This window comes from Rhinoderma darwinii, chromosome 1, assembly GCF_050947455.1.
Source record: "Rhinoderma darwinii isolate aRhiDar2 chromosome 1, aRhiDar2.hap1, whole genome shotgun sequence".
NCBI classification, from domain to species: Eukaryota; Metazoa; Chordata; class Amphibia; order Anura; family Rhinodermatidae; genus Rhinoderma; species Rhinoderma darwinii.
The window spans coordinates 417,028,555-417,100,643 of record NC_134687.1 but is presented as its reverse complement, the minus strand read 5'-3'; the positions used below and the strand labels follow the sequence as shown (position 1 = coordinate 417,100,643).

The 72,089-nt window shown below is 44.7% G+C and overlaps 2 protein-coding genes across 4 annotated transcripts; one reads left to right on the top strand and one right to left on the bottom strand.

Moving 5' to 3' along the window:
* Positions 1 to 13,570: 13,570 nt before the first annotated feature.
* On the bottom strand, positions 13,571 to 22,479 carry APEX1 (apurinic/apyrimidinic endodeoxyribonuclease 1). 2 transcript variants are annotated; one of them, XM_075829098.1, is made up of 5 exons: positions 22,242 to 22,479; positions 15,808 to 15,933; positions 15,554 to 15,723; positions 15,195 to 15,387; positions 13,571 to 14,346 (listed from the first exon to the last, which is right to left on the bottom strand). In XM_075829098.1, exons 1-5 carry the CDS (start codon positions 22,462 to 22,464, stop codon positions 13,832 to 13,834), a joined length of 1,227 nt encoding a protein of 408 aa, XP_075685213.1. In that variant the 5' UTR covers positions 22,465 to 22,479; the 3' UTR covers positions 13,571 to 13,831. The 2 variants fall into 2 exon arrangements, with proteins under 2 accessions (XP_075685213.1, XP_075685221.1); XM_075829106.1 differs by having other exon boundaries at positions 22,272 to 22,479.
* OSGEP (O-sialoglycoprotein endopeptidase) lies at positions 22,257 to 58,660 on the top strand. 2 transcript variants are annotated; one of them, XM_075829126.1, is made up of 12 exons: positions 22,257 to 22,444; positions 24,168 to 24,291; positions 25,767 to 25,886; positions 30,993 to 31,168; positions 32,176 to 32,271; positions 32,419 to 32,468; positions 33,848 to 33,926; positions 51,650 to 51,715; positions 54,100 to 54,190; positions 55,107 to 55,182; positions 55,608 to 55,706; positions 58,378 to 58,660. In XM_075829126.1, the coding sequence occupies exons 2-12, from the start codon at positions 24,177 to 24,179 to the stop codon at positions 58,415 to 58,417; spliced, it is 1,008 nt and encodes a 335-aa protein (XP_075685241.1). In that variant the 5' UTR covers positions 22,257 to 22,444; positions 24,168 to 24,176; the 3' UTR covers positions 58,418 to 58,660. The 2 variants fall into 2 exon arrangements, with proteins under 2 accessions (XP_075685241.1, XP_075685233.1); XM_075829118.1 differs by lacking the exon at positions 22,257 to 22,444 and adding an exon at positions 22,569 to 22,723.
* Positions 58,661 to 72,089: the final 13,429 nt, after the last annotated feature.

The window sequence follows — 72,089 nt, the reverse complement described above, 5'->3', positions numbered from 1 at the left end:
TGAGGAGGTAACACTTCGGAGGCCTAATTAGAGAAAACATCAGCGAAGTCCTGAACAAACTCAGGTAGCATGTTCACTTCCTCAGGGGGAGAAATAGAATTAACAGAAAAACATGACGTCAAGCATTCATTACCCCATTTGGTAAGATCCCCAGTATTCCAGTTAAACGTGGGATTATGCAACTGCAACCAGGGAAGGCCTAAAACCAAATCGGACGATAATCCCTGCATCAACAGTACAGAGCACTGCTCCAAATGCATGGAGCCAACAAGGAGTTCAAAAACAGGGGTATGCTGTGTAAAATAACCATTAGCAAGAGGAGTGGAGTTGATACCCACTACCAGGACAGGTTTAGGCAAATCAATCAAAGGCATAGCTAGAGACAAATCAAATTCCACAGACATGATATTAGCAGAAGACCCTGAATCCACGAAGGCACTGCCGGTAGCAGACCTACCACCAAAAGAGACCTGAAAGGGAAGCAAGATTTTATTACGTTTCATATTTACGGGAAATACCTGTGCGCCCAAGTGACCTCCCCGATGATCACTTAGTCGCGGAAGTTTTCCGGCTGCTTATTCTTACGCCTAGGACAGGTGTTCACTTGATGCTTGTCATCCCCACAATAGAAGTAGACCATTCTTCCTGCGGAACTCTCTACGTTGTTGGGGGGACACGGAGGCCCCGAGTTGCATAGGAACCTCCGAGTCTTCCGTGGAAGAACGAAGCAACGGAACCTCGGGAGGCATCATGGGGGAGTCAGAGGAGAAAACACAAAAACGTTCAAGTTGTCGTTCCCTGAGACGTCGCTTAAGTCGTACCGCTAAAGCCATAACCTGGTCTAGGGAGTCAGAAGAGGGATAGCTAACTAGCAGGTCTTTCAGGGCGTTCGACAGACCCAACCTAAACTGGCACCTTAAGGCAGGGTCATTCCACCGAGAAGTTACGCACCACTTCCTAAAGTCAGAGCAATACTCCTCAACAGGTCTCTTACCCTGACGTAAGGTCACCAGCTGACTCTCGGAAAAGGCAGTCCTGTCAGTCTCATCATAAATGAGTCCGAGAGCAGAAAAGAAAAGATCAACGGAGGAAAGTTCAGGGGCGTCAGGAGCCAAGGAGACGGCCCATTCTTGGGGCCCTTCCTGGAGCCGGGACATAATTATACCCACCCGCTGGCTCTCAGAACCTGAGGAGTGGGGCTTTAAGCGAAAATAGAGCCTACAACTCTCCCGAAAGGAGAGAAAAGTCTTCCGTTCCCCTGAGAACCAATCAGGCAACTTGAGGTGGGGTTCAAGAGGTGAGGTGAGGTGAGGGGCACTACCATGGTAGCATCAGGCTGGTTGACCCTCTGAGCCAGGGCCTGGACCTGTAGGGAGAGACCCTGCATTTGCTGAGCCAGGGTCTCAAGGGGGTCCATAGTAGTGTGAGGGACCAGGGTAGACTAGGTATATAGGCTTGTGATTATGTAATGATGGGGGTAGGAAAACAGACAAGTGAGCCCTAATCTACTCGCCACTCAGTCCCTGTCTACTTGCAACGACCCGCCCTAGGCGACGGGGTACAACTGGGCGACGGTCCCTACGCTCAATAAGTGCACGACAAACAGACAAGGGTACACAGAAGCAAGGGAAAAGGGGCAGTTGCCCACAGCAACACAGTGAGCAACAAGAGTGGTGAACGAGCCGTGTCAAACCAGGAGTGTATGAGGTACCAAACGCAGAGCAGGAGAGTAGTGAACAAGTCGAGTCAAACCAGGAGTGTACGAGGTACCAAACGCAGAGCAGAAGAGTAGTCAGTAAGCCAGGGTCAATATGAGGCAGGGACAAATAGTTCAGGAAGCTGCAGCAGGGCCAGGAAACCACACGAGAAGAATCACAAGCAAGGAGGAACAGGAAAGGCAGGTATAAATAGATAGAGGGCGGGAGCTAGCTCCGTCTGGCCAGGCTGTGATAGGCTCTCCCACTCCTAAGCCTGCCATCCTGAGTGGTGGAAGATGGAGTCAGTCTCACAGACATAGAAGCAGGTGCAGAATGATTACCTATGGGCGTAGACACAGAAGCTGAGCCTGGCAGATCCTTAACAATGACTTTATAGAGCTTATGGTGTCCCAGACAAATTTATATGGCCAACAGTATATCACCAAGAACCCCACATCATTTTATGCCCAATCCCACAGGTGGACTCCTGTAGACACAGCAGAGTTGGGCAAGTTCTGGGGACTGCTCTTGAACACGGGACTTCAGAAAAAGCCATCCATTAGGACCTACTGGAGCACAGACATCTTATACCACACCCCAGTAGATAGATGCAGATCAGCAGCACAAGACAATTTTTAAACCACACCCCGATGTACCGCATGGCCCTGTCCAGGATGGGTTATAAGGCAATACTTTGCTTCTTACATTATACGGATAATGAGCAGTGACCATCCCGAGATGACCCCAGTTTTGACCATTTGTATAAACTGAGACCCCTATTACAACATTTCAGTGCCCGGTTTGCCCAAGCATACACCCCCGAGAAGTGTATTTCTGTCGATGAGTCCGTTCTACATTTTAAAGGGAGGCTTCAATTCCACCAGTACCTGGCGAGTAAGAGGGCAAGGTATGGCATGAAGATGTATAAGCTGTGCGAGAGTGCATCAGGGTATACTTACAGATTTAGGATATATGAAGGGAAGGACAACAGTATTTAGCCCCCAGTTACTGGGAGTTAACGCCAAATTTGTGTGGGATTTGGTGCACCCACTGCAGAACCAGGGTTACCACCTCTACCTGGATAATTTTTATACCAGCGTCCCACTCTTCAAGTGCCTCGCTTCCAGAAGTACTGTGGCACGCGGCACTGCTAGAAAAAAATCTGAGAGGCCTCCCTAAGACACTGCTTGGGCAAACACTCATAAGGGGTGAGAGCAGGGTACAATCTAGCAGCAACATATTGTGTGTCAAGTACAAAGATAAGAGAGATGTCCTTGTATTGACAATACATGACCACACCAGTACCCATGTACCTGTACGAGGATCCAGTACAAAGACCCCCAAACCAGACTTCATCCTGGACTACAATAGGTACATGGGAGGGGTGGACTTGTCAGATCAAGTCCTGAAGCCCTACAGCGCCATGGTATAAGAAGCTGGCCGTGCACATCATGACTTAAGGTATGTTTGATGACTTTCGCTATCTACGGCCTTACACCCCAAACCCCAATAAGAGACCACACATGAATTTTGGTGTAAAGGCCACAGCAGCCATTTATTAAACACACACCTTTTTATGTGATAAAAGAGCATAACCATAAAACACATCATAACACTCCATAATAACATCCTGCTCTATTTCCCACATTCTCCAGATAAAGGATCCTTGAAGGCACTTCAATCATTAAATAACAACTCCATCGTTTCCTTATTAGGTCTGGACTTCTTACCCTACAGCCGTTCTGCACCTGACCCGAGGGCACCAATCATGTCCAAGACCTCTCTCTCCCTTCCTGGGGACCCTGCCCAACAGGAATATATGCCATATCAGCTGGGTAACCACTCCCCAGCCCCTCCAATACTATCCAGGGTTAAACGCCCCGAGTTCTCTTCCAACAATCTCCATTGTTGCTTCTCCTTCTTGCCATTACGTGCCTCCAAAGACCCCTCCTCCTACCGCCACGACAATCATGTGTGACCCCTTACACATGATTGTCCCTCCACAACTGCAGGGCTTTCTCCATGCCCTCCTTGATGTCCAGGGTCCACATATCAAGACCCACCTCGTTCAAATGAACGCCATCCGCCCTGAGGAAACCTACCTCTCTGCCCTCCAACTCCTTATGCCGCACCACAACACCGCCATTGCGTGCCACAAACCTGCCAACCACCTTGTTCACCTTTGCTCGTGCTTTATTCAGACTATGGACGGAACGGGCCTGCCGCCACACCTTGCGAGCCACAATATCCGACCATACGATCACCACTCCTGGAAAAGACGACCATAACCGCAACAGATCGATCTTAACATCCCTCACCAAATCCCTGGACGACCGAATGCCCAAATCATTGCCACCAAGGTGCACCACCAAAATATCCGGCGCCCTGTCCAAACCTGCATAGAAATGTACCTCTGGTAACAACCTACACCACAGCATGCCCCGCAGACCCAACCATCTGACCTGAACCTCTGAGTGATCCAGGCCCAACTGCCGTCCGGCCGGACGAACATCTGCACGCACACCTCCCCAGTGCACGTTGGAGTGCCCAATAATCCAAATCAAGCAGGGACCTGCACCTAAAACAACACAAAACAGCAATGTAACAAAACCATATCCACCTCCAGCACAACTTATCACCACCGCCTCAAAGCAAGTGAGGCCGCACATACAACCTATATCGGTCTGACTCCCACCTACCGATCTTCTTAACCATCGCCGGGGATAAACCCCACCTGGCTGCTTCCGTAGCTGCGCCAATTCTAAAAGAGTGAGAGCTAAAACCTGCTCCACCTCTGCCAGACAACAGGATACATTTCTTGAACACCTGTGAAAACTGGAATTTAGACAAAGACAGCCCGTCTGCATGAACCAACATAGACTCCGGCCCCTCAGGCCTCACTGCAACAAACTCCCGAAAACAGTGAACCAGGCACACTCGCGACCCTGGTAACTCATACAAACGCACCACAAAACCTCTCCCCTCCTGATCTGTCTTAGATCTACGAAGCAAACAAGAAAGGCAGGAGCCATCCAAATCCACATCCACGTACACGTACAATAAACCCCCTGCCACACTCTTACTGGCCGACACCAACTCCGATATCCGGAACGCCCCAAAGAACGCCAAAGAAAAGGCCAGTGTAAATAGCCGCGCTTCAAACGCCGAAACACAAACATCCTTCAACAAATCACAAATCGCTACCAACAGCTCAAATGACACCGGCTTCCTGTGGTCCCTAACTGCAGAACCCCTCCTGAAACCTTTCATTGGCTGTCGAACCAGAAAGGACTTAGTCACGTCCTCCTCACCTTTCTTCTTAAACCAAAAAGCCAAAGCCGACAAACTACGAGCGACCGTTGCTGCAGACGCCCCTTCACTGTACGCATTTCCTATATAATATAACAAACACGCCGGCGGATCTGCAATACCTGCCTGCGCATTTTCCAACAAAGCCTCCCATACCTGCCATACCGCACTGTACCTCTGCAACGTAACCGCACTAACAGACCTTTCCACGAGCGACATCGCCATTGTCACACCACCTTCCACAGATGCTCTGGACAAGGCAGGCCATGAGACTCCGCCCCCGGCGCCAGCAGACGAAACCTGTCCCACTGTTGACGAGAAAGGGAATCAGCCACAGAATTCAGCACCCTAGAAATATGTACTGCCACAAAATGCGCATTCAACATCAAACCTCTCAAAACTAAATGCCGCAATAGTCGCATGACTTGCGGAGAATTAGCTGTCTGCGCATTAACGGCCTGAACCACACCCAGATTGTCACATACAAAACGCACTCTCCGGTCCCGCAGACAATCCCCCCACAACTCCGCAGCCACCACAATCGGGAACAGTTCCAGCAGAGCCAAATTGCGGACAAAACCACATTCATGCCAACCATCTGGCCAAACTCCTGCACACCACTGCCCCTGGAAATAAGCCCCAAATCCGCATGCACCTGATGCATCAGTATACAGCTCCAAGTCCACACTAGACACCGGCTGATACATGAGCACCGACCGCCCATTGTAGCTCTGCAAAAACTCCCCCCACACCAACAAATCAGCTTTCAATTCCGCCGACAACCTAATAAAATGATATGGGGAATGCACCCCTGCGGTAGCACTTGCCAATCGCCTGCAAAACACCCGCCCCATGGGCATAATCCTACAAGCAAAATTCAAATGCCCCAACAAGGATTGCAAGTCCCGCAACTGGATCTTCTTCCTGCGCAGCGCACTCGCCACCAACCCTCTCATCTCCAACAACTTATCATCAGGCAAGCGACACTCCATGGTATCTGAATCAATCATGATTCCCAAAAACTTAATGACCGTCGTGGGTCCCTCAGTTTTTTCAGGCGCCAGAGGTACCCCAAAATCCTTTGCCACTCTCTCCATAGTGTGTAGCAATCCTGCACACACATAGGTACCCGGCGGGCCAATAAACAGGAAATCGTCCAGATAATGCAATGCAGATTGCACCTGCGCCTCCCGACGGACCACTCACTCCAAAAACGTGCTAAACATCTCAAAATAAGCGCATGAAATGGAGCAGCCCATCGGGAGGCAACAATCCACATAATATTCCTCCTGCCAATAACATCCCAGCAAACAAAAACTATCCGGATGCACCGGCAATAAACGAAAAGCGGCCTCAATGTCAGTTTTCGCTAACAGAGAGCCCTTCCCGTACTTGCGAACCAAAACAACCGCCACATCAAAGGAAGTGTAACTGACCGCGCACAATGCCGGATCAATGCCGTCATTCACCGACTCGCCTTCCGGACAAGACAAGTGATGAATAAGGCGGAATTTATTCACCTCCTTTTTTGGAACCAAACCTAACGGGGAAACCCGCAAACTCTGAACAGGCGGGAAGGAAAACGGACCCGCCATGCGGCCCAACGCCACCTCCTTCAACAGCTTATCCGTAACCAGATCAGGCCGCGCCAAAGCAGACGACAAATTACGGACTACCCCATCACGTCCAGCTGACGTACAAGGAATCCGAAAACCTTCTGAAAAACCTAACAATAACAACTCCGCCACTTTCTTATTTGGATACCCCCTTAAAAACGGGAGCATCCTTTCCACCCTCACCGGCGTCGCCCCTCTTCTGCTCAGCATCTCCCTGCCTGCCCTTATGCTTCTTGATGCATCTGGACAAACCATGGGCGCCTCCGCAACCGGAGTACTCGTGCTTGTACCTACAGTCTGGGCCGAACTTGCAATGCCCCTCATTGTACTGCCAGCAACACCCCTTTCCTGAGGATCCTGACCGACCCGCTGCTGACCCCTGACCGCCGGCCGCATCCCGAAAGGGCTGCTGCCCCTGTTTTGGCGCAGACATCAGACGTATCCACAAACTGATATCTTTGTGGTCCCATCGCAACGACGGGCGCACCGACTTCCGCTGACTAAACTGTTCGTCATACCGCAACCATGCATTACCACCGTATACACGATACGCCTCCCCTACTGAATCCATATAACAAAATAGCGCCGAACAATTCTCCGGCGCCTTCTCTCCCACCACACTAGCCAAGATAGCGAAGGCCTGCAGCCAATTCGCAAAAGTCCGAGGAATCAAGCGATACCGCCGCCGCTCCTCCTCCTCCTTCTTACTTTCATCCGGTTTCCACCGGTCCAAATTAAACTTCTCTAAAGGCAGCAAAGAAAAAATCTCCACATATTCATCTTTCCAGATCTTTTCCCTAATCTCCACTTTCAAATGTGCCCCCAGCGGGCCCTCAAAGCACACATAAACCTCGCCTTTAGCCGCATCAGCCAACCGCACATCCTCTACCACTTTCTTAGCTGTACCAGCCGCCGCATCAACCGCTTTTTCCACCGCTACTACGGCACCCACCACCGGCACGACTTCACTAACAAACACAATCCCTGCCGCAGCTGCACTAGAAATCGCCTCGCTAGCAACCGCACTCCCTGCCGCACTAGCAAACGCCTCACTAGCAGCGCCCCATACCCTCGCTGGCGACTGCTCTACACCTGGCAAAAATCTCATAAAATATTCCTGCCTCCCTCTAAACATCAAATGCATTTGAGACATTGACAACATCCCCCCCACCACATCCGTGGTAGACTCACCCGGCCGTCCCTGAGGTGACCTCCCAGCGGACGCGTCCACCACTCCGGATGAGCCCGGTCTCGGTCCTGACGATCCTGGGGAGTGGTGCTCCTGCACCCCACGCTCCCCGTAGCTCCACGCATTTTTGGTCGCTGAAGTTCTAGGCCCAGCGGAACGCGGCCCGTCCACGGTCCTGCCACCCGCTGGTGGCGCGGCATATTCAGACAATAAATCTTCTTGTCGCTGCCTGTATAGTAGACCGCTGCCCCCCTTCGTCCGGATGGGGCCCGGCGTCATTACCCGAAGCTGCCCGGGTGCTTCCGGTCGCTGCCGCCGCCGCCGCACGCCTCCCTGCTCCTGCAGGAGGCGATCTCGCTCCCCATCTGGAGGCCGCCCGCCTCTTCCTCCGGGTCGGGCCTGATGTCCGAACGTCCTTCTGAAGAGCTCCTGGAACATCGGCGCCGGAGAAAGCCGTCACATCCGGTCCTGCGCGCGCATCCGGTTCAGCACGCACATCCGGTCTTGCGCGCGCATCCGGACTTGCGCGCGCATCCGGTCCCGCCTCCACTTCCGGCGTTGTTGTTGAAGACAGGAGGGAGGAAGATGGCCGCCGCGGCCCCCCCCCCTCCTGTCACCTCCGGTCTTGCCCGCCTGATGGGATTCCTCCCAGACCTTCGCGGACCGTCGCCAGGGTGCAGCTCCGGACCAGCAGGAGGAGGAGGGTCCCTGGAGGGGCTCCCTCGGCGCAGAACAGACCGAGGTGTTTCCGCAGATGAAGGCCTCTCCTGAGGCCTGGAACGCCCACTGCTGCGTCCCTCGCTCTCCTCTCCAGCCGCTGGAACCGGAGGAAGAGCCCCGGCAAACAGCGAATACAGCCATCCTACGCCGTGCTGCATCACTGCATCCCGGATCCTGGCCATCGTCATCTCCTTCGCCGCGTCCATCAGGTAAGTGTAAAATATTATTATATTTTATATATTTTTTTAAATATAATGACAGGACAAATATTTCTCCTGTTGTCCAGCGGGAAAGAGGGCTGCCTCTTCCCCGCATGGACTTATATACTTTACTCTCCACCCACCACATATAGATACATTTTGCCCCATGCCCCTTTCCCTTAGCCCTCCAATCCCTATAACATAGCCTAAAACATAGTAGCCTAAAACTCCCAAACACCTAGTAATGCGCTTCCTTCATTACGGCTGCGCCTACATTACGCTGGGCTTACTTACCGATGGCATTGTACAATGCGTACGTGCTACGACGATGTGCAGGCCAGAGGGGAACTTTCCTGGAATTTCAAGAGGTGGTTCTCAAGAACCTAATTTTTAGAGACCAGGAAGAGGGGGCACCCAGTACTTCTGGAAGCAAGGCCACACGCATAGTACCAGGGCAACACTTTCCAGGAGAAGTTCCCCAAACTGGTGGGAAGGGAAAGACTCAAAAGAGGTGCAGTCTGCTATATGAGGGGGATAAGGAAGGTCACAATATATCAATGTGACATGTCCCGAAAAAACAGGGCTCTGTATGAAAGATTGCTTTAAAATTTACCATACATCCCTTTATTTTTAATTTATCCTGGTGCACTCCGCACAGCTTATCCCCCTCATCTTTCCCTTCTGAGCCCTGCCGTGTGCCCAGGCAGCAGATAACAGCCACAAATAGGGTATTGCCGTTCCCGGGAGAACCCACATTACAATTTATGGGGTGTATGTCTCTGGTGGCACATGCTAGGCACAATCTGTCGGATGCTGAAATAGCATATACGTATAGAAAATTGCAAATCTCACTCTGCACCATCTGCTGCGCATTACCTTTTACACATTAACTGTGGGGGTCAAAATGCTCACTACACCTCTAGATGAATGCCTTAAGGGGTGTAGTTTTTTAAATGGGGTCATTTCTCGGGGGTTTTAACTGTACTGGTACCTCAGGTGGTTCAGCATACATGACTTCGCACTAGAAAAGCTCCAGTAGGCCAAATGGTGGTCCTTCCCTTCTGAGCCCTCCCATTGACCCAAAGGGCATTCTGAGCCCTCCCATTGACCCAAAGGGCATTCTGAGCGCTCCCATGGGCCCAAAGGGCAGTTTACCACCACAAATGGGGTATTGCCGCACTCAAGAGAAGTTGGGCAACAACATGGGGTATTTTTTTCCTTGTGAAAATAAGAAATTTTGATCAAAAATTACATCTTTTTGGAAAAAACATATATATTTTTTTATTTCACAGCCCAATTCAAAGATGTGCGGTGAAAAAACTGTGGGGTCAAAATTGTCCCAACAACCATAAATGAATTCCTTGAGGGTGTAGTTTCCAAAATGGGGTAACTTTTGGGGGATTTCTACTGTTTTGGTGCCACAAAACCTCTTCAAAGCTGGCTTGGTAGCTAAAATATATTCTAATAAAAAAAGAGGGTCCAAAATGCACTACATGCTTCTTTGCTTCCGGGGCTTGTGTTTTAGTCCACGAGCGCACTAGAGCCACATGTGGGACATTTCTAAAGACTGCAGAATCTGGACAATACATATTTAGTAGTGTTTCTCTGGTAAAACTTTACAGAACAAAATGGAATATAATTGAATTTTGCAAATCTCACCTCCAATTTGCTTGAATTCCTGTGAAACGCCTAAAGGGTTAAGAAACTTTCTAAATGCTGTTTTGAATACTTTGAGGCCTCATGCACACGACCGTATCTGCAAATACTGACCGTAAATTCGGTTCCGTATTGTTTTATAGTCATCAGCAGAATACCCATTTCTGCTGAATGGTATCCACAAATACGGTCTATAGTGCATCTGTATATACGGATCCGCGGGGAAAAAAAAGGAGGCCTGGTTAATGGGAAATCCCCTTTGTGTCGCTTAGCAACACTTCTGTATTTGCGGATGGCTATCCGTATTTGCGGATGCACCTCCATAGGCATCCGCAATTTTGGCTTCCCCAATAGACTTCTATGGAGGAGTCCATGCTGCAAATACGGACATGCTCCATAATTCCCGGCACAGTTCTGTGGCACGCACACTCATCCGCAGCGATACGGAAAGGTGCCCACGTTCAATGGAAGTGAATGGGTCCGTTCTTGCGGACCGCAATCGCCGTCCGCAAAAACTGAAATTTTTTACGGTGTGCATGGGGCCTGAGGGGGTTTAGTTATTAAAATGGGGTGTTTTATGGGGGTTTCTAATACATAGGTCCCTCAATGCCACTTCAGAACTGAACTGCTACCTTAAAAAAAAGCTTTTGAAATTTTTTTGAAAATATGAGAAATTGCTGTTTATGTTCTAAGTCTTGTAACGTCCCAGAAAAATAAAAGAATGTTCAAAAAACGATGCCAACATGAAGTAGACTTATGGGAAATGTTAATTATTATTTTTTTTTGTGTGGTATAACCATGTGCCTTACAAGCAGATACATTTAAATTCAGGAAAATGCATATTTTTCAACATTTTCTGTACATTTTGCTATTTTTCACAAATAAACACTGAATGCACTTCTTACTACAACCTGTTTTGCTATTAGCATGGCGTATGAGACGCTAGTCTAAGTAAGTCTTCCCTATATCCTTGCTTATATGCTGAATAGAAGTGTCATATACACCTCTGTTCAATTTTGTGACAAAGCCATACAGTCACATATTTAACATCACTGCAAAAGAAAAACTTATTATGTTTTATCAGTATTATATCAAAGTGATAACTGGATGCTGTAACTTTGCACAGAAGTACACTTCTCTTCACAACTCCCACTTGGTCAAAAAGTAAAACACGCCCAGTTGGTCATTAAGAAACTCATTAGCATAAAGCGAATATAGGTCATAACTCCGTCAAAAATGATCGTTTTTAGAAATAAAAAAAACACTGCTGTAATCTACATTACAGCGTCGATCACATGATGTACAAGCTAGGGCACTTATAATGTGGTGACAAGAGCCTCTTTAAGTAATTCTTGTGGGAAACGATGACCTCATGAACGGCTGCCCTGTAAGCTCAGTTCTATTTCAAAACAAAAGTTATGTCAACCTCAGTTCAATGTGAATGTTCATTTCTATGGAGGAGTGTGGGGTAATCTGTAGCTAGAGAACACAGGTGCTGCTTACCTCAGGGCCGGAAAAAACTGAATGGGCTTTGAAATTCAAAACACGGACAACCTAATCTAGAAATCTTGGGACAGACTGGAGAAATCCCTGAAGTCACGTAACCAATCCAGCCAGAAATGTATTACTGATGTCTAACTTTTTGGACGGTTTTCATCAATGTCTGCTGACCACTAAAAAAAAAAAATGGCACACTGGCTCCTGGTGTAGTCCACCTGGCACCTACAGTCTAGATTATGGATTGAAAAAATATTATATAGTGTATGTGCCACTTAAGAGTAGGAGTGAGATATAGCACATGAGTTTCAAGAAACACAATTGCATAAGAAAGACTATTTCATATTAACATTATTTTCAGCTATTTTACTTGCGAAGTATAGTAAGAAAACTATTTCAATACTCCAAGAGAAAAACAGTAACCCCAATTTAGCATGCACATCTGTAAACGCTGTTCTGAAATGTAACAGTTTCTAAGACCGCACATTAGTAGTAAGCATTGACATACAGAAGAGAATCACCACTATTGTTGGCTCTCCTGACCGGTCTGTTTTAGTAAATACTTGTATTCCCCAAGAAATAACAATTGTGGTGCTTCTTTTCTTACAACTCTGCAATCGTGCTGTTCCTTTGTTATCCCTCCTGGAAATGTATGAATAATTTCACAACTGGATGTTACAATTTTCCGTGTCAATGGGGATTGTCCCTTCACACAAGCTATTAGACTTTGTTGGGACACACCCTATTAAGAAGGGTAAAGGTAATGCCCAGTTATACATTTATGCATGCTTTCCCAGGGGAATAACAGAGGAACCTAACAATGTAGAGCTGTAAGAAATCGTGCTCAGCATTGTTATTTCATGGGTAATACAAGTATTCACAGACATACATGTCAGGAGAGCTGACAGTACCTCTTTAAAAGCAACCTCCAGGAATTCTGATACTCTGTTATACCTAGTGCAGGCCTGAGGGGGGCGACAGATGACTCAAAGAACACCAAAGGTAAAGTCATGCATGACTCCCTCAGGCTCTGCACTAGGTATAAAGGCCCTTTTACACTGGACGATTATCGGGCAGACAAGCATTCATAGAACGCTTGTTGCCGATAATTGCCCAAACAGGGCAGCGATCAGCAGATGAACGAGCAAACACTCGATCATATGCTGATCGTATTGTTTTAAAAAAGTGACATGATAACGTATGAAGACGAGTGATCGGAGTGACGACCGCTCGTCCCCATACATAGCTCCGTGTGACAGGAGCAAACGAGCGCCGATCAACGATGTTTTGTTGATCGGTGCTCCCTGCCCCGGCTGAATATCGGCAGGTGTAAAAGGCCCTTAAGACAAGGTCAGTTTTTCCTGGAGCGTTTCTTTAATCACTACAAATAGAAATTGAAATTTGTGTTATTAATGCCATTTATAAACAATGTCAGTTATAAATGGCATTTACGATAAAAACAATTCATGCTATTGGTAATAAAACAAAAAATATATATATTTTTCTTTACGTGGTGACCAATTGCATTGTAGAAAAATACTCAAGAAGTCAGGAATACCACACATCTCTGTAAAGGAATGAATGCTAGCAGCACAAGTACCTTGTTAACTCTGTAGAGAACAGTAACCACATTTCATAGAATTCATATGACCTAGCTCTTAAAAAAAAAAAAAACGAAAAAAAAACTTGGGAAATAGAAAACAATTTTATTTTTTCAAAGTCTAACACTACATGGCAAAAAGCCAATTCGGAGGAAAGCACCACGAAGCTTGCCTGATCTTCTGGCAAAGCATACATCATGAACTTCTTAACATGACTATGACTTACAGTCTAAATGGTTATATGGACTAGAATAAAAGGTGAACTCTGAAATTACACATCAAAGCACTGAAACTATATTCTCATGGCCAAGTAGAGAGTTGTCAAGTAGACACCCACTAGTTGCCTTTACATAGCTATATAAAGGGTTATTGGGCAGTGGTCACTTCCCAAGGCTTTGCTTCTGATCTTGCTGTCACACAAGCCTGGAAGCAAAGCTTTTGACAGGACAAAGTAGTCCAGCCGCCATCCAACATTCTTGGCCCGTGCGTTCATCATGTAAGTCCAAAAGGTATAAGCATACTGCTTGTCAGGGTACAGCTGGCGGAAGCTATCTACAAAGCCGTCAGCCAGTAGTGCTCCAAATCCCTCTCTCTCCTGAGGAGTGAAGCCAGGGGTTTTCTTGTTGGTTTTGGGGTTCTTCAAGTCAATCTCCTGGCATGCAACATTTAAGTCACCACACAAAATGAGTGGCTTTTTGCTTTCCAATCCCTTTAAATAACCACGGAAATCTACATCCCAGCGCTGGCGATAATCAAGGCGTACTAGGCCGCGGCCGGAATTTGGAACATAAGCAGCAACCAAATAAAAGGAGTCAAACTCAGCAGTGATCACGCGACCCTCCTTATCGTGCTCTTCAATTCCTGGTAGAAAAAGAAATAAGACTTGAGACCTAAAAATAAAAATCGCATAAATGACAGTCTACCAATGTTAACTTTCAACTGGTAAGATTTTAAATATGGGTAAATAAGCAGATGCTTCAGTACAGAATATTATCCAAACAGTACAGAATATTATCCAAAACAGAATATTTGGTATATTATACCAAAAAATTCAATTGTTAGACAATGAATGTCTCAAAATTCACAAATTTCCCAGTCTTTTGCAGAGTCATTTATAGCAGGGAACTAGAATTCAAAATAAAGTACTTTCCCGCATTGACTTGGCTTCTTGCATTTGATATTGAACAGGGTCTGAAGCTTCAAACCTCCAGAATTTATCCAAACTTCCAAAAGTGTAAACCATCATCCAAGATGTCACCCATTTGCATATACTCTAAGGGACCTCTTAGATATTCTATTATACAAGTGCTGATTGACAATACAGCATGTTGATCAGTGTTCGTTTGCTCCATTTAAATGGAGCAATGATTGCAAGTAAGGGGATGAATGATTATTGATACGATTGCTCGACCCCATCGATTTTGCATCTTGTCGGCAGCACATCCCGTTTACACAGGTAGATGTCCTGCCGACTAGTGACCATATTTCTTGCCGCAATAAAGGTCTGACCAGCCAACAAACAAGCGTTTGCTCGTTCATTGGCTGATCGCTGACCTGTTTACACATCACTGGCCGGTGTAAAAGAGCCTTAAGGGACTATGATCTGTATACACTTCCAATCCTGGCAGCACACAGGGTGTAAGGACAAGCAGTTAGACAGCAATTTATCTATGGCTGCCCTTAATGAAGATACAAAAACAGATACTTACCAATGCCATATGTGACATCAAGAGGCTTCTCTTTACAAATCATTGCCACTCCACTATAACCCTCTTTCTCATCAGAACAGGCCCAATATTTATGAGGGTACTCGGGCATGTCCTTAATCTCAGCAGGGAGAGCTTTCTCTGCACACTTTGTCTCCTGAAGGCAGAGGATGTCAGGATCCTCCTCCCGTACCCACTACACAGGAAAGAAAACAACACGCTATACATGACACCATTTCCAGTTGATAATTATCGGGAATCTATTGTAAATATAAAAAGTCTAGCTGTGTCAGAACGGGCAGTTTTACACATAGCAGTCAAACCTCACATGTAAAAGATTAGCAGAAACGTAGGGCACGTACTGTTAAACCGGCTTTTTTGACCCATGCTCTAATACCATCAACATTCCAGGAACTGATCTTCAGTGTGTACTTCTTGCCATCTTCATTGGTAAATTTGTCAGGGGCATCCTCATACAGGACCACAGGTTCAGCCTCCTTCCCTCCCTTCTTACTCTTCTTGTTTTCAGGTTCTGAGAGATGCAGAGATAAATGCTGAATGATAAAGTCTACAAACCTCTGGAGTATTTACATGTGACACCAGGAACTTTACTTACCCTCAACCTGCTCAGAAGACTCTGTCTGACACTTCACGTCCTCCTTCTTCCCTCTTTTCGGCATTTTGACAACCAAGGAGATTAGACGTGGATACAGCAAATATCGAAGCGTTTTGAATGTTGCACCTGTTAAAAACAAATGACAGTCTATGTACCAGGTGTAAAGAACCTCAAATACCACAACCCAAAAATAATTAATAATAAAACACCCTGTCCCCTACATCTAACATGTATTTATAGGTCAAAGACTAAATAAGGTACTGTTCACATATGCATAGCGGCTTCAGTTCATAATGAACCATAGGTTAATAATGGGATCCACCTGGTTGCGTTGTTTTGACAGCAAGAATAGCGCTGTATGCTACACTATTCCTGACATCAAGTGCGACAGAATTGCTTTTGGAGGCTTTGATGGTTGTACCCGCATGTGTGAACATATACTTAAAGGGCTCGTTCAGTTTCAGCATATTTTGTATAAATAAAACGAATACAATTTTCCAAAAACTTCCTATATTTATTCCTCACGTTTCTCAGGTTTCCAAGATCTCTGCTTATTGTTTATCCAGCGGATAAAATTCTGTCCATGGTCATGCGATCATCACATGACCATGGACAGAATTTTACCACTAGAAGTAGACAATGAATGTTCCTACTCAATAACAACAGAGAGTGTGTATATTATGCTAATTTAGCTCTACTAATGTACATTTAACTATTACATATGTGAAATTCAGGAAGAACATACTTTCCTTTAGAAAAACGCAATTACAGTAGAGATGTATGCAGTTTACTGGACGCTATGCCATTCTGAGGTATTCCGCTATGCGGAATAGGATTTTTTTTTAACATGGAAACCTATGAGTGACGGGTGCCACTATATGGCATCTGTCACAAGTATATGTTAAATGTTTACATTGGGGAGCTTCCCCAGTGTCGGAGTCCCCGTACATAGCATCAGGTAGCGATCTTCCCGGGGGTTTCTTATATGGACACTGATGTCAGGAGCTACTCGCACTCCCAATGCTCTGGGCGGGGACTCCGGCATAGTAGCTCCTGACATCACTGTCCATATAGTCAGGAGCTTCCCCTGGGCACAGGTAGCGCTCTGCCCAGGGTTCAGGCGATGTATTCCTCTGTATGCCTATGCAATGGGATGTGTTTTTTTTTACTTCCGTCAAACGTGTACATTGGGGGTCCAGACGTATACCTCAGATGGAAAAAATGTGATGTGAAGAAGGTCTAAGAAATCTACATGGTCAGCGGAGATCCCAGCAGTTTAGCCTCTGTCAATCTTAGGCTACGTTCACATCTGCGTCAGGGTTTCCGTCGGAACGAAGCCCTGACTGACACAAACTGAAACCAAAGGTTTCCATCACCATTGATTTCAATGGTGACGGATCCGATGCCAATGGTTTCAGTTTGTCTCCGTTGTGCAAGGGTTCCATCGTTTTGAAGGGATGAATACCGTAGTCGACTACTATTTATCCCGTCAAAACGCGCCGTAAAAAAGTAGTGCATGTCTCTTCTTGAGACGTTTTTCATTGGGTCAATAGAAAAACAGCTCCAAAAACAGCCGTAAAAAAACGCATCAAAAACGGCTGCAAATAAGAGACTGTTTTCTCTTGAAAACAGCTCCGTATTTTACAGCCGTGTTATGCGTGTGAACATACCCTAAGACATTATTCACACGACAGGGTTTCCCGGCCGTATGACGGCCGTTCATAAAACGGCCGCAGTAGGAACAAAAGACCTCTAATGGGGCGGCCGGGTCTTCCGTCGCTCGCTTTCTCGCCTTCTCCTCCTCACAGTGTGAAGTGCATGTGAGGAGGAGGGTTTTTTTTTCTCCCTGTAGGAGCAGAATCCCCAATCCCCGGCCACAGCTTCGGCAACGCTGTGGCCGGGGATTGGGCATTCAGCTCCAGCAGAAGTCCCTGACTTCACTGTGTCCATATATGTCATCAGGCACTTCTGAAGCGGAATCCCCGACCCGGTGGCCGGTGTTTCCGCTCCAGGAAAAGTCCCTGACTTCACTGTGTCCATATATGGACATTGAAGTCAAGGACTCCTCCTGCAACGGTGGCGCTATCTACAGAGAGGTAGGGGGTGATGTGTAGACCTACCTACAGGGGGCTGTGTGGCATTACCTATGGGGGGCTGTGTGGCATTTCCTATGGGGGGGCTGTGTGGCATTACCTATGGGGGGGCTGTGTGGCATTACCTACGGGGGGGGGAGGGGGCTGTGTGCCACTACCTACGGGGGAGGGGGGCTGTGTGCCACTACCTACCGGGGGGGGGCTGTGTGCCACTACCTACCGGGGGGGGGGCTGTGTGCCACTACCTACCGGGGGGGGCTGTGTGCCACTACCTACGGGGGGGGGGGGGCTGTGTGCCACTACCTACGGGGGGGGGGGGGCTGTGTGCCACTACCTACGGGGGGGGGGGGGGCTGTGTGCCACTACCTACGGGGGGGGGGGGCTGTGTGCCACTACCTACGGGGGGGGGGGCTGTGTGCCACTACCTACGGGGGGGGGGGGGGGCTGTGTGCCACTACCTACGGGGGGGGGGGCTGTGTGCCACTACCTACGGGGGGGGGGCTGTGTGCCACTACCTACGGGGGGGGGGGGGGCTGTGTGCCACTACCTACGGGGGGGGGGGGGCTGTGTGCCACTACCTACGGGGGGGGGGGGGGCTGTGTGCCACTACCTACGGGGGGGGGGCTGTGTGCCACTACCTACGGGGGGGGGGGCTGTGTGCCACTACCTACGGGGGGGGGGGCTGTGTGCCACTACCTACGGGGGGGGGGGCTGTGTGCCACTACCTACGGGGGGGGGCTGTGTGCCACTACCTACGGGGGGGGCTGTGTGCCACTACTTACGGGGGGGGGGCTGTGTGCCACTACCTACGGGGGGGGCTGTGTGCCACTACCTACGGGGGGGGGGGCTGTGTGCCACTACCTACGGGGGGGGGGGGCGCTGTGTGCCACTACCTACGGGGGGGGGGGCTGTGTGCCACTACCTACGGGGGGGGCTGTGTGCCACTACCTACGTGGGGGCTGTGTGCCACTACCTACGGGGGGGGGGGGGCTGTGTGCCACTACCTACGGGGGGGGGCTGTGTGCCACTGCCTACGGGGGGGGCTGTGTGCCACTGCCTACGGGGGGGGGCTGTGTGCCATTACCTACGGGGGGGGACTGTGTGCCACTACCTACGGGGGGGGGGCTGTGTGCCACTACCTACGGGGGGGGGGGGGCTGTGTGCCACTACCTACGGGGGGCTGTGTGCCACTACCTACAGGGGAGCTGTGGCAGTATCTACCTTGGGAAGTATGTGGCATTATCTACAGAGGGCAGTGTGTGGCATTATCTACAGAGGGCTGTATGTGGCATTATCTACAGAGGGAAGTGTGTGGCAAAAAATGTACAAATGAAATTCATCAGATTTTAAAACAGACAGGGAAAAAAACGGATGCAAAACATGTCAAAAATCGGTCGTTAAAAACAGCAACACGGCCCGGAACGTAATCAAAACGGATGCAAAACGTTTTTATCTGCCGACACTCGGACCCTGTCGTGTGAATAAGCGCCTGTTCACATCAGCGTTGGCTTTCCATTCCGGGGTTCCGTCGGATGATTCCGTCGGGTGAACTCCGCAACGGAAAGTCAAACTGAAACCTCAGCTTCCGTTTCAGTCAACATTGATATCAATGGTCACTGAAACATTGCTAATGGTTTCCGTTCGTCACCATTCCGGCAGGTTTCCGTTTTAACAACGGAATCAATAGCGGAGTCGACTGGGCTATTGATTCCGTCGGAAAACCGGAAATCTGCCGGAATGGTGACGAACGGAAACCATTAGCAATGTTTCCGTCACCATTGATATCAATGGTGACAGAAACGGAAGCTGTAGTTGCAGTTTCACTTTCCGTTGCGGGGTTCACCCGACGGAAAACTCTGACAGAACCCCGGAACAGAAAGCAAACGGTGATGTGAACAGGCCCTAACACGTTAGTGCGAATCAGGCCTAAGGGCCTGTTCACATCAGCGTTGGCTTTCCGTTCCGGGGTTCCGTCGGAGGTTTCCGTCCTGTGAACCCCGCAACGGAAAGTGAAACTGAAACCACAGCTTCCGTTTTAGTCACCATTGATATCAATGGTGACGGAAACATCGCTAATGGCTGCCGTTCGTCATCATTCCGGAAGGTATCCGTTTTAACGACGGAATCAATAGCGGAGTCGACTGCGCTACTAATTCCGTCGGAAAAACGGAAATCTGCCGGAATGGTGAGGAAAGGAAACCATTAGCAATGTTTCAGTCACCATTGATATCAATGGTGATTGAAACGGAAGCTGTGGTTTCAGTTTCACTTTACGTTGCGGGGTTCACCCGACGGAAACCTCCGACGGAACCCCGGAACGGAAAGCCAACGCCGTGAGAAACGGCCGTGAAAACGGTGATGGAAGTGTGCATGGGGCCTAAGGCCTACTTTGGTCAGAGATTCTGTGACCGTGAGGCCCATGAAAGTCAATGGGGCCGTCAAAAAAAACTGAAGGCACACGGAAGGCATCCGTGTGTGACGGAGCCGTTGCCTAGAAACGGCCGGGCGGGCAGAAGTACATTAGAGATATTACACTAATCGGCAGCCACTTCTCTCTATCCAGTACTGATAGAGAGAAGAGGCTGCTGATAAAAAATAAAAAGCAGTTCATACGTACCCCGGTCGTTGTCTTGGTGACGAGTCCCTCTTCTTCCTACAGTCCGACCTTCCGGTATGACGCGGCAGTCCATGTGGCCGATGCAGCGGCGGTCACATGGGATGAATCGTCATCCCAAGAAGCCGGCCTTCTGACGTCATCCAGTCCAGCCTTCTGTTATGACTTTTATCCCATGTGACCGCCACTGCAGCCTGTGATTGGCTGCAGCGGTGATATGAGATGAAACGTCATCCCAGGAGGCCGGACAGGAGGAAAAAGCAGGGAGTTCTGGGTAAGTATGAACTGATTTTTTTATTTAATTAAAATTTTATTTTGCTAGTCACTGTCCAGGGTGCTGAAAGAGTTAGCGCCGATCAGTGCAGCCCATTAACTCTTTCAGCACCCTGTACAGTGACTAGCGCTGAACAACCATTCTCTTTCAGCACCCTGGACAGTACCATGCTCGGCGCTCGGAAACACGGAAACCACACGGATCCGTCAAGAACGGCCGATATAACGGTGAAGGAAGTGTGCATGAGGCCAGTTTTCACGGCCGTTTGTGACGGATCAGTGTGACCGTTTTAGCGGCCGTGTGCACTCCGTGCGCCCAGCATGGTACTGTCCAAGGTGCTGAGAGTGTTAATGGGCTGCACTGGTAACTCTTTCAGCACCCTGGACAGTACCATGCTCGGCGCGCGGAAAATAAAATTTTAATGTAATTAAAAAAAAAATACTTACATTCCTCCTGTCCGGCCTCCAGCGATGACGTTTCATCCATGTCACCGCTGCAGCCAATCACAGGCTGTAGTGGCGGTCACGCACGTCAGGATGACGTCAGAAGGCCGGCCCCCAGGGATGACGCTTCATCCCACGTGACCGCCTCTGCAGCCAATCACAGACTGCAGTGGCCTCTGCAGCCAATCACAGGCTGTAGTGGCGGTCACGCACGTCAGGATGACGTCAGAAGGCCGGCCCCCAGGGATGACGCTTCATCCCACGTGACCGCCTCTGCAGCCAATCACAGACTGCAGCGGCCTCTGCAGCCAATCACAGGCAGCAGCGGTCTCTGCAGCCAATCACAGGCAGCAGCGGTCTCTGCAGCCAATCACAGGCAGCAGCGGTCTCTGCAGCCAATCACACGTTGCCGCGTCACAAAAGAAGGTCGGACTGGAGGAAGAAGAGGGACTCGTCATCAAGACAACGACCGGGTACGTATGAAATGCTTTTTATTTTATTTTTATCAGCAGCCTCTTCTCTCTATCAGTGATTGATAAGACAAGTGGCTGCCGATTAGTGTAATATTTCTGTAATGTTTTTCAGCCCGCCCGGCCGTTGCTAGGCAATGGCTCCATCACACACGGACGGCACACGTATGCCTTCCGTGTGCCTTCAGTTTTTTTGACGGCCCCATTGACTTGCATGGGCCTCACGGTCACGGATTCTCGGACCAAAGTAGGACACGCTCTACTTTGGATCGGAACGGAGCAACGGGGCCGTCAAAAAAACTGAAGTGTGCATGGCCCCATTGAAATGAATGGGTCAGTGTGCTAGCCGTCAGAAAAACGGCTAGCACCCTGAAGAAAAACACTGAAGTGTGCATGAGGCCTAATGCATTTCCTGCAGCAGACTCATAGCCTCGTGTGACCACGCATGTTCAGTCCCATTTAACCTGCGTATGACACGATTCCATACTAATCCCATTACAAAATAAAGCCATTCATTGCCCATGAATTTTTATTTGTTACCCGCGCTGTAGAATACGTGTACCCACACACCGAACACGGCGCCTCCTCCAGCAGCAGCTCCTGGGGACGCTCCACACAAAGACACCGGAGCGGAATCTCCACACGAGGCTGCCCGGAAACACGTCGCGGGAAGCGGGACACAACAGAGACACGTGGTGTGGCTAGACTCCGGCGGCTGGAAGGGGCGGAGCTCCGGAGTGCAGGTACAGTACAGTACAGACATGTGGTCACCGACGAGCTTGTCTTGTGTGAATAGGGCACGATAACATTGCGCTTTGGGGACGACTTATCTGATGCGGGACTCCCCCTCTATTACCTCCGTTTTCATTCTATTTTTAAGGCCCACTTATCTATGGAATAACACCAGTTGTCTGACAACTGCATTGAAAAGAATGGCATCATATTTATTTAGCCTCTACCAAGATAGCGCCAACATTTTTGCAAAGCTTTTTGTGCAGAAATATGGAGGTGAACTATGCCAGGTACAAGCTGGCATAGTTCATTAGCTGCGCCATATTCCTCAATAGACGTACACTGGATCTACGCATTGGTGTGCGCCAGGATTAGTAAATGTGCTTGTATGCGTTTTCAAGATGGTTGTGACCATATAAATAATGTTTCTCCGCAATGTCCTGCCTTCTTTATGGGTCTCTAGGCTTCCATTTTATTCCTTCTCAACCTCTTCCACCTAAGGCCTGATTCACACGAGCGCTGCGCATCTCTGACATGAAAAGCTGCAAAAAAAAATCACCCAGGTTATCAGTACTTGGAGTTAGGCCCCATGCACACGACCGTGCCCACAATCACAGCCCACGATTGCGGGCACGGCCGGCCGCTGACTGACAGCCGCATTTTCGGGCCGTGCTCCCATACAAAGTATGGGAGCACGGCCCGCAAAATGCGAAAGAACGGACATGTTCCATAATTCCCGGAACATTTCCACGGCACGGACACCCTTCTGTAGTGCTACGGAAAGGTGTCAGTGTTCAATGAAAGTGAATGGCTCCGTTTTTGCGGAGGTTTTTTACGGTCGTGTGCATGGGGCCTAAGGGTTGGTTGTCACACTGTAGAATGGATTTTCAATATAAATTCTGTATGGAAAATCCACATCAAAGGTAAAGTGCAAGTGAAGGGGGTTTTGCTTCCACACAGTGACCCTATGACAGTGCTGATTGGGGCCAGCGCACAGGTAGGAAGTGTTGTCATAACACATAGGAACACAACAGCTGCAGACTTGGTACCTCTAACTTGAAGCACTTCTAAATCAGTATAGAAGTAAGATATTTCAAGGGGTAGTCCCATCACAGGCAATACCTTAGGTATTGGGGTCCCTCGGCCAGACAGACATTTTGCTGCAGGGGAAATGTATCATTCACCGATTTGAACCCTATCCGAGCACCTTGATTTCGAGTGCCGCGGTTCCTTCAAGATTGAAATCACAGACAGTGCACGGATGCTGTCCGTGGTTTTCACGCACCCGTTGACTTCAATAGGCGACTAGGTGCATGAAAACGCACCAATATAGGACATGCAGTGAGTTTCATGCAACGGGCACTTGCTGTGTGAAAGCTCACGCATGTGTGAACGGCCCCAATGACATCCATGGGGCCGTGTGCTGTGCGTTGTTTCAATGCCCAGCACACGGACGAGATTCACGCTCGTGTGAATGAGCCCTTAAGATTTTCATGTAAAAAGGTGTTTTATTTATTTTGGTTGATCTAATTTTAGATGTTCCTCATCGGATTCTTAGATACACTATTCGTATTACTCATCATTGTTTACTATCTGTATTATCGGTTCTGTATTAACCCCTAGTAATTTCTGTTTTATGCCCAGACCGGCCCGGTCCACCCATGTATGGCTGGCATCTAACACTGGCCGTGATGAGACGACAATTTTAGGTCTGGTATCTTTTTTTTGTTACAGGCTGTCACAATGACTATTGTCTTGGGATTTGAAGGAAGTGCCAACAAGATTGGAGTGGGAATTGTTCAGGATGGGAAGGTTCTAAGTAATCCACGAAGAACCTACATTACCCCTCCAGGACAAGGTGAGGGCAATGTAAAATAGTAACCACCTAAAACTGGCCAGAGATCAAAGCTAATGATCGGACGATGAAAGACCATCATTAAGCATTAGGCTGGGTACTCCTAGGTCGGATATTCAGTGTAAAAGTATGCAGCGTAGCCGACCTAAAACTCGCAGCCAATTCCACCAAATTGTGGTGCCGTTTTTCGGACGGAATCTTTGCTGCGGAAACCAGCGCTTGAAAAAACAAAAAGAAAAGTTCATACTTACCCCAGCCGTAGTCATGGCGATGCGTCTCTGTGCAATCTGGCCTCCTGGGATGACGCTGCATCCCATGTGACCGCTGCAGCCTGTGATTGGCTGCAGAGTTCACATGGGATGAAACGTCATCCCATGAGGCCTGGGCTGCATTCAGCACAGTGGAACGCATCGCTATGACAACGACTGGGAGGTAAGTATAAGCTTTTTTTATTAATTGTGAATTAAAAAAAAGGTTTTCCCCATTTTTTTTTATTTGCGATTTTTGCGGCGGAATCGCAGCATTTCTGTTGCGTTACTTGGCTATTTTCTTCTTCACCACAGGTCAATTTATGAACGTTTTTGCTGCAACGTGTGCATGAGATTTGTTCAAATCTCATCCATTTTGCTGCTACTGTAAATGCTATGCAATTTCGACACAGAATTCCGTTGCAGAAATTTCCTCAGCTTGCGCTACCTGAGAACCTGGCCTTATGATTGTGAAATTACCATGGGACATACTTTTCAGCGATAGAAAAAAATCGTCTAAGGCCAGGTGTATTTTGGTCAGTATTTGTATGCCAAAGCAGGGGTGGAACATAAATATAGAAGGCGTATAATGGGAAGATTTGTGCCTCTTCCGTGTTATGGACCCACTACTGGTTCTGGCTCACAAACCGTGATGCAAAATACTGACCAAAATATACTGACCAAAATCAGCAGGAATTTTAGGGCATGCCATCGATTTTTCAAATCCGCAGTATACCCTATATGTCACGAAGTTGCCACATTGCAAAGGGTGGAATCTGTGACAAAATCAAAGGTGGAAAAGTTACGCTGCGTCTGTATGTACCCTTATAGTCTGAAGTGGAGGGGGCCCGAAGGCACCAGGCTTCTCCGGACCATTTCCCATTCCTTTCTGTCTCCTGATCTGTATTATCAGTGCAGGAAGGGTCAGCGGAATGTGGTAAGTCTGCTGTAGCCTGAGGAGGGGAGTAAACCGTTCTACAGGTTTAGACCACCATGGATGTTGGCATTTCCCCTTCTCTAACCTAGACCACCAAGTATCAGGCATTTGCCTCTTCACTACCCTTGACCACCAGGAAAGCTGTCATTAACCCCTCCACTACTCTAGACAGCCAGGGAAGTTTTCCCTTATTTTTTTTTTGTTGTCTATACCTAGAAAAGTAATTTTGAGACATGAGGGTCTATGTTTCTCTAAACTTCTAACACTGTTTTTATGTATGTACTATACTAAAGGTTTCCTGCCCAGCGACACCGCCCGTCACCACCGATCCTGCATTCTGGATGTACTCAAGGAGGCTCTTCAGGAGGCAAAGGTACAGCCAGAGGAAATCGACTGCGTAGCTTACACAAAAGGTAAAATGGCAAGTAGTGTGTGGGTGTGTAAATATAAACGTGTAAGGGGTTATTTATTTCTTTTTTGCCAGCACATGTGTGCATGCTACCAATGATGAACTGTGACAGCCCTGATAAGAGCTCTGCAGCTATGAGTCAAGTGCAGCACCGTAGGACGGCTCCAGGGCTACTGCGCATGTTGGGAGTTGTCCTAATCCATTGCATAGAGGTGGCCAGGCAGGGAGTCACTGCACATGCGCTAAATACGCGCGCCAACTAACCCAGCCAGACTCTCAGAAAACTACACAAAAGGAGCTAAACCAGCTCGGCCACCTTTGCTGGACCGTGGTGGTGGCCGTACCCATAGTAGACGGAGAATATACAAAGATGGGGTGGACAGAATGGATTATCTCCCAAACCCCTACATTTAAAAAAAAAAAAAAAACCACTAGGATATTTGCAAACATACATATATTTGCATTATGTATATCTTGAACGCTAATCGTTGAAATAGGAATAACCCTTTATGTGCAAATTTGTTTGCTCCAAGGCAATATTATTTTATTATTTTCATATTGTTTTTTATGAGCCGATTATGTCATACACTGTGCATAAAATCGTGGCGTGTTCCGCTCTGAAAATCCACCACAAACAACTTTACAATGTATATGAATGGGGTTTAGGAAACCTCCTTCACATAAAGCAGGAAATAGTGCTGCAGATTTTAAAATTCTGTCTATTCTGCTGTAGATCTGCTCTCGATTTTACAATGCGTTTCACCTACTCTATTGTGATGTTGACTCCACTTTGGCTGCGTATGTCACCTACTCTATTGTGATGTTGACTCCACTGTCGCTGCGTATGTCACCTACTCTATTGTGATGTTGACTCCACTTTGGCTGCGTATGTCACCTACTCTATTGTGATGTTGACTCCACTTTGGCTGCGTATGTCACCTACTCTATTGTGATGTTGACTCCACTGTCGCTGCGTATGTCACCTACTCTATTGTGATGTTGACTCCACTTTGGCTGCGTATGTCACCTACTCTATTGTGATGTTGACTCCACTTTCGTTGCGTATGTCACCTACTCTATTGTGATGTTGACGCCACTTTCGCTGCGTATGTCACCTACTCTATTGTGATGTTGACTCCACTTTCGCTGCGTATGTCACCTACTCTATTGTGATGTTGACTCCACTTTCGCTGCGTATGTCACCTACTCTATTGTGATGTTGACTCCACTTTCGCTGCGTATGTCACCTACTCTATTGTGATGTTGACTCCACTTTGGCTGCGTATGTCACCTACTCTATTGTGATGTTGACTCCACTGTCGCTGCGTATGTCACCTACTCTATTGTGATGTTGACTCCACTTTGGCTGCGTATGTCACCTACTCTATTGTGATGTTGACTCCACTTTCGTTGCGTATGTCACCTACTCTATTGTGATGTTGACGCCACTTTCGCTGCGTATGTCACCTACTCTATTGTGATGTTGACTCCACTTTCGCTGCGTATGTCACCTACTCTATTGTGATGTTGACTCCACTTTCGCTGCGTATGTCACCTACTCTATTGTGATGTTGACTCCACTTTCGCTGCGTATGTCACCTACTCTATTGTGATGTTGACTCCACTTTGGCTGCGTATGTCACCTACTCTATTGTGATGTTGACTCCACTTTCGCTGCGTATGTCACCTACTCTATTGTGATGTTGACTCCACTTTCGTTGCGTATGTCACCTACTCTATTGTGATGTTGACTCCACTGTCGCTGCGTATGTCACCTACTCTATTGTGATGTTGACTCCACTTTGGCTGCGTATGTCACCTACTCTATTGTGATGTTGACTCCACTTTCGTTGCGTATGTCACCTACTCTATTGTGATGTTGACTCCACTGTCGCTGCGTATGTCACCTACTCTATTGTGATGTTGACGCCACTTTCGCTGCGTATGTCACCTACTCTATTGTGATGTTGACTCCACTTTCGCTGCGTATGTCACCTACTCTATTGTGATGTTGACTCCACTTTCGCTGCGTATGTCACCTACTCTATTGTGATGTTGACTCCACTTTGGCTGCGTATGTCACCTACTCTATTGTGATGTTGACTCCACTTTCGCTGCGTATGTCACCTACTCTATTGTGATGTTGACTCCACTGTCGCTGCGTATGTCACCTACTCTATTGTGATGTTGACTCCACTTTCGCTGCGTATGTCACCTACTCTATTGTGATGTTGACTCCACTGTCGCTGCGTATGTCACCTACTCTATTGTGATGTTGACTCCACTGTCGCTGCGTATGTCACCTACTCTATTGTGATGTTGACTCCACTGTCGCTGCGTATGTCACCTACTCTATTGTGATGTTGACGCCACTTTCGCTGCGTATGTCACCTACTCTATTGTGATGTTGACTCCACTTTGGCTGCGTATGTCACCTACTCTATTGTGATGTTGACTCCACTGTCGCTGCGTATGTCACCTACTCTATTGTGATGTTGACTCCACTTTGGCTGCGTATGTCACCTACTCTATTGTGATGTTGACTCCACTTTCGCTGCGTATGTCACCTACTCTATTGTGATGTTGACTCCACTGTCGCTGCGTATGTCACCTACTCTATTGTGATGTTGACTCCACTGTCGCTGCGTATGTCACCTACTCTATTGTGATGTTGACTCTACTTTCGCTGCGTATGTCACCTACTCTATTGTAAGAGGTGAAATCGACTGTAAAATAATGCGGTTAATACAGATTTACTCCAGTTTACCTTTGATTTTTGGAGGGTTCCACTACCAGCAGCATGTGAACGCACTCTTATATTCCAGAGCTGCATTCATAATGCCTGAAACTTCAGGACTGAAGTTTTCCTACATTTCTTGCTGACTTATTAGTATGTGAACACTTCTCTTTGGTAATTTGCAATCTTGGGATTGCTTTTTTTTCCACCAGACACTATACACAGTAATCTGATGTCAGATAAGTGAAGCAATGCATTTACAAAGTTACTCTATTCGTTTTTCTGTCACACGCGAGACCCATTTGAGATCTTAATATGCATATATTTATGATGTTTATAGCTTTTATGTGGCATCAGATCATGATATTGTAATGTGTGAAATTACTGGTGGTTATGTGGAAGGCCCAATTATAAATTATGCTCTGGGCCCAAGATATCGAAGCGTTACTTCTGACTTGCTGTTTCGCTACGTTTTTGCCGTGCAGTTGAGGTAAACAATTATTTTTTTCTTTTAACCTCTTAACGCCGAAGGACCGATATATCCGTCCTCAGCAGCTGCTAGTTCGCGCAGGAGGACGGATATATCCGTCCTGTGATGGCGCGGGTACTGACAGTGTACCCACGCGATCAGCGGCAGGAGCACGGCTGTTATACACAGCCCGGCTCCTGCTGCAACTGCCGGAATCGAAGCGCGCTCCGATTCCGGCAGTTTAACCCATTAAATGCCACTGTCAATAGTGACAGTGGCATCTAATGTGTTTGACAGAGGGAGGGAGCTCCCTCTGTCACCCCATCGGCGCCCCCGCAAAGAAATCGCGGGTCGCCGTCGGGTTTCCATGGCAGCGGGGGGTCTAACAAAGACCCCCAGGTCTGCCTTCAGCATCTGCCTGTTAGGCGATGCCGGAGGCATGACCTAACAGATTGCCTGTCAGTTTAACACTGACAGGCAATAATGCTTCCATATACTAAGTATACCAAAGCATTATATATGCAATCAGCAGATCGCATAGTGAAGTCCCCGGGTGGGACTAAAAAAAAAAATGTCAATCAGTTAAATAAAGTTGGTGAAAAAAATAAAAAAAAATAATGACAGTGAAAATCAAATAAAACGACTTTTTTTGCCCAAAAAGTGGTTTTATTTAGTAAAAGTGTCAAAACAAATCACACATACACATATATGGTATCCCCGCGATCGTAACGACTTGAACAATAAAATGAACACATTAATTAAACCGCCGGATGAACGGCGTAAAAAAAAAACGCAAAAAACAACGGCGAAATTCTCTCTTTTCTCCCATTCCCCCCATAAAAAATTAAATAAAAATTAATCTATAAATCCTATGTACCCCAAAATAGTACTAATGAAAACTACACATTGTCCCGCAAAAATCAAGCCCACATACGACCACATCGACGGAAAAATAAAAACGTTACGGCTCTTGGAACGCGGCGATGCAAAAACAAGTAATTTTTTTCTAAAAGGCTTTTTATTGTGCAAACGTAGAAAAAACACATAAAACCTTTACATATTTGGTATCCCCGTAATCGTGCCGACCCATAGAATAAAGTGAACATGTTATTTACGCTGCATAGTGAACGGTGTAAATTTGTAACGTGAAAATAAATGCTGGAATAGCTGCTTATTTTCAATTCTCTCCTAAAATAAAGTTAATAAAAGTTAATCAATATATTATAAGCATCTAAAAATGGTGCAATTATAAAGAAGAAAGTATAGAAACTACTGGATGCTTATACAGTTGCATTCTATTGCCGTTGACTTCTATTGCAAAAATAAAGTCTGGATACCTTTTTTTTTTTTTTTTTTTTCCGAACGTATTTTTGCAGCCGCAATTTGCGGGTGAATTGCGGCCCCATTAATTTCAATGGCTTCCATGGGCCGTGCATTGCCCAGGAGCCTGGCTCATAGAAATGAATACACACTGCCATGTGCATGGCCCACGATTTTGTGGGTGGCCTGCGGGTGACACTCCGCGGCTGTCCGAGCCGCAAATCACGGCCGTGCACACCACTACGGTCATGTGCATGAGGCCTAAGTCAATAGCGACCGGATGCAATTATAAAGGGATGTTGTATTTTTTTAATCAATATTATTATATACAACAAAAATGTGTCTACTGTATAGCAAAAACATAGAGAAATCCAGAATTTTAAAAGATCCAGCATTTTGATGGGCAATAATAAGGAAATGATTGAAGATAAATCAGCAGTTAATAAATGGGTTGTCTGGTTTAAAAAAAAACTTTTCAAATCCCTGATTTGGAGAATTGTGATTAGTCTCTTATTCAAGATCCCCATCTGTTAGCCAAAGCAGAGTGGCTATGAAGAGGGTCTCTAACTTCTCTTATTGTGCAGGGCCTGGAATGGGAGCACCTCTACTGTCAGTGGCCATAGTTGCACGTACAGTCGCTCAACTGTGGAAGAAGCCACTGCTGGGAGTGAATCATTGCATAGGGCACATTGAGATGGGGCGTCTGATTACAGGAGCTGTAAATCCCACTGTGCTGTATGTAAGCGGAGGCAATACACAGGTAAGTCCTCGAAAGTCACATATGCACTTCTACGTTTGGATTTTAGCCAGTAATAACGATCACACTTTGTGCATGCTAGCGGGAAATCGGCATGATGAAATGCACATATTATTTCAGTTACTAGGGCGAATGGCTGCTATCAAGCTGCTGCCTCCTTTCTGTGCTGTCAGGACAGCGCTGATCCAGCTCTGAACTTCAGTCACATCTGACAGTCAATGTTCTGAATTACCAGCAACCAGTTTTTGTTTTCAATGGTTTTGTCAGACAGCACATCACTAGCAACACGTCTTTTTCAGATTACTCAGGTGTTCAGCTAAAAGGGGTACTCCTGGCATTTTTTATTGTTGGCCTCTCCTTAGGTTAGGCTGTCAATATCAGATTGGTGGTGGTCCACAGTCTTCTCACAGTGTACAGTCACAGCACCATACACATCTGTAGTAGCTGTGCCTGGAATTGGAGTTCCGGTCCTGTTCAAGCATTGCAGTCCCAGGCACAGCCGCTACAATGTGTATGATGCTGTGCCCAGTAAACACTGAAAAGGCCGTGGCGACAAACGCTGCAGGAGTCAGTACTCCCACCAATCTGATATCCTAAGACAGAAGTATCACTAGTCTCAGGCAAGAGTAGGGTCAATAATAAACCATATTTTGCAAAATGTATGCATATGAAAACCGTCATTCACTTGATTGCAGAATTGAGCGCGTGTATAATGTATGTAGTTAAATATGAATTCTAGAGTAACTGTAATTTCAGAAAACTTTTGACATGCCCTAGTGACATGTCAGACGTTTGATCAGTGGGGGTCCGGGTGCCGAGACCCCCACGATCGCTGAAAACGAACGGGCTGAAGCGCTCACCTGAGCATTTTATCTCTTTGGATGCGATTGGCAATCCAAGAATGTCTGAAGACAGGCTCACATAGAAAGTCTATGTTTGCTGAAACGACAGTCACTTTAAGATAAAAATAAATCAGACATCTGTCATATTCAGCGTCTCTTTCGGCACAGGTCATTGCATATTCTGAACAGCGGTACCGGATATTTGGAGAGACAATCGATATTGCTGTAGGAAACTGTCTAGATCGATTTGCCAGGGTTCTGAAGGTAAGATATTCTCTACTTTTCAAATCCAAGCTTTTCACCTTCAAAATAAAATACTTCACCTTTTTAAAATGCACATTACAAATGGCCAAATTAAAATATTTACTAGCATTTATACTAAATTGTTTCATATTTCTGGTTTTGTCCAAGATTTCGAATGACCCCAGCCCTGGATATAACATTGAACAAATGGCTAAGAAGTGAGTATGAACTGAACTGTATCCACACATTGTTACTGGGATTGTTCATTGTCCACCCACTTGTAATAAACAGTCTTTTACTTCTTATAATATAATATTCACTATACTGCATGGCCAAGGGTCATGATCAACTGACTGGAATAGGCCAAATATTTGGTTTTAGTTCAGGATCACTAAAATAATATACTAACAATAAAACAAAAAGCTATAGCTGTGCTAAAGAGCATTTCTCCTTAGGGAGAAATAATAAGAATTTGGTTGGAAATAGAAGTCACTGAGTTGGTGTCTTTATAAAATCTTTATTTTATACTTATTTTATCCACTATCTTTTGAGTTATTATTTGTATTTCGTTTTTTTTTTTAAAAACATTTTTATCTTCAGTCAGCAATCCTGTATACCACCTGGTTCAGAGGGCTTCTGAAAATGTCCATCGATATAAGAGAAGTGTTGCCTGAAAGCCAGGAACAGGACCATATAATGGCTGGCCACCAGGGAAAAAAAAAAAGTGTAGTTGACAAGCTCCCGATGTACACTCTAAACATGTCTGAAGGGCTCCATTATCCTGACGGCGGAAAAAAAAAATGTCCTTTTGACCTGTCCGGCTGGTATACATCAGTAAACCTTTTCTTTGAAGGAAGGAATAGCGTATTCATCCTGACAAATGTAGGGTCCCCTTCACAGGAACATTAAATGTATACGTCGGGAAGCGCCAGGGACTCTGGGCCTTGGGAAGCTCCCGACATCACTGGCCAGAGCGCTTCTGACGCTCTGGCCGCGGACTCCGGTATTGTAGCTTCTGGCTATGTCAGGGAGACCAGAACTGGCTGTGGTGGTAAGGGGTTAATGGAGCATTTCTTTGTTTTGCCAGAACTGTGCGTTTAATCTGCTACTTTATATTACATGCCTTAAATTGGTTGTCATGCTGGTAACTGTGTAACAAATAGACATATACCGGTGTAGATTGGTGTCTGAAATTTAGAAACGACCCGGCAGGCAGAAGGTGCGACAAATTTTATTTTAGTAGCGCACTCCGTGATAGGTTTGGTGCATCTTGCTAGACACTTTATTTTTTTCTGTTCTTTATGCCACCTCTTGGCTGGCTTCAAAATTGTGACGGACGCCAATTAATAGATCTGGCGCATTTGAGGACTCAACTTAACCACACCCCCTTTTCTAGACTTTTTTTTTTAGTGAGTTGTAAAAAGTGCTTAAAACACACAATAAATCTGCGGCACGGCATGTGCGCTAGATTTTTGGCGTAATTTCAACCAGAATTCTGGCGCATTTGGCTTAGTAAATCTGCCCCACGTTATCTCCTGAATTTACTATAAGATTATCTACTTACGTAACAAAAGTTTTTGCTTTAATTTCATTTTAGGGGCAAAAAGTTTGTGGAGCTGCCTTACACCGTGAAAGGAATGGATGTATCCTTCTCTGGTATTCTGTCATATACAGAGGTAAAACCTGTTTAATTCTAGACTTGCGTATTTAGGAGTAAGGCCTCATGCACACGACCGTAAAAACTCCCGTTATTACGGGTCGTAATTACGACCCGTAATAACGGGCTCATAGACTTCTATTGGCGACGGGTGCCTTCCCGTTTTCTCACGGGAAGGTGCCTGTGCCGTTGAAAAAGATAGAACATGTCCTATTTCAGGCCGTAATAACGGCACGGGCAGCCCATAGAAGTCTATGGAGCTCCCGTAATGACGGGTGGCTACATGTGTGCACCCGTCATTACGGCAGCGTTGCTAAGCGACGTCAGTAAATAGTCACTGTCCAGGAAGCTGAAAGAGTTAACTGATCGGCAGTAACTCTTTCAGCACCCTGGACAGTGACTACCGATCAGTATAAACCTGTAAAAAATAAAAATAAAAGACGTTCATACTTACCGACAACTTCCTGCTTCCTCCAGTCCGGTCTCCCGCCCGTTGCCTTGGTGACGCGTCCCTCTCGACATCCGGCCCGACGTCCTGGATGACGTTTCAGGCCATGTGACCGCTGCAGTCTCTCTCGCTCCTGTAAATTTTATTTAATTTATTGACTATGAATGAATGTATAGAGAATTTATTTGGTTCTGTGGAACGTTTAAAAGGGATTTGGTGAATCAGATGGATCAGGTCAATCACAGGCTGCAGCGGTCACATGGACTGCCGCGTCATCCAGGGATGTCGGGCTGGATGTGAAGAGAGGGACGCGTCACCAAGACAACGGCCGGGTAAGTATGAATTTCTTTAACTTTTATTACAGAAAAGGCTGTCCCTTCTCTCTATCCTGCACTGATAGAGAGAAGGGGCTGCCGATTAGTGCAGTGCTATTTTGCCGCCAAAAACGTGCCCGTAAATACGGGTGGAATACGGGTGACACCGGACCCGTATTTACGCCAGTATTTACGGGTGGGAAAAAATACGGTCGTGTGCATGAGGCCTAATTCTGTCCTAAATGATTCCATAATTTATCCCTGAATTTATTCTACCATTGAACAGGAGGTTTATGAGATCCATTGTATTCCGATACCACTTACGTTATTTCATATAGTAATGGAGACCGCTATAATCTCCACTTCAGGAAACGGAATGAGTGTTGTCAAGCTCTTCTCTGTTAGTTGCATTACTGAACAAAATATGATATTACAGTATGAAGTCCAGAATCATGACCGTCAACTTCCAAAGTCTTCTCTTCCTGACTGACGGGACGTGCATTTTTATTTAGAGCGGTGGATAAGCCACTGCCCGAGACCTCTGGTAACATGTGAGCTGCGCTTGGCAACATTGTTGGGATCAGCTAACGTTTAATGTGAATAGCCCAGATCACTGGAAATCCTAAATATTACTAGAAATGCGCTTTTAAATAACTCAAAATCAGCACAACAGCCGTAAATCAAAGTATCTGCAGATGGGTTTCACTTTTCATGCTTGGGTAAGCAGGAATTCTTTACAATCGGCTCTGTCAGGTCTCCTAGGATTCCCCTTTTAGGGTATGTGCACACGTAGTGCCCAAAAACGTCTGAAAATCCAGAGCTGTTTTCAAGGGAAAACAGACCCTGCTTTTCAGACGTTTTTTGACCAACTCGCATTTTTTGCGGCGTTTTTCGCGCCGTTTTCGCGGCGTTTTTTACGTCCGTTTTTGGAGCTGTTTTCATTGGAGTCTATGAGAAAACAGCTCCAAAAACGTCCAAAGAAGTGTCCTGCACTTCTTTTGACGAGGCTGTATTTTTACGCGTCGTCGTTTGACAGCTGTCAAACGACGACGCGTAAATAACAGGTCGTCTGCACAGTACGTCGGCAAACCCATTCAAATGAATGGGCAGATGTTTGCCGACGTATTGTAGCCCTATTTTCAGACGTAAAAGGAGGCATAATACGCCTCGTTTACGTCTGAAAATAGGTCGTGTGAACCCAGCCTTAAGGACCGTATAGGATACGGGGGAGATTGAGTTCAGGAATATATATTTTTTCTATTATTTGTATTTTCATGTGTAAACGCTGCTAGATATAGAGGGAGCTTGTGAGTCCTGGGGCCCTTCTCATGTAATCTGGTATTCAGCTCATGTTCATCTCACTTTCGAGCATTTAGTTTTAGTTGCTTTATTTCTATTCACCTGTTAGGAATCTGCTGTTACGTTTCTGCTTAACCCCTTATTTTGGCCTAAGGACGTGGCATTTTCGCTTATTTATTTACTACTTTTTTCATAGTCTCATTTCAAGAACCATAACTTTTTTGATTTTTCTATCGAGGTGTGTTCTTTGCGGGACGAGTTGTAGTTTTTTAATGGCACCGTTTTGAGGTACATATTGTTATATACCGTATTTTTCGGACTATAAGACGCACCTGACTATAAGACGCACCCAGATTTTAGACAACAGAAAAAAACCTTCAGTTTCACCACATTCCGAGAGCCATAACTTGGTGTGAGGGCTTATTTTTTTCTGGACGAGCTGTAGTGTTTATAAGCCCCATTTATTTATTTTTAGTACATACGATTTTTTTATCACTTTTTATTTCATTCCTTTTAGCGCTATGGTGACCAAAAGACAAAGTTTCTGGGGTTTTAAATGTATTTTTTTTACGCCGTTCACTGTGTGAGTCAAATAATGCTATATTGTAATAGTTTCTGACTTTTACGGATGCAGAGATACCAATTTTTTTATCTTTACATTGTGCTTGGGGAAAAATGGGCAACGGGTTGTTGTTTTTTTTAACTTTTAAACATTTTTTACACTCCTGAAAATGTATCTAACTTTTTTTTTTTACACATTTTATTAGTTCCCCTAGGGGACTTGAACCAGCGATCATTAGATCGCTGGTACAATACACAGCAATACATGGATAAGTTACGGAAACAGCGTAACTCGCTGAGCTACGCTGTTTCCGTAACTCCCATAGTAGTGGATGGCAGTTACAGAAGCAGCGTAGCATGCTACGCTGTTTTCGTAACTACTATACAATTCTATAGGCGTTATGGAAACTGCGTAGCTCAGCGAGTTACGCTGTTTCCGTAACTCTACCATGTAACCAGGAAGTGGCCGGAAGACAGCGGAGCCGGGTAAGATAGAACGGGGTTTAGAGGGCCCCTGTTCTAGAAATAGGTGCGGGTCCCAGAGGTGGGACCCATATCTATCTGACATTTATGACATATCCTCTGGATATGTCATAAATGTCCTGCATGGGAAAACTACTATAAATGCCGCGGTAACTAGTTAAATGGCCAGGAACAGAGCCCGCTCCAAACATCATCCCCTTCCCGCTCCATGATGTTCCGGCACATGAAGGGTTGGGAAGGGGTTAAGTAAGGAGCGGTCAGGGTCCCTTGACTGCCGACTAAGACGCAGGGTCTTTTTAGCAAGATTTATTCTGGCTAAAAACTGCGTCTTATAGTCCGAAATATACGGTATATAGTTATTGTATAACTTTTGTTAATTTCTGCCATTGTTTTTTTGGGGTTTTGTTTTTATGGCGTTCACCGTGCAGTATAAATGACATGTTAACTATATTCTGTGGGTCAGTATGATTACAGCAATACTAAATTTATATATATTTTTTTAAATATTGTACTACTTTTGCACAATAAAAACACTTCATTTGTTTCTTGAAAATTGATGTTTTTGTGTCGTCGCATTCCAGTTTTCATAGTTTTATGATGCTTTTTGCTGAACATCCTAAATAAGTTGGTATATTTATTATACAAGGTGTTATGGTTACGATACCAATATGTAACATTATTTGGTGGCATACTTGATTATTGCAAAAAATTTGTTGTGCGCCATTGTCCAGTTCCTTGTGTGTGAGGGGCTGCGTTCATGGTGGGTGCTTTTGTTGTGTTTACTATGGCTGCATACAGAAGTGTGTGTGTGTGTGTGTGTGTGTGTGTGTGTGTGTGTACTTAAAAATGAAGAACTTGTTTTATTAAGTTGCTTCTTTTTTAAAAGCTTTGAAAGTGAAACCTTTGAAAGGGAATTTTTTTTTAAGATAAAAATGTCAGTCAGTGTGTTTTGTGCAACTTTCAAATTAGTTTTTATTAAAAATTATTTTTACTTTTTGAGATACAGCTGCTCTGTATCTATACAGAGCAGCTGTATCGTTCGCTAAGACCTGAATCCGTCAGTCCCGCAGACCTGACTGGTTCAGTGTCAGCGGTTCCTGCATGTCTGGGACATGCAGGATCCACCTGTAAACTATCACTTCTAAGTTATGAACTTAGATGTGATGTGTAACAGGTGAATCCTGTGTGTGAGAGACATGCAGGACCCGCCGTCACTGAACCCGTCAGTCCTGTGGACCTGACGGGGACAGGATTTAGCACTGCATACAGCAGATAGAGAATACAGAGCAGCTGTATCTAAAAAAAAGTCTAAATTATTTTTAATAAAAACTAATTTGAAAGTTGCGCAAAAGACAGCGACTGACATTTTTATATAAAAAAAATAATTTTCTTTCAAAGTTTTACATAGCTTTCAAGTCCTGATTTTAATAGCTTTATTAAAAAATTAAAAGACCGGCTCTGTTCACACTTGTGTCATTGTTTGTGTTTACTACAGAAACCATGACACATAGCCGCATACCACCGACTGATGGAACCCAATGACTTACAATAGGGTCCATTGGTTTCCGCATGTAGTGCTGTTCTTTCCGTCATATCGGCTGGGACTGCTGACGGTGGCTCTGAACGAAGCCTCTGACCGCAGTGTGAACATAGCCTCAAAAAAACCACAATAGATAGAGCTTGCAGAGAATATAGTCTACTTAAGGATGGTACTTAGAATTGTCAGTGTGAACCTAAGTGCATCTTTAGGAAAAGCGTGTTTTATTTCCAGGGAGCGCTGGATATATATATATATATAGTACAAAGCTCAATCGTACATTGGCGGTCTACTTCATAGACGTTTTAGCTGCAGTATTCAGTCAGTTGACAGAGTAATGAAACAATCATAACGTTATTTTTCTCTGTCCGGATCCTGTACTGTATAAATTTAGATTTTACTGCTTTATTGTTCTACCACAGCACATAATATATCCTTGCCACTGCCGCTCTTATTGATTCCTTTATTTCTGATAAAGGTACTGCAAGGGCAATGTCCGTTGTGTCTGCATGTTCTAGAGACCGTTTACAAATCCTAAATATATTGTATAGAGAAGATACACTTTGTCCTGATTGTATGTAACTTACGTAATGGCATGAACTGTACCTTCTTAAGGGCCTTTAATCCTTTCGGTACCAGGACAATTTTCGCACTTTTGACTTGCTCAAAAAGATCATGCGCTTCTACAATATCAACATTTTTTATTCCACACCCATAACCAAATAGTAGACACCTGACACCTTGTGAAAATCTCTTCTAATACTTTACACTCATGGCCATGTTTTATGCAATTTTGCATCAAAATGTAACATTTTGTAAAAAAAAAAATCATGTTTCCGGCTAATACTCTGACACGAGCAGAGCCTGAGACACACCACACCTCTAAAAAATGAAAGTTCTAAGATTTGCAGAGTTTATTAATGCAAAGGCATAGCTAGGTTCTCCAGCACCCGGGGCAAAGATTCATTTTGGCGCCCCCCCCCCCCCCCCCCCAACCTCTTTCCCGGCATCTCCTTCCCCCTCGCCAAGTTTATTTTCTCTACCAATCAATGACGTGTCATTTCTTTTCCACATTTTTTTTTAATGTAACTCCAGCACAAAAACATTTGTACATTTTACAAGTAATATAGTTCCATACACAGCACCAGAACCACGCTCATTACATACATACAGCACCAGAACCAAGCTCATTACATATATACAGCACCAGAACAAAGCTCCGTACATAAATACAGCTCCAGTACCAAGCTCTGTACATATATACAGCACCAGAACAAAGCGCAGTACATATATATAGTACCAGAACCAAGCTCAGTACATATATACAACACCAGCACAAATACAGCTCAATTTAGTGCAACCCCTGCCGTATAGGTTTGCACTAAATTGTTGCCAGCTCTCAGCATGGCCCGAACAATGGTAAGGATATGCTGGGAGTTGCGGTTTCACAAAAAAAAACATATCATAATCATACCACCCATCATCTCGCTGCAGATCATACAGTGACTACAGTACTGATTAGAGGCAGAATAAACATTTACATTAAGTGACTCACCGGTGACGTCTCAGATTCTAGTTCTTTTTCTCCATCCGGTCCAGACCTCTATGACGACTTCACCCGGTCACAGCTCATTTCTGCAGTTTGCCGCTCAGATGTCTTCAGCTTCCCACTTTTCCAAAATTTCTACACCTATGAACAAAGATAAAGTTCTCATTATACCACACACTACGCCCCTAAATATAATAGCGCCATACACCGTCACACACACACACACACACCATGCCCCCTGTAGATAGGGCCCCCCATATAGCCCACCCCTGAATATAGTGTCCCACATATAGCTCCTCCTATAGTGCTCCACAGATAGCCCACCCCTTTATATAGCCCCCTGTAGATATAGCTAACCCCTGTATATAGTGCTCCACATATAGCCTACCCCTGTATAAAGTGCTCCACATATAGCCCACCCCAGTATATAGCCCCCCCCCCCCCCGTAGATAAAGCCACTTTTTTATTAGGATAAAAAAAACAAGTATACAAACTCCCCTTAATCCCGTTCCCGTGGCATCTGGCGGCAATGGAGACCTGATCTCTTCTGCACAGGTCTCCTGGGTTTGAACGACGCAAGCAGCGCGATGACGTGATCGCGCCGCTTGCGTCTATGAAAGGCGCTGATTGGCAGGGCAGAATGACTTTTCCTTTCAATCAGCGCCTTTCAACGACGCAAGCATCGCGCCACTTCACTCGTAGAAAGGCGCTGAATGGCTGGGCACGGAACTTACCCGGCCATTCATTGCTTCTAATTGTACCTGTGTCCTATAGACGCAGGTACAATTACAGTGCAGGAGGGGGTGGCGGCGGCTGGTTTCAGTGGCGCCGCTGACCCCTCTGAGAGGCAGCAGGCCGCCGTCATGGTGCCTGCCCCCCCTAGCTATGCCCCTGATTAATGCCACTGATGTCCACCTCAACATGCAGATATCTTTACAGACTCACCATAACTGAAGACCGCAAAAATCTCTGCGATCCAGATGCTAGTAAACTTTTGATTCACAGAGTTGACAAATGGCGCAGGGAGTGTTTAGATCTGCAACTGGTCATCTTCTCATCTCCCTAAATGTGACCGAGAGTACATATCCATATCCTCTGACTGGTAAGAGGGAGTGTTAACGGAAAGAAACGTTCCCTGAAATAACTGGAAGGCTGTACAGGGGGAGAAATGACAATAAGAGACTGATTATCTTCTTGATGTCACCTACACAACCACAGAACCAGGAAGAAAAACTTTTCATTCTGTTCCCTGACTTCAAAGAGTCCTGCTCACCAATTGTTGCACCTAGAGCTTTTCATCTTGGTATCATTTGCTAAGATTCTGGGCTTGAATATGATACCAAGATCTAAGCTTTAGTCTTGATAGTCTAGTCGTGGAAATCATTTTGTTGTATGGCGTATGTCTCTGGCAATGAAAGGGTCAAACATTTAGGGTAAGTTCACACAGCAAATTTGTCGCACAAATTTCTGCAACTGAAAAATCCAGCCCATACATCTGAATGGGGCTGTTTCTGCAGCATGTGCATGGATTTTTACAAACCCCAGTCAGATATACGGGACAGATTGTTTTCAGTCACAGAAACTTCTGCAACAAATCTGCCATGTGTGAACATAAGCTTACTTTCCTAGTTTACATGCGGAATTAATCTACATAAAAAGTTGAAGAGCTTTATAAATACGTTTTATTACTCTTCTAGTACTGAACCTGAGTTACACCATGTATTTTAGTTTAGTGCAGCATTCACAAGTTTGCAGGCTTTAGAGCTCAATGACTGTACAGGACTTGTTCTTCTGACTTTTATTGTAGGAAGTGTGCATTTTATACCAAACCGTTGTACAGTAATATTGGAGAAATTAACTGTCCCACTGCATTATGAGAGTTCAGCTCCGCTATATGGGGGTGTGTCTGACAACAAGCTTGTTGACTGTTTACTATGGCAACCTGCAAAATTGATTTCAGCTCTGGACTATAAAGCAGGCTGTTTAACTCCGGATAAGTTCAAGATAAGTCATACAATGAATATAGAAACTTTTTATGCAGATTAATTCTACCTATAAACTGTAAAATGCAAAGATGAACATGTGCTTTGAAGCCTCAACCCCTTCTTACAAATCTCTAGTACATCTACGTCATAGAATGCCTTTAGTTAAAGGACCAGTGTCACGGAAAAAAAATTTTTAGATCAATTTGCTTTTAGTGTTTTATTAAAAAAATTTTTATTTATTTGTGTGTTTGTGTTTTACTTTTTTTTTTTTTTCACTTTTTCTTGTCCATGGGGGCTGCCATTTTTTTTCCATCTCTGTATGTGTCGATTAACGACACATACAGACATGGAATACGACACATACAGTCCCATAGTGAATGCGAACGGGGCCCGTTCCATCCACTATGCTGTACGCCGTCTGTGTGGGAACAGCGTATGCGCCGCTCCCACACAGTCCAAATTGAACTGTGCGACGTCTGACGCCATTTTCCTGTAGACCGGAAGTCGCGGCCGGACAGTAAGATTACTACTTCCGGTCGCGGCTTCCGGACTTGTGCACTTGGAGCGGCGGTAGCAGACAGAGCGGACGGACCGGAGGGAGCGGCGGCAGGGGCAGGTAAGTTAGGTCTGTGTATGTAAGTGTTTCAGTGTGTGTTTACTAGTGTATGTAAACATACTACACTGTGTGTTAGCTCAAAAAATTGCGACACACAGTGCAGGAGGTTTGACTGTTCAATCCCCTTGTTTCTCCCGGCACTAGCCAGGATAAAGGAGGGGGGATTCTGAGAGCTCACTAGAGCGAGTGAGTTTTCTCAAATTTTGCAGCATAAAGCAATGTGGTTGCTTTACCACATGCAATGCTGCAATTTTGGGAATTGCTCCATCTAGTGACCAGCACTGGGAAATGTTATAAATTAGAATCTAATTTATAATATTTCCTCACTCGTGAAAAAATTAAAAAAAATTAGAACAATGTTTAATCACCTATACACCAATTGTTTAACTAAAAAAAAAAATTTTTTTTCTAGCGCCACATTCCCTTTAAGTCAAACTGAGGTACATGTACGCCACGGCGATGACACAGGAGTCGTGCCCGTGCAATGACTGTGCGAGCCCAGCGGTGATTAACAACTGGGCTCCCGCTGTAACAACCGTTTTGCCCTTTTAGATACCGCTGTCAATAGTGCAATCGTAATGACCGGTGTTGTAACGTTAATATGATAAACAAGGAAAAAATTACGGAATTGCTGTTTTTTTCCCAGCCCAAAACTTTTTTAAAAGTCAATCAATAAGTAATATGTTCCCTAAAATAGTGCCATTGAAAAAACAAGCCGTCACACAGCTACATCGACAGAAAAATAAGTTATGGCTGTCCTAAAGCGGCTACACAGAAATGAAAAAATTCCTGCAGTCCTTAACGCCAAAATGGTCCTTGAGGGGTTTTTTGAGCTTAAAAAAAAACCCCACAGAAAAGTACCTATATGGGTAGGAATGCTCAACAGATGATGCCACCATAGCTTAGAAGTAGTGCATGCCCCTCTATTACAAGGTGTAAGGTAGTGCTGTAATTACTCTCTGACTTCTCACTGCTCTGCTCATCACAATCCCCCCAGAGACAGGGAGGGAGAGCAGGGAGCAGTGGAGATTAGAGGCTTTTTATGTGTGAAGTTTCATATACTTCAGGGAGGGGGTAGAGGGGAGATCACCACATGTTCAGTGTATGGGATGTCACAGGAGACAAACACCAGGAGCATGGTCATGTGAGACTGGCTTACAGAGACATTTCAGCTACATACAGTACATTAGTGACTAATCCTACTGCAGCTAAAGAGCGGAAGACCCCTTTAACACACTCCCACCCCAGGACGTATATGTATATCATGGCTGTGAAGGGGTTTTCTGCACTGGTACGGCATGGCATGTGCGTGTTGCGGGCTCAGCAGTTGAGTCCGCACTGATCACAGCTGAGGCCAGCTGTAATATACAGCTGGGCTCCCACTGCAACGGCCGGGATCAGAGCTAGCTCCGATACCAGCTGTTCAAACCCCTTAGATTCCGTGGTCAAGAGCGATTGAGGGGTGCCGATTTGTTGCTGTGGCAACCAGGAAGCCAAAAAATGGCCTTCTCGTCTGTAGGCAGCCCATTAGACCCTGCTAAAATGACGGTTACAATGCACTGCACTACATAACTAGGGCAGTGCGTTATACAGGCGATCAGAAGAAAAGGCCTTCAGGTCTCCAAGTGGGACTAAAATAAATATTGAATCCTCTAAAAACAAAAATCACTTTTTGTTCCGGTGGATAGGGCATCCGCTCTTTAATAGTAAGTAGATCACAAAATAAGTAAATTAGGGCCGGTCCACATCAGCGTTCGCTTTCAGTTCAGGGGTTCCGTCGCAGGTTTCCGTTGTGGAACCCCTCAACGGAAAGTCAAACGGAAACCTTAGCTAATGGTGGCGGAAACATCGCTAATGGTTTCCGTTTGTCACCATTCCGGCAGGTTTCCGTTTTTGTGACGGTATCAATAGCGCAGTCGACTGTAATATACTAAGATTTCGTTATTTTATGCAAATTCTGTTCAAAGTTACTGCCACTAGATGTCTCCTTTCCTGTAATATACTGCCTGCTCCCTGTTTTCAAGCAAAATCCATTTCTGCAAACCGAACAGACGGACTGCAAGGTGTTCGTTCGTTCGTTCGTTCGTTCGTTCGTTCGTTCGTTCGTTCGTTCGTTCGTTCGTTCGTTCGTTCGTTCGTTCGTTCGTTCCAAGGGGGAGAAAAAGCAGGAGGAGGCAGCAGAGTGAGAGACATTCTTATCCATGGAGAAGGGAACAGGAGCAGAGTGAGAAAGAAACACATACACTTCGATGCCTCAGCTGCCGTTTTAGCCAGAGGCAGGGCCTGATAGGATGCCTGTCAGCATTCTGCTGACAGGCATATAATACACAGAAATATTGCAGTGTATTAAATCAGCGATCAAACAATCGCATGGTCTAGTACTTTAGTTGGACTATAAAAAAAAAAAAAAAGTCCACATAAATTTGAACTGTAATGTTAAAAACTATTAAAATAAAAATATAAACACAAACCTTAACATTAACCTCTTTAGGACCCTGCCTGTTTTGGCCTTGTGGACACAGCTGATTTTTGCAAATCTGACGTGTCACTTTATGTGGTAATAACTCCAGAATGCTTTTACCTATCCAAGCCATTCTGAGATTGTTTGTTTTCTCGTGACATATTGTACTTTATGATAGTGGAAAAATTTGGTCGTTAAATTCAATATTCATTTCCAAAAATCTGCGTTTTTCTAAGTTTTAATGTATCTGCTTGTAAAACAGATAGAAATAGTTACTAATTAACAATCCCATAAGTCTACTTTATATTTGCATTGTTTTTTGAACATTATTTTATTTTTCTAGGACGTTACGAGGCTTAGAACTTTAGCAGCAATTTCTCACATTTTCAAGAAAATTTCAAACGCCTATTTTTTCAGGGACCAGTTCAGTTCTGAAGTGACTTTGAGGGCCTTATATATTAGAAATTCCCCATAAGTCACCCCATTTTAAAAACTGCAAACCACTCAAAGTATTCAAAACAGCATTCAGAAAGTTTCTTAACCCTTTAGGATTCACAGGAATTAAAGCAAAGTATTGGTGAAATTTTCACATTTCATTTGTTTTTACGAAATTCATTTGTAATACAGTTTTTTTCTGTAACACAGAAGGATTTACCAGAGAAACGCACACAATATTTATTGCCCAGATTGTGCAGATTTTGCTGGAATAGTTTTTGAGCGCCATGTCGCATTTGCAGAGCTCCTGAGGTCCCAGTACAGGGGTAGCCCCCAAAAGTTTTGGAAACTACACCCCCTAAAGTATATATCTAGTGGAGTAGTGCGTATTTTGAGCCCAAGTTTTTTGTAGGATATGATGCAAAGTCCATGTGAAGTATTTAAATCTGATTTTTATTTTTTTCTTAGAAGTTTCCTACAAAGTACATTAAACTGAATAATTGCACCCCAACATTGATTATGCCTGTTCTTCTATGTTTATAAATACCCCCCATCTGCTGCTCGATCAAAAGGAGCACCCTGCGGCTTTCAGGACACAATTTTATCTAAATTATAGGACCTATTCCATGCCTTTAGAGGATTTCTACTGGCAGAATGATGTAACACCTTCCAGTATTGTCTCCATGTTCAAAATTAAACCCCCTAAGGTATTCATCTAGGGGGTGTAATGTGCATTTTGAGCCCACATTTTGGTCCAGAACTTATGCAAAGCTGGTGTGAAAATTTGTAATTTGAGTTTTTTTTCACAAGTGTCATTTTAAAGGTATTTTTGTCATGCAAAATTCATGATACTGAAGTAAGATATATAGTAAGTTAGCAAGCAAGGAAAAATTGTCCTATAGTGAAGAGCGATATATCTAAAAAATGGAGGAGAAAAATCTATACAACCGTGTTGAAACTAAAGCGTGTTCACAGGATGAAAGAACAGTTGCACGGAAATATATTCATCATCTTTTTTCAAAGGGACTGGTTGTACAACGCCTCTTTAGCACCATCAATCACTATATGAGAGACGGACGTGCCAAGTGACATTGGCACACCATAACAGGTCCCTACCGGCAAGGTAGGAACTGAAATGTGCGCAAAACAACTTGTCACCAGCAGAATATTTAAAGAGAACCTTTCACCTCCCCATACATGTGCAGCATGTAATGGGGAGGGCTGAACAAACCCTGGGGCACTTTACATTTTTTTTCTACCTCCCCCCGTTATTTAGATATCGGTGCCGTTATATTTGGCGCCCGATATTTAAATAACCCCCTGGACTGTCAATGTGGTGTGTACTGGCAAGGGGGCGTGTTACTATGGCTGTGTCACAGTCCAATCAGATATGGACAGTGTTACAGCGAGAGAGAGAGAGAGAGTGTACGCTCTCACTCTTCAGCTTTCAAGATTTAGTATTCTGCCGAACTGGCAAGGGGGCGTGTCTCTGCTACTGACAGTTTAAGCGCTCCCCAGCTCTTACACTGTCCGTAGCAGTGACACGCCCCCTTTCCAGTTCGGGTGAAAAGACTGATCTTCAAAGCTGAAGAGTGAGAGTGTGTGCGCGTGCACACTCTCTCCTCGGTCTTCCTGTGTCACTGCCGATATCTGATTGGACAGTGTCACAGCCATAGCAACACGCCCCCTTGCCAGTACACGCCCCGGTCTGTCTCTCTCTCTCTCTCTCTCTCTCGTGTTCTCGTTCTCTCGTGTTCTCTCTCTCTCGTTCTCTCGTGTTCTCTCTCTCTCGTTCTCTCGTGTTCTCTCTCTCTCGTTCTCTCTTTTTCTCTTTTTCTCTCTCTCTCTTTTTCTCTCTCTCTCTCGTTCTCTTTTTCTCTCTCTCTCGTTCTCTTTTTCTCTCTCTCGTTCTCTCTCTCTCTCTCGTTCTCTCTTTTTCTCTCTCTCGTTCTCTCTCTCTTTTTCTCTCTTTTCTCGCTCTCTTTTTCTCTTTCTCTCTTTCTCTTTTTCTCTCTCTCTCATTCTCTTTTCTCTCTCTCTCTTTCTCTCTTTCTCTTTCTCTTTCTCTCTCTCTCTCTCTTTCTCTCTTTTTTTCTCTCTCTCTTTCTCTCTCTCATTTTAAAAAAAAGAGAAGCTCCCACAATCTTCTGTTGGAAGCAGGTGTACTGAGCAGCAGTAGAGGGGTTAATGTGGGGTTATTATTGCAGGATCCGACAGGTGAATTCACACGGTCCCTGGGCACGTCTGATCTCTTCACTTTCACTCTCGGACTTAAGAGATCAGACGCTGACTGCCCAGTTACTGTTGTCATGCGCTGTGATTGGTCAGTCTTCTGTGACTGACCAATCACAGCGATCGCCGACAGGGGACCGCTATGATTGGTCCTTCGGTGTTACTGTGCCGATCAACTGTCATAAACAGTTGACGGCACAGTTCTGTCACCCTGTCTTTTGACAGGGTGATAGATATTAGCCAGGACGCACCGGTGCCTTAAAGCACTTCAATACAGGACGTAGCGGTGCGTCCTGGTGCGGTAAGGGGTTAAAAAGGCTTTATGTCAAAACATATAAAGAAAAAAAAATGACACATAATTGGTACCATCATGTACGTAACAACCTGTACTGTAATGTTACCATGTTATTTGATCCGCACAGTGAACGTCAAAAAAAATTCCAGAATTGCTGTTTGCTTATCCCACTTCACCAAAAAATTGAGTAAAAAGCAATCAAAAAGTTGTATGTACCTCCACAATAGTACAAATAAAAACATCAACTCATCCCGCAAGCCCTGGGACAGCTCTGTGGACGAAAAAAAAAAAGAGGAAAAGATGTCTCTCATAGTATGAGCATACAAAAAGTGTTTTTATTATGCAAGAGTAGTAAAATATAAAAAAAACTTTTTGAATTTGGTAACGCCGTAATCGTACCGAACAACGTAAAAAGCAAAGGCAAAATTGCATCTTGTTATAGAAAAATGTCTTCCCCCCCCCCCCCCCACTTTAGGCCTCGTTCACATCTGCGTAGAGGCTTCGTTAGGGGCCTTCGTCACAGATCTGGCTTAAAATACCGGAAACAATAGCGCAGCAAACGACGGACATTATGATCGAAACCCGACAAAACCCATTAAAGTGAGTGGTATCTTTCATGCAACAGGACTGCCACTTCCGATATTTTCATTGTTCTGCTCCTCTGATGGAGCAGAGCAATGGAAACACCGATGCAGATGTGAACCAGGCCTTATGAGGTATTCCTCATGTACACACATATGACAGCTTATTCCCCTGAAGGTTAAGTACGCTTTACTAAAAGTAATACAATGCATTATATTTACCCCAAAATGGTGCCATTAAAAAAATTAAACTCATCCCGCAACAAACAAGACCTCATACGACTATGTTGACAGAAAAATGAAAAAGTTATGGCTTTTGGAATGGGACGATAAAAGGACACATCTAGAAGGTCAAAATAGGCCGCGTTCTTAAAGAGGCTCTGTCACCACATTATAAGTGGCCTATCTTCTACATAATGTGATCGGCGCTGTAATGTAGATCACAGCAGTGTTTTTTATTTAGAAAAACTATAATTTTTAACGGAGTTATGACCTATTTTAGCTTTATGCTAATGACTTTATTGACCAAATGGGCGTGTTTTTTACTTTTTTGGCCAAATGGGCGTTGTGGAGAGAAGTGTATGACGCTGACCAATCAGTGTCATACACTTCTTTCCATTCATTTACTCTGCACATAGTGATCTTGTTAGATCATGATGTGCAGTCACATAGACACACATTAATGTTACTGAAGTGTCCTGACAGTGAATAGACCTCGCTACCAGCCAGGACGGGATGTCTATTCACAATCCCAACACTTCGGTAACATTAGCGTGGGACTTACAGCACTGCAAGCGTGATCTCGTGAGATCACGCTGTAAATGACCGCTGTCAGCGAGATCACGCTTGCTGTGCTGTAAGTCCCACACAAACATTACCGAAGTGTCGGGATTGTGAATAGACATCCCGTCCTGGCTGGAGGTAATGTCTATTCACTGTCAAGACACTTCAGTAACGTTAGTTTGTGAGTAAGTGACAGCACACCGTGAACAACACAGGATCACTATGTGCTGAGTAAATGAATGTAGAGAAGTGTATAATATCTAATAGAGAAATTATGCATTTTGTGAGGAGTCTTAAAGGGGTCTTCCGCTCTTTAAGAATTGTGTGCAAATGGTGTAACTGCAGTAAGATTAGTCACTAATGTACTGTATGTAGCTGAAATGTCTCTGAAGCCAGTGCCACATGCAGTCACATGACCATGTCCCGTACACTGAACACTGTTTATCTCCCCTCTCCCCCCTCCCTGTAGTGCAGGATGTCACACATCATATGCCTCTTATCTCCCCACTCCCTTCCTGTGTTTCACATGCTGGGCAGCAGATCGGTAGTGCAAAGTATAGCAGCAGTAAAAACTACAACTGGCCCCACAAAAAACAGCCCTCATACAGCTTTGTCAACGCTGAAAAAAACGTTACAGCTTTTGGAAAGCGGGGTGAAAAAACTAAAATGCAAAAATGAAAAATAGCTGCGATGCCAAGGGGCTAATTTTCCTTTTTTTAGTTAACAGGAAGCCTGGAAATAAGCAGAGATTTTCCCACATTACACATTCAGTGAGTAAGGGTATGTTCACACGCAAACTCTAAAACGTCTGAAAATACGGAGCGGTTTTCAAGGGAAAACATCTCCTGATTTTCAGACGTTTTTTAATCCACTCACGATTTTATCGCTGTTTTTTTTACAGCCGTTTTTGGAGTTGTTTTCAATAGTCTATGAAAAACTGCTCCCAAAACATCCCAAGAAGTGACCTGCACTTCTTTTTCGTGGCCGTTTTTTTTTTTACGTGGCCGTTTTTCAAAACGGCACGTTGGAACAGAACGCAGTTTTTCCCATTGAAATCAATGGGCAGATGTTTGGAGCTGTTCTGCTTCCGGTTTTTCGGGCGTGTGAGCATACCCTAAGCAGGAGCAGTGTACAACCCCGTATACTGCAGTTTGAGGGTTCTATATTTGGATAGTATCCCCTGGTTTAGCACATTATGGATATCTTTTATATGTGGCAGATTCATTACACAAATAAAGTGCCTCCACAGGGAAGAATGGTCTGTCTGTGACTACATAGTATTTAGTCAAAGTCCCGAACAAGGAGGAGTTTAAAGACACAACCAGGATAGCAGGTAACTAGCACTAAACAGATCTGTCCACAGATTGGTGGCGGGTCAGCTCCTACCTAAGTGATGTTTTTACTATAGGTGGGACCATGCAGGCATACTGTTCCTTCTGGAGCAACTGTGTTTGCATTATTTTCCCTTGGAGCATTGACTTAGGTCTACCTTTCTTGCTACTCCACACCTTCTGTTGAGGGTCTTTATTCCAAGAACAAAGAGGTTTCAAGCTATGGCCAAAAAGCACGTCTGCTGAACAAAGCCGAGAAAATTCAATGGCCGCTGAAGGAAGTACAGTGTTCCTCAGAACAATTGGTGTGGCTCCCAGATTGTAATACTATATTTTATTATACTGTGTACCTATGACTTCTGTCATAACATAGGATATGGATGTGTGGTGCATGCATCATGCCACGCCAGATTGTCCAGGTGATGCCACTATAACCACAGCCACTCCAAACCTTGGTCGCGTGCCCAGAACACTTCTGCTCTCGCACACATTTATCTGACATAGAAAACTACTTGTAATATAATTTGAATTCTTAGCATAAAGTCCTTCTTTACTTATTTGGATACTAAGGCAGGGAGCGGAGACATTTTTACACTACACACTTGGTAGACCACGCAGCATGTAAATGAATGGAATCTCCATGGTCTACTCTGCCTGCTACTAGTCTCACCCGCACCCATTCACCGTTCTACGGCACAGATCTCAGTCCCAATGTCATTGGAATAAGTACACCTAGGATAATATGCATGGTGGGATTTACAATACTGCATTACTTGTAACTTGTGGGTTTAAATCATTCATGTATACATCTATTTTCCCATTTTCTTGGCAGGATGTCGCACACAAGAAGCTGTCATCTGGAGAATGTACACCTGAAGATCTCTGCTTTTCCCTTCAGGTTAATCCCGAGATTGACTTATCGTTTATTCCATAGTGACATGTCAAGTTCATTACTAATCTGCTTCTTGCAACTTTTTGTAAATCCAAATACCTGTAGTAAGAACATATCAGTTTGCTTATGTGTGTAGGAAGAAATTGTAGGTGAACATAAAGTCATAATGGCTAGGAGTTTGTCATATTAGACATTCTGTGCCTGAATTATGAGCTTCTGCTTCAAAACTGGCTTTCTCCTGCAGCTTACATGATCTAAGTGCGGCAGATATAATGAGCTTGAATTTATTGCGCAAACAGTAGAGCTGGGCAATTAATCGGAAAAAAAAACCTGAAACAGAAATTCAGCGCAATTAACCGACGTCATCTTGCGCATTTAGGTTTTTTCATTTCCCCCCCCCCCCCCCCCCGTTTACACTTTATCTGCATCTCCAGGATGCAGATAGATTTGAATCCAATGGTAGAGAAGGGGGCTGTAAGGTCCCTGCTCTAACATTCACTACGTATCGCCGGATATGAGGCAGTGACGTCATCTGTAAGGGCACAGCTATGGGGAACTTTATACTGTGTGGAGGGCAACTATGGGGGCATTATACTGTGTGGAATTCAGTTCTAGGAGCATTATACTGTGGGGGCAGTTATGGGAGGCATTATACTGTGTGGGAGTAGCTATGGGGGGGCATTATACTGTGGGAGTAGCTATGGGGGGCATTATACTGTGTGGGAGTAGCTATGGGGGGCATTATACTGTGTGGAAATCAGTTATAGGGGCATTATATTGTGGGGGCAGTTATGGGAGGCATTATGTTATGGGGGCATTATACTGTGTGGGAGTAGCTATGGGGGGGGGCATTATACTGTGTGGAAATCGGTTATAGGGGCATTATACTGTGGGAGTAGCTATGGGGGGCATTATACTGTGTGTAAATCAGTTATTGGGGCATTATATTGTGGGGGCAGTTATGGGAGGCATTATACTGTGGCAGTTATGGGGGGGGGGGCATTATACTGTGTGGAGTGCAGTTATGGGGGGCTTTATACTGTGTGTGGGCAGCTATGGGTGCATTATATTGTGTGGGGACAGTGTCATGGGGTATATTATATACAGTAGTATACCGCAGGCTCAGGGGATCTATATTAATTCAATGGCGAGTCATGCAAATAGGGGCTAGGCATTCAAAAGGGGTGTGGCCTAAATAATTCATTAAACGTAATTGAGGTTACATGTTCAAATAATCGTGATTTTAATTTAGGCCATAATCGCCCAGCCCTAGTAAACCGCTTCTAAGTGTTATTCCCATTACACAAAGTAATGGCATATTGTTAGGATATGCCATCACTTTATCTGTGGAGGTCTGAATTCTTGGACCCCCACCGTCCCTGCCCAGCCGATGGCCGGAAGCATCACTGTGCAGGAGAAACCGTGAAGGGGACGTAGTGCTAGACAACGATGCAATGCTTCTAGAGGAGAATACCTCCGTACATACAGAGTCGCATGGAATCTGAAATCCGAGACATACAGAGGTACAGTACAGGGTTCATGCATCTCTATGAAAGTCTATTAACGGCTCTGTACAAAACCGAGCCATAATACGGCTGTGTGCACGATCCCTAAAGGGAGCGTATAGTCCGAGAATGACCTAATGTTTACAGCAACTTTTTTTTTTGCCATGTTAATATCTATATTAAAAAAAAAAAAAAATCCTAAAATGTTGCAGTCTTTACACTGAGCACTAGTAGGCTGACACTTCCCGTATTGCAGAGATCACTTTTAGTTTAAAAATATCTTTATTGTGTTTTTTAAATAAGGGAAAATCGCTACAACAAAAACCCCATGCAGGGGGGATGCATTTTTATGCTTTAGGGCCTGTTCACATCAGCGTTGACTTTCCGTTGAGGGGTTCCGTCAGAGCTTTCCGTCGGGTTAATCCCTCAACGGAAAGGCAAACTGAAACCTAAGCTTCCCTTTGCACCGTTGTGACAGGGTTCCCGCAGTCGACTGCGCTATTGATTCCATCTAAAACAACGGAACCCTGTCACAACGGTGACAAACGGAAACCATTCGCAAAGTTTCCGTGACCATTGAGATTAATGGTGATGCAAACGGAAGCTAAGGTTTCCGTTTGCCTTTCCGTTGAGGGGTTCCCTCAACGGAAGGGCAACGCTGATGTGAACAGGCCCTAATAGGAAAGACAGGAATATTGCAGGGAAATTCAACAAAATAAATAAAGTCAATTGATGGTCATATTGAGGCGTCCATATAAAAAAGTTTTGCAAATCGAGAAAATATAGAAATAGGCAAGAGACATACATTGGGGCAGATTTACTATTCAAAATGCGTCAGAATTCTATATTTCATATTCTACTCTTTTTATATTATTTTCCTGACAGGAAACTCTCTTCTCTATGCTGGTGGAGATTACGGAGCGTGCTATGGCTCACTGCGGTTCAGAAGAAGTTTTAATAGTGGGTGGAGTTGGATGTAAGTAACAACTGATAAGTAAACACAGGATAACACCAATGATAATAGGTCTTGGGCTTCGTTCACATCTGCGTCAGGACTCCGTTTATCGGTTCCGTCAGACCTTTCCATCAGGGGAACCCATGGGCTGAAACCATAGCTTTCCGTTTGTATTACCATTGATTTCAATGGAAATGGTTTCCATTTGTCTCCGTTCCGTAAGGCTTCCGTTTTTTTGGGCGGAATCAATAGCGTATTTGACTACGCTATTGATTTCACCAAAAAAAAAAAACGGAAACCTTACAGAACGGAGACAAATGGAAACCATTTCCATTGAAATCAATGATAATGCAAACGGAAAGCTATGGTTTCCGTTCATGGGCTGAGATGTGAACGAAGCATTAGTGATATATCCTGCTGTCTATAGCCAGCTTATAAAGTTTAAACGTCGTGGTTCATTCACAGCACGAAATATACGCTGAGAAACTGTCTTAAAACTAACATGACGAAATCCTCATGCGTTAAATGCAAAATTTGTGTTGCAATGGTTAAAATTTGCAGCAAAATACACAACGGGTAAGGCATGATGCAGATTTGAAAATCCACAGTATGCCCAGAATGTGCCGCGGATATTTGACACTGTTTCTATATAGGGTTTGATGAAATCCCATTCACTAACAGTACAAAATACATTGTTGCAGAATTTAGGAGCAGATTCTGAAACTGAAGTTCTGCAGTAAATACATGATGTGTGAACCCAACCTTATATTCCGATCCAGATCCAAATCTGTTGTTTTCGTGCAGGACTTTAGCGCACTTGTGTAGACTGAATTTGCTAAAAAAAAACAACTATATAATTACTGCGGGAAAATAAACGATGTATTCCGGTCGTGGTAGATTTAATTTCTTATTCTCCTATTGACCTTCAAACACTTAGGTAATCTACGTTTGCAAGAAATGATGGAAGTAATGTGCAAAGAACGAGGTGCCAAGCTTTTTGCCACCGATGAGACGTAAGAGTGAAATTATTGGTCCCTGTTTTCATATAAATCTGTGTGGGGCTTTTTTCATCTCATTTATATGTAATAAAATCTCATATCTTCCATACATATTATTATTCACACACCTCATAGCCTGGTCCTTGTACATACGTGTCGCATTCTTGCTTGCCCCTTGAACAGCGTGTCTTCTCATCAGCTTTCACTTTCGCCCTTCTATGATCAAGACTTCACATTTTGGATCTACATTACTTACATCTGACTGCTATACTATTGTACGCCATTTATACTAAAGCTGGCCATACACCCAAGAGAGAAGCCAGACAAACCTGACCGTTTAATCCGACCCTCTGAGTATAGGGGGCCCTTGACTTCCCCATACAACAGATGTTAGGGGGGAATTATTATTATTTTATGTGGACATCTTTTATTTCTGACAGGTTCTGTATTGATAACGGAGCAATGATCGCCCAAGCAGGATGGGAAATGTTCCGCTCAGGTCAAGTCACAGAAGTACAAGATTCTTGGATAACTCAGCGGTCAGTACAGTACCATTGGACTTGAGTGTCAAACACTAAGAGTGGATCTAAAAAAAAAAAGGCGATTTCTTTATATTTCTCCTTTTTGTAAACGGTGCATTTGGTTCCAAAAACCGCATGTGTGAATCTGGCCTAAAGGAGTTTTGCCATTATAACAAGTTTTATTTTAATGTTTGAATGGTCACATGGGTTGGGAGATTTGGAAGATGGCACCTCCACCAGTGTCCATTAACTAATCTCTACCCTGATTTTAAAGGCCAGATGACTGTGCGTGTAGCCACCAATGAACTTGGCTGGATTTATGAAGAGCTTACAGTAATCTCATTGTTGGGTTTTTATAACTGTTGAACCAAAGCGAGCAGCTTGTGAAATAACGCACACCCAAAATAGTTAAAAACCATCTAGAAAAAAGACACACAGATAAAAAAAAAAAAAGGGGCTTGTAATGTAATACAGGAGGTGCTACAGCAAAAAAGGACATCTCCAATAAGGGGTAACAATAAGCCTGGGTCTCTCTACACTTTGTGAATACAATTTTATCTAATATGTATATAGACAAATTCTTTGTGATATAACACAAGATACCTATAGAAACAACAATGTAACAATGCCGAAAACCAGAAAACAAAAATATACCCAGAATGAAAGCGCAAGAAGGAAGAAATGTGTATACAACACAAGTCACCCAAAGAAGCAATAATACATAGAAGTATACATGACCCAGGAAGGCTGTAGCATGAGTTCTGCACCACACATATCACTGCATCTAGAGCAGCTTCATCAGTCCTTCCCCTGATAAAGCTGCACTTAGAGGCCGTGATCTGCATGGGGCAGAACTCATGCTACAGTGGCGCCCTCATCACTTCAAAATGCTCATTTGCATATACTGAATTTCTCTGCAAAGGACGCACCCATGGGTCATGTATACTTCTATGTATCATGACTTCTTTGGGTGACTTGTGTTATATACACATTTCTTCCTTCTTGTTTTTTCATTCTGGGTATATTTTTTGTTTTTTTTGTTTTCAGAATTGTTACATTGTCATTTCTATAGGTGTCTTGTGTTAGATCACAAAGTGCAGCATGTTGTCTACTATATATATATATATATATATATATATATATATATATATATATATATATATATATATATATATATACATATATAATTTATTTATTTATTTATTTTATTTTTTTGGACATATAGGTATATGTGACTCTAGAATTACACTATTTCGGACTAGGACTCACCGTCCGGTCTAGAGAAACTTAGATCAAATTGTATTCACAATAAGCCTGGGTCTCTCTACACTTTGTTAACTCTTATTGGAGATGTCCTTTTTGCTGTAGTACGTCCTGTATTACATTACAGTCCCCTCTTTGTCTGTTTCTTTTAGATGTTTTTAACTTGTTTGTATCTAATAAAATTTTTACTTTTTGCATTATTTTGGGTGTGCGCTATTTCATAACATGTTCTCTCTTTGGTTCAACATTTGCATTTTTGCAGCGCCCCAAATTATTGATCACTATATATAGTGGTGCCTGTATGTAAAAAAATTTGCAAGGGTTTTTAGAACTAAGGCTGGGTTCACACGAGCACATTAACGTCCGTAATGGACGGACGTATTTCGGCTGGAAGTCCCGGACCGAACTCAGTGCAGGGAGCCGGGCTCCTAGCATCATAGTTATGTACGACGCTAGGAGTCCCTGCCTCTCTGCAGGACAACTGTCCCGTACTGTAATCATGAGAGATATAGCTGGGCATGCACAGTGATGTCTCAGTTAGGGTATGTTCACATTGTCTATTTTCAGCCATTTTTCGGGCCATAAACGCCCTGGAAAACGGCTAATACGGAGGCTGAACGCCTCCAAACATCTGCCCATTCATTTCAATGGGAAAAACGTCGGTTTGTTTAGACAGGACTTTTTTTACGTGGCCATTTTAAAAAACAGCCCGTAAAAAGAAGCACGTCACTTTTTGAGCAGTTTTTGAAGCTCCATAAACGGCCGTAAGGGTATGTTCACACGGCCTATTTACGGACGTAAATCGGGCGTTTTTGCCCCGAATTACGCCCGAAAATAGCGCCTCAATAGCGCTGACAAACATCTGCCCATTGAAAGCAATGGGTAGACGTTTGTCTGTTCACACGAGGCGTATATTTACGCGCCGCTGTCAAAAGACGGCGCGTAAATAGACGCCCGCGTCAAAGAAGTGACCTGTCACTTCTTTGGCCGTAATTAGAGCCGTTATTCATTGACTCCAATGAATAGCAGCGCTAATTACGGCCGTAATTGACGCGGCGTTCAAGCGCCTGCACATGCCGGTACGGCTGAAATTACGGGGATGTTTTCAGGCTGAAACATCCCCGTAATTTCAGCCGTTACGGACCCCCGCCGTGTGAACATACCCTGAAAAACACATTAAAAAAACGCCTGAAAATCAGGGGCTGTTTTCCCTTGAATACAGCTCCGTATTTTACAGCTGTTTCTTGTTTTGCATGTGAACATACCCTTATAATCATTTGTTGAAACCTGGTAATTTTGGTGGACATTGGTGTTGGTTCTAGTCCCCAGACACCCATAACATGCTGCCTTGGCGTGTCAGGTGCTTTATAAAAGTAGTGTTCTTCTGTAATTGGACATTTCTAACCCTCTATTATGGTCTCCACAGATACCGGACTGATGAAGTAGAGGTGACATGGAGAGCCTGAAATGAAGCCAACTGTATGATGTCCAAACAATATGTTTATATGGGAACCTGGCTTTGAATAATGGAGTATGAGACCTTAGAAGCCGTGATCATTTTTTATTGAGCATTTGAAGCCGGTGCTACCATGCCTCTTAATTAAGATTCTGTCTCTAATTACAATGTATCTATTTCAACACCACAAGATGTTAAGATCTTGCTCCACTGAAAACAAAAATCTAATAAATAAGGATCCTTTTTTTATTTACGTAATGTTGATGATTGACAGAGCTCTATTAACCACTTCCCGCCGCAGCCACTTTTGGACCAAATGACACCGCCTCATTTTTTAAATCTGACACGTGTCACTTTATGTGGTAATAACTTCGGAATGATTTTACCTATCCAAGCGATTCTGAGATTGTTTTCTCATAACACATTGGACTTTGTTAGTGAAAAAATTTGGTCGATAAATTCAATATTTTTTGTGAAAAACACCAAAATTTAGAGAAAATTTGCAAATATTAGCATTTTTCTAAATTCAAATGTATCTGCTTGTAAAACAGATATTAATCCCACACAAAATAGTGACTAGTTAACATTTCCAATATGTCTACTTTGTTTGCATCATTTTTTGAACATCCTTTTATTTTTCTAGGACGTTACAAGGCTTATAAGTTTAGCAGCAATTTCTCATATTTTCAAGAAAATTTCAAAAGCTTATTTTTTTAGTGAACAGTTCAGTTCTGAAGTGACTTTGAGGGCCTTATATATTAGGAACCCCCACAAATCACCCCATTTTAAAAACTGCACCCCTTAAAGTATTCAAAACAGCATTTCGAAAGTTTAACCCTTTATGCGTGTCAGGAATTAAAGCAAAGTGGGAGGGACATTTTTTATTTTTTTTTGCAGAAAATCCATTTTAATCCATTTTTCCTGTAATACTTAAGGATTTTACCAGAGAAACACAACTGAATATTTATTGCCCTGATTCTGCAGTTTTTAGAAATATCCCACATGTGGCCCTAGTGCTACGGGCCTGAAACAAAAGCCCCAGAAGCAAAGGAGCACCTAGTGGATTTTTGGGCCTTCCTTTTCTTAAATTATATTTCAGGCACCATGTCGGGTTAGAAGAGGTCTTGTGGTGCAAAAACAAAGGAAACCCCCCAAAAGTGACTACACCCCTAGACAAATTCATCTAGGGGTGTAGTGAGCATTTTGACCCCACAGGTGTTTCATAGATTTCATTAGAATTGGGCAGTGAAAATGACAAATTATTTTCCAATAAGATGTAGCTTTACCTCAAAATGTTTAATTTTTTTCAACAAATAAATGAGGAAAATCACCCCAACATTTGTAAAGCAAGTTCTCCAGAGTACGGAAATACCCAACATGTGGTCATAAACTGCTGTTTGGGCAAGCGGCAGAACTCAGAAGTGAAGGCACGCCATTTAGCTTTTGGAGTACAGATTTTGCTGGTTTGATTTCTCGGCACTATGTCGCATTTGTAAATCTCCTAAAGTACCAGTACAGTGGAAACCCCCTGAAAGTGACTCCATTTGGGAAGCTACACCCCTAGAGGAATTCAACTAGGGGTGTAGTGAGCATTTTGACACTCCCCCCCCCCCCCCCCCCCACATCAGGGCTCAGAAGGGAAGGAGCGCCATTTGTTTTTTGGAGAGATTTTGCAGGATTGATCCCTGGGCGCCATGTTGCATTTACAAAGCCCCTGAGGTACAAGTACAGTAAGAACCCCTGAAATGTGACTCAATTTGGTAAACTACACCCCTTGAGGAATTAATCTAGGGGTGTAGTGAGCATTTTGACCACACAGGTTTTTGCTGAATTTATTAGAATTGGGATGTGAAAATAAAAAAAAAATTAACATTATTTTTGCGAAAAGATGTAGTCCTAGCCCAAAATTTTGCATTTTCACAAAGACTATCTCCAGAGTAAGGCAATACCCCACACGTCATAAACTGCTATTTGGACACACAGCGAGGCTCTAAACGGAAGGAGCGCCATTTAGTATTTGGAGTGGAGATTAGTGTTTTGACACCATGTTGCATTGAGCTATAGTACCAGTAAAGTGGTACCCCCAAAAAATGACCCCATTTTGGAAACTAGATCCCTCAAAGAATTTATCTAGGGGTGTAGTGAGCATTTTGACCCCACAAGTGTTTTTTGCAAAAATGAGTACACAATAGATGTTGCAGATTGAAAATTGCGGTTTTCCACAGATATGCCATTTCAGTGCCCAATGTATTGTGCCCAGCTTGTACCACAGTAGACACATACACCCCATAAATTGTTAAGCGGGTTCTCCAGAATACAGTAATACCCCATATGTGGTCATAAATTGCCGTTTGGGCACACTGCCAGGCTCAGTTGGACCACCATTTGGCTTTTGAAGCGCAGATATTGCTTGGTGTTTTACTGGTATTTCAGCTTATAATGTGGGGACATATGTAAACTGGGCGGAGTACACCAGGGTATATGTAAGCTGGGCGGAGTACATCAGGGTATATGTAAACTGGGCGGAGTACGTCAGGGTATATGTAAGCTGGGCGGAGTACATCAGGGTATATATAAGCTGTGCGGAGTACATCAGGGCATATGTAAGCTGGGCGGAGTACATCAGGGTATATGTAAGCTGGGCGGAGTACATCAGGGTATATGTAAGCTGGGCGGAGTACATCAGGGTATATGTAAACTGTGCGGAGTACATCAGGGTATTTGTAAACTGCAGAGTACATCAGGGTATATGTAAGCTGGGCGGAGTACATCAGGGTATATGTAAACTGCAGAGTATACCAGGGTATATGTAAGCTGTGCGGAGTACATCAGGGCATATGTAAGCTGGGCGGAGTACATCAGGGTATATGTAAACTGTGCGGAGTACATCAGGGTATATGTAAACTGCGGAGTACATCAGGGTATATGTAAACTGCGGAGTACATCAGGGTATATGTAAGCTGTGCGGAGTACATCAGGGCATATGTAAACTGGGCGGAGTACATCAGGGTATATGTAAACTGTGCGGAGTACATCAGGGTATATGTAAACTGCAGAGTACATCCGGGTATATGTAAGCTGGGCGGAGTACATCAGGGTATATGTAAACTGTGCGGAGTACATCAGGGTATATGTAAACTGCAGAGTACACCAGGGTATATGTAAGCTGGGCGGCGTACATCAGGGTATATGTAAACTGGGCGGAGTACATCAGGGTATATGTAAGCTGGGCGGTGTACATCAGGGTAGATGTAAGCTGGGCGGTGTACATCAGGGTAGATGTAAGCTGGGCGGAGTACATCAGGGTAGATGTAAGCTGGGCGGCGTACATCAGGGCATATGTAAGCTGTGCGGAGTACATCAGGGAATATGTAAGCAGTGCAAAGTACATCAGGGTATATGTAAGCTGTGCGGAGTACATCAGGGTATATGTAAGCTGTGAGGAGTACATCAGGGCATATGTAAGCTGGGCGGAGTGCATGAGGGCATATGTAAGCTGGGCGGAGTACATCAGGGTATATGTAAGCTGGGCGGAGTACATCAGGGTATATGTAAACTGCGGAGTACATCAGGGTATATGTAAACTGCAGAGTACATCGGTATATGTAAGCTGGGCTGAGTACATCAGGGTATATGTAAGCTGGACTGAGTACATCAGGGTATATGTAAGCTGGACTGAGTACATCAGGGTATATGTAAACTGTGCGGAGTACATCAGGGTATATGTAAGCTGGGCGGCGTACACCAGGGTATATGTAAGCTGGGCGGCGTACATCAGGGTATATGTAAGCTGGGCGGTGTACATCAGGGTATATGTAAGCTGGGCGGTGTACATCAGGGTAGATGTAAGCTGTGCGGAGTACATCAGGGAATATGTAAGCTGTGCGGAGTACATCAGGGAATATGTAAGCAGTGCAAAGTACATCAGGGTATATGTAAGCTGTGCGGAGTACATCAGGGTATATGTAAGCTGTGCGGAGTGCATCAGGGTATATGTAAGCTGTGCGGAGTACATCAGGGTATATGTAAGCTGGGCGGAGTACATCAGGGTATATGTAAACTGTGCGGAGTACATCAGGGTATATGTAAGCTGTGCGGAGTACATCCGGGTATATGTAAACTGCGGAGTACATCAGGGTATATGTAAGCTGGGCGGAGTACATCAGGGTATATGTAAGCTGGGGGGAGTACATCAGGGTATATGTAAACTGTGCGGAGTACATCAGGGTATATGTAAGCTGTGCGGAGTACATCAGGGTATATGTAAGCTGTGCGGAGTACATCAGGGTATATGTAAGCTGGGCGGAGTACATAGGGGTATATGTAAGCTGTGAGGAGTACATCAGGATATATGTAAGCTGTGTGGAGTACATCAGGGTATATGTAAACTGTGCGGAGTACATCAGGGTATTTGTAAACTGCAGAGTACATCAGGGTATATGTAAGCTGGGCGGAGTACATCAGGGTATATGTAAACTGCAGAGTATACCAGGGTATATGTAAGCTGTGCGGAGTACATCAGGGCATATGTAAGCTGGGCGGAGTACATCAGGGTATATGTAAACTGTGCGGAGTACATCAGGGTATATGTAAACTGCGGAGTACATCAGGGTATATGTAAACTGCGGAGTACATCAGGGCATATGTAAGCTGTGCGGAGTACATCAGGGAATATGTAAGCAGTGCAAAGTACATCAGGGTATATGTAAGCTGTGCGGAGTACATCAGGGTATATGTAAGCTGTGAGGAGTACATCAGGGCATATGTAAGCTGGGCGGAGTGCATGAGGGCATATGTAAGCTGGGCGGAGTACATCAGGGTATATGTAAGCTGGGCGGAGTACATCAGGGTATATGTAAACTGCGGAGTACATCAGGGTATATGTAAACTGCAGAGTACATCGGTATATGTAAGCTGGGCTGAGTACATCAGGGTATATGTAAGCTGGACTGAGTACATCAGGGTATATGTAAGCTGGACTGAGTACATCAGGGTATATGTAAGCTGGGCGGCGTACACCAGGGTATATGTAAGCTGGGCGGCGTACACCAGGGTATATGTAAGCTGGGCGGCGTACATCAGGGTATATGTAAGCTGGGCGGTGTACATCAGGGTAGATGTAAGCTGGGCGGAGTACATCAGGGAATATGTAAGCTGTGCGGAGTACATCAGGGAATATGTAAGCAGTGCAAAGTACATCAGGGTATATGTAAGCTGTGCGGAGTACATCGGGGTATATGTAAGCTGTGCGGAGTGCATCAGGGTATATGTAAGCTGTGCGGAGTACATCAGGGTATATGTAAGCTGGGCGGAGTACATCAGGGTATATGTAAACTGTGCGGAGTACATCAGGGTATATGTAAGCTGTGCGGAGTACATCTGGGTATATGTAAACTGCGGAGTACATCAGGGTATATGTAAGCTGGGCGGAGTACATCAGGGTATATGTAAACTGTGCGGAGTACATCAGGGTATATGTAAGCTGTGCGGAGTACATCAGGGTATATGTAAGCTGTGCGGAGTACATCAGGGTATATGTAAGCTGGGCGGAGTACATAGGGGTATATGTAAGCTGTGAGGAGTACATCAGGATATATGTAAGCTGTGTGGAGTACATCAGGGTATATGTAAGCTGTGCGGAGTACATAGGGGTATATGTAAGCTGTGCGGAGTACATCAGGATATATGTAAGCTGTGTGGAGTACATCAGGGTATATGTAAGCTGTGCGGAGTACATCAGGGTATATGTAAGCTGGGCGGTGTACATCAGGGTAGATGTAAGCTGTGCGGAGTACATCAGGGAACATGTAAGCTGTGCGGAGTACATCAGGGAATATGTAAGCAGTGCAAAGTACATCAGGGTATATGTAAGCTGTGCGGAGTACATCAGGGTATATGTAAGCTGTGCGGAGTGCATCAGGGTATATGTAAGCTGTGCGGAGTACATCAGGGTATATGTAAGCTGGGCGGAGTACATCAGGGTATATGTAAACTGTGCGGAGTACATCAGGGTATATGTAAGCTGTGAGGAGTACATCATGATATATGTAAGCTGTGTGGAGTACATCAGGGTATATGTAAGCTGGGCGGAGTACATAGGGGTATATGTAAGCTGTGAGGAGTACATCAGGATATATGTAAGCTGTGTGGAGTACATCAGGGTATATGTAAGCTGTGCGGAGTACATAGGGGTATATGTAAGCTGTGCGGAGTACATCAGGATATATGTAAGCTGTGCGGAGTACATCAGGGTATATGTAAGCTGTGCGGAGTACATCAGGATATATGTAAGCTGTGCGGAGTACATCAGGGCATATGTAAGCTGGGCGGAGTACATCAGGGTATATGTAAGCTGGGCGGAGTACATCAGGGTATATGTAAGCTGGGCGGAGTACATCAGGGTATATGTAAGCTGTGCGGAGTACATCAGGGTATATGTAAGCTGGGCGGAGTACATCAGGGTATATGTAAACTGTGCGGAGTACATCAGGGTATATGTAAGCTGTGAGGAGTACATCATGATATATGTAAGCTGTGTGGAGTACATCAGGGTATATGTAAGCTGGGCGGAGTACATAGGGGTATATGTAAGCTGTGAGGAGTACATCAGGATATATGTAAGCTGTGTGGAGTACATCAGGGTATATGTAAGCTGTGCGGAGTACATAGGGGTATATGTAAGCTGTGCGGAGTACATCAGGATATATGTAAGCTGTGCGGAGTACATCAGGGTATATGTAAGCTGTGCGGAGTACATCAGGATATATGTAAGCTGTGCGGAGTACATCAGGGCATATGTAAGCTGGGCGGAGTACATCAGGGTATATGTAAGCTGGGCGGAGTACATCAGGGTATATGTAAGCTGGGCGGAGTGCATCAGGGCATAATAGGATGATGTAATAATGGGGTGAATAAATAATCCATGGATTGGTGTGGTACACTTTGAACCAATCCTTGATGCGATTTTACGGTATTATACTAAATATCTGCGCTCCAGTGTTGCCTAATCTTTGACTTCTCCACTAGCCCTATAAGCCGCACAAGGCCCTAAAGTTTCCTCATCTCCGCTGCATCTACAGGGTCCACCTTTGGGGTCCAGCAAATGACGATGTGGGGTATTTAGTGAAATTCTACTGGACCTAAAAATGAGTCTGGGCCGTTATTTTGCATCATTGCGTTTTGAGAGTCATAATGTGTTATTTTCCCGTTGACGGAGCTGTGTGAGGGCGCTTTTTTTGTGGAACGAGCTGTAATTTTTATTGGTTCCATTCTGGGGTACATGCGATTTTTTTTATTTTTTATTTTATTTTTTAAAACACTTTATTCAATTTTTTGTGAGATGAAAAAAATAATTGCTAGCATTGCTGTTTTTTGGTTTTCTCCAGTGTTCACCGTGCAGTATAAACAACATGTTAACTTTATTCTGCGGGTCGATACGATTACAGCGACACCAAATTTATATCGTTTTTTTCTATGTTTTAGTGTCGCCATTTTCTGACAGCCATAACTTTTTTTTATTTTTTAGTTGATATCGCTGCGGGAGGGCTTGTTTTATGCGTGATGAACTGTCGTTTCTATTGGTAACATTTTGCGTTACTTGCAACTTTTTGATCACTTATTACATTTTTTTTGAGACAAGATGACCAAAAAATAAAATGCGGTCATTGTTTTTTATAAAAAAAATTACGGTGTTCACCGTGCGGTAAAAATAATGTAATATTTTTATAGATCAGGCCGTTCCGAATGCGGCGATACCTATTATGTAGTTTTTTTTCCATGTTTTCATTTTTTTTCTAATTATTAAAGGAGTTGATCAGGGAAACAGGGCGATCGTTGTTTTTATTAGTTAAAACTTTTATTTATTTTTTGTTAACTTTTTTTTTTACCTATTTCACTTTTTTTTTTTTTTTACACTTACCTGAGGACTTGAAGATCTGGTCTTCTCATCCCCGGTACAATACACTTCTGTATTACACAATACTGTCCTTCATCTGACAGGGTATGTTCACACGGCAACGCCAAATACGTCTGAAATTACGGAGCTGTTTTCAGGCGCAAATCGCTCCTGAATTTCAGACGTTTTTGAAAGTGCAGGCGTTTTTCTCGGCGTCTATTACGGATGTAATTGGAGCTGTTTTTCATTGGAGTCAATGAAAAACTGCTCCAATTACGTCCCAAGAAGTGACATGCACTTCTTTGAGGCGGGCGTCTTTTTACGCGCCGTCTTTTGACAGCGACACGTAAAATTACACCTTGTCTGAACAGGACATCGTAAAACCCATTAATATCAATGGGCAGATGTTTGCGGACGTAATGGAGCCGTCTTTTCAGGCATAATTTGAGGCGTAAAACGCCTGAATTACTTCCGTAAATAAGCCGTGTGAACATACCCTTTGCGTATTAGGTCCTGCCTCGGGCAGAACCTAATAGGCTTCCGTACCTGGGCAATCAAGAAGCCTAGCAACGGCTTCCTGGTTCCCATAGCAACCATCGCCACCCGCGATCCATCACCGGGGCGGTGCAGAGGGAGCCCCCTCCCTCTGTCAACCACTTCAATGCGGCGGACACCATTCACATCCACGTTGGAGGGGTTAAACTACGGTGAACGGCGGTAACTGCCATCGCCGCCGTTGTAGCGGGATGTCAGCTGTGTATTACAGCTGACAGCCGCTGAAGATGAAGGGTGCACAGCTCATGTGCCCGCTTAATCTACAGGGCGTGACTGCCCTTGTGCGGGAATGCACTTTGAATCTGGACGTACAGTCACGCCCAAAAGCGGGAAGGGGTTAATACTTAGGGTGCAGTCACACATTGTGCACTTGCTTAGTACTTCCGCAGCTACAATGTTTGCCTATGGGTAAAATATTCTGCAACTCAGACAGATTTCTCTAGTTCTTGTGTTGCTGAATGTTTCCCATAGGCTTACATTGTATAAAGCTACGTGTGACTTTCCCATGGGTAAAAGTAAGCAATGTCTCCAACCCAGAACCCGCAGCAAATTCTGCCCAAAAAACAATACCATATTGTGGTGCCGTTTTTCTGGAGGAAACCAGCGCCGGGGAACAAAAAAAAAGTCTATACTTACTCCCAGCATTTGTCATGACGACGCGGCCTCCTGGGATCACACTGCAGCCCATGTGACCGCTGCGGTCGTCACATGAGATAAAACGTGTGGCAGGGGGCCGGCCTAGACAAAGAACAGAAAAAAGCGTCACTATGACAATGACAGGGCTGTAATTATTAACTTTTTTTTTTTTATTCATTTTACTCAAAATAGTTTTTGTTTTTTTTCTTCTAATTTGCGGCGGAATCACAGCCTCGTGAAAAGTCGCAACACTAGGCCATTTGTTGCAGGTTTTACCCACAACAAGAAAGCAACACATTCACAGCATAAATTGACATGCTGCAGATCTAAAATCCGCACCGCAGGTCAATTTATGAACGTTTTCGCTGCAGATTTTTTTTTTCTGCAGTGTGCGCATGACATTTGTTTACATCTCATCCACTTTGCTGCTACTGTAAATGCTGGGGAATTTTTGCAGTTTTGTTGTAGAAATTCTGCAGCGTTAACACTATGTACGTATCAAACTAGCAACAGGGTAATATAGAGATTCGCCTGAATCTAACGTTGATTACCTTTTTCACATGGGTGCCTCCTTTGCAGAGAGAATAGTTTTATTCAGTATATGCAAATGAGCATTTTGGAGCAACGAGGGCGCCACCGGTGCTCCAAAACGCTGTCTTCTTTCCCCAGTCCATCCATCCATCCCTTCGTTAATTGACAGGTGCCAGGGAGTAATAGGTGAGTTTACGCCTGACCCCCGTAGTCTCCTGAACACTCGCGGCTCTGCTTCATAATCGGCGCATCCGAAAAAAGTAATAAACGGTCGATTCAGGTGAGCCGACTCTGTTACCCTGTTGCTAGTTTGGCCAACATCTCCCCATATAGATTTATTAGAGTAAAATTCAGATTTCTTCCACCTTAACCCCTTCCCTCTTTGGCCATTTTTGACCTTCCTGACAGAGCCTCATTTTTCAAATCTGACATGTCACTTTATGTGGTAATAACTTCGGAATGCTTTTACCTATCCAAGCGATTGTGAGATTGTTTTCTCGTGACACATTGAACTTCAGTACAATACATTCAGGATTTAATCGTAAAAAACACCAACATTTTGTGAAAAAATTGCAAAAATTAGCATTTTTCTAAATTTAAATGTATCTTGTAAGACAGATAGTAATACCACACAAAATAGTCACTAATTATCATCCCCCATATGTCTACTTTAGATTGACATCGTTTTTTTGAACATATATATTAGACAACCCCGATAAATCACCCCATTTTAAAAACTTCACCCCTCAAAGTATTCAAAACAGCATTTAGAAAGTTTCTTAACCCTTTAGACCAGGGGTCTCAAACTCGGCCGGGTAAGTGGGCCGCATATAGAAAAAATGGGAAGTTGACAGGCCGCATTACTTTCAAATTTGATACAATACAAAATTATTGTTAATCAATTAGTTATTTGAACTACTAGAACACTATATTACTAGAATAATAATACTACATTACTAAATAATACCGCTAGGTTTAAAATTTTAGATATTTCTCCACGTGCTTATTTCAACAATCCAGCTTTCCAGTTTGTGTCGCTAAATGCAGATGCTGCCGCAGAGTCCTCCGTAGATGCTGCCGCAGAGTCCTCCGTAGATGCTGCCGCAGAGTCCTCCGCAGATGCTGCCGCAGAGCCCTCCGCAGATGCTGCCGCAGAGCCCTCCGCAGATGCTGCCGCAGTGTGCCCTCCGCAGATGCTGCCGCAGTGTGCCCTCCGCAGATGCTGCCGCAGTGTGCCCTCCGCAGATGCTGCCGCAGTGTGCCCTCCGCAGATGCTGCCGCAGTGTGCCCTCCGCTGATGCTGCCGCAGTGTGCCCTCCGCTGATGCTGCCGCAGTGTGCCCTCCGCTGATGCTGCCGCAGTGTGCCCTCCGCTGATGCTGCCGCAGTGTGCCCTCCGCTGATGCTGCCACAGTGCCGTCAGGGGCGTCCCGGAGCAGAGCCGCTTCTGGCACTCTGCCTGGGATTCCAGCTCTGCTCCTGACATCACTGTCCATATATAGACAGAGATGTCAGGGGCAACCCCAGAGCTGGAGTCCCGGGCAGAGCGCTAGTAGGCTCTTCCTGGGACTCCAGCTGGGCTCCTGACATCACTGGGACTCCTGCTCTGGGGAAGCCCCTGACATCATTGTCGATGTATGGACAGCGATGTCAGAGGCTTCCCCAGAGTTCCGGAGCAGAGCCGATAATAGAGCTCTGCCCGGGACTCCGCTCTGGGGAAGACCCTGACACACTGTCCACATATGGGCAGCGATGTCAGGGAATTCCACAGAGTCCCGGAGCAGAGCCGACACCAGCGCTCTGCTCGGGACTCCGGCTCTGGGGAAGCCCGAGACATCGCTGTTCATATGTGGACAGCGATGTCAGGGAATTCCACAGAGTCCCGGAGCAGAGCCGACACCAGCGCTCTGCTCGGGACTCCGGCTCTGGGGAAGCTCGAGACATCGCTGTTCATATGTGGACAGCGATGTCAGGGAATTCCGCAGAGCCGACACCAGCGCTCTGCTCCGCTCTGGGCAAGACCCTGACACACTGTCCATATATGGGCAGCGATGTCAGGGAATTCCACAGAGTCCCGGAGCACAGCCTGTACTAGAGCTCTGCCCGGGACTCCGGCTCTGGGGAAGCCCCAGACGTCGCTGTTCATGTGGACAGTGATGTCAGGGAATTCCAGAGTCTTGGAGCAGAGCCGATACTAGCGGCTGTGTCCCGCGGGCCGCAGATGACAGCCCCAGGGGCCGCATGCGGCCCGCGTGCTTGAGACCCCTGCTTTAGACGTTTCACAGGAATTAAATCAAAGTAGAGGTGAAATTTTCTAAATTTTTTTTTTTTGCAAAAAATTATTTTTAATCTATTTTTCTTGTAACACAGAAGGTTTGACTAGAGAAATGCAACTCAATATTTATTGCCTAGAGTCTGCAGTTTTTAGAAATATACCACATGTGGCCCTAGTGCGCTTATAGACTGAAGCACCAGCCTCCGAAGCAAAGGAGCAACGAGTGCATTTGTCTTTTTTTTTTTTTTTTTTTTAGTAAAATATTTTTATTTGATTTTCAAGAAAACCCAAAACAAATAATACATGTTCACATTATTTAGACTTTGTCTGGACATAATATAAACTTCACCCAACAATAGGTTTGCGTATAAAAAGAATACTCATTTCAGTATATACGAAATTAGAATGATTTTGTCAGATAAAACACAACCTAACTGTAACTAACGTTCATCCCCCCACCCCCCTATGCAAGTGGATCTCAGGCGTACATCAAATCGGACATGTCAGAGCTAAAGAATAATTTCAGAGAATGATCTCCCAATCCTACCAAAGTATTATAGTTTCAGCCGTCCCAGTGTACCTGCAATGTTCTCTCTGTGGTACCTGCAGTTTGCTGAAAGGAAGTCATCAATTCCATGATGTCACGCGTATGGAAATCCTCTCCGTTTCCAGTCTATCCATCAAAATATATCTCTTCATTTGCACCAAAACCTCAGTCATGGATGGTATTTGTGGCGTAAGCCAATGTGTAAGTATACATCTCTTGGCCACTAATAACAGGGCATGTAGTGCCAAAGGGCCATGGCATGAATCTGACAAGGAGTGAAACAATAATGGCAACGGACCATTATTCAATGTTATTTCCCAGGTGTCTTATTAATGGGGCCTCCTTTTTATTAGAAAATATTTTAGGCACCATGTCGGGTTTTAAGGGCTCTTGTGTTGCCAAAACAATGGAAAACCCCCAAAAGTGACCCCCATTTTGTAAACCACCCCTTGAGGAAATTATCTAGGGGTATAGTGAGCATTTTGACCCCGCAGGTTTTTTGCAGAAATTAGTGGAAGTAGGCCGTGAAAATGAAACTCTACATTCTTTCAAAGAGAATGTAGGCTTAGCTAATTTTTTAGAAATTCCACATGGACTAAAGGAGAAAAAGCACTGCAACATTTGTAAAACAATACCCCACATGTGGTCATAAACAGCTGATTGGACACACGGCGGAGCTCAGAAGGGAAAGAGCGCTATTAGGCTTTTGGAGCTCAAATTTAGCTGGAATGGTTTGCGGCGGCCATGTCGCATTTGCAAAGCCCCTGAGGGACTAAAACAGTGGAAACGCCCAAAAAGTGACTCCATTTAGGAAACGCCATCCCTTGAGGAATCCATCTAGGGGTATAGTGAGCATTTTGACCTCACAGGTGTTTCATAGATTTTATTGGCAGTGAAAATAAAAAATCCTTTTTCTTCAATAAGACGTAGTTGTAGCTCCAAATTTTTTATTTTCTCAACAAATAAAGGAAAAAAAGAATATAAACATACGTGGTCATAAACTGCTGTTTGGGCAGAGTTGGGCTCAGAAGGGAAGGAGCACCATTTGCTTTTGGAGTACAGATTTTGCTGGATTGGTTTCTGGTTGCTATGTCGCATTTGCAAAGCCCCTGTGGGACCAAAACAGTGGAATCCCCCCCCCCCCCACAAGTGGCCCCATTTTTGAGTGAAAATTTTATTTTTTCCATAGATATGCTACTATCTGGTGCACAGCTTGTGCCACCATAACAAGACAGCTCTCTAATT

What these genes read in the sequence shown, in the direction of transcription:
- APEX1 (XM_075829098.1), bottom strand. Translation starts at nt 22,464, where the DNA reads ATGTCTGTACTGTACTGTACCTGCACTCCGGAGCTCCGCCCCTTCCAG. An exon ending in ACACGTATTCTACAGCGCGG is followed by an intron (nt 15,934 to 22,241) that starts GTAACAAATAAA and finishes TGTTTTTAACAG; the next exon opens with GTGCAACATTCAAAACGCTT. An exon ending in GTCTTCTGAGCAGGTTGAGG is followed by an intron (nt 15,724 to 15,807) that starts GTAAGTAAAGTT and finishes TGCATCTCTCAG; the next exon opens with AACCTGAAAACAAGAAGAGT.
- OSGEP (XM_075829118.1), top strand. Translation starts at nt 22,634, where the DNA reads ATGGCATCATATTTATTTAGCCTCTACCAAGATAGCGCCAACATTTTT. An exon ending in ATGGAGGTGAACTATGCCAG is followed by an intron (nt 22,724 to 24,167) that starts GTACAAGCTGGC and finishes TTTTTGTTACAG; the next exon opens with GCTGTCACAATGACTATTGT. An exon ending in AATAGTGGGTGGAGTTGGAT is followed by an intron (nt 54,191 to 55,106) that starts GTAAGTAACAAC and finishes TCAAACACTTAG; the next exon opens with GTAATCTACGTTTGCAAGAA.